We start from the raw sequence: 69,842 nt of genomic DNA on the forward strand, positions 1-69,842 counted from the left end.
TATTTCTGTTTCTTCTCTCCCTGTCCATTTCCCACTCCACTTATAAGTGTAAGGAACTCTTGCAAGTAATTGCAACACTGCTCACAGCACTCAATTCCAAAGAAATGATCTCAGATATAGTTTTGTGCATAGATAGAAATATTTCACCAGGCAACAACAAAAAGTACTGCAGTTTGAAAATGTACAAGTGGGGGGAGAAGTGTGCTCTTTCCCACATATCTATGCTCATCAAAATACCCACAACTTCAGGAGTCAACATGGTCTGTCCCTACATTTGTGCAGCATATTGTACCACTGCTAATTCCACTGGGACGTGAGAGTTTGAGGCTTTCTAAAATGCCAGGAGAGAGGTTCCCAGGTGGTGTGATCTATAAATGAAGAGCTGTGGCTACACAGGTCTGAGCTGTCTACTTGCATTATCTGCGGGCTTCCTCCTCTGATGCAGTTGGTGAGGCATGGGGAAGGTCAGGAATCAGTCGTATTTCTGTGCCTTGTGGGTCAATTGAAACATTAGCCCTTGCTCCCTGACTCATGTGGTCATTACCTCGCTGCAGCAATTTTACATCAATGACCGTATGTTTTTTTTCTGTTGATCAAATCTACTCTAATTTTAAAAATCAAAAAACAAAACCGGGCCATCTTTCACTTCTCATTATCCTGTTCTGAAGAAAGTGGCTACAGTGCTAATGGTCACTCTCCAGGGACACCTGCAGGGAGGGAAGCATCATCACATTAATCTGAACAGTTGGCCGCTCCCTGTTGGCTGCTCACAGATGGTGGAGAGTTGTGTGTAATGTGTTAAACTTCTCTCAAGTTGACCTAAATTAACTTGCGCCAATCACACTACTGACTCCAGGGATCAGCAAGGTTATCCTAGATGATTAGCCTGAAGTGAAAAATAACGGTTGGAGGTAAGATAGGTACAAATAAAACAGGAGTCATGCAGTGTTGTTGATTCAAAGCAGTCACGATAGGAAAATCTTAAATCTTAAATCTAAAACTTTTTGTTTTCTAATAAACCTGTTCAATTTCCAAATGATGCATCTACCTAAATAAATAGTTTGACATTTTGGGAAATATACTTATTTTATTTCTTGCCAAGAGTTAGGCTACATAAGAAGATTGATACAATGTTTCACTCGCTTTCACAAACTACAGCCAGGAGACAGTTATTTTAGCTTAGCATAAAGACTGAAAACGGGGGGAACCAGTTGGTGCCATGTCATTTCTCTGACACTCCATTGTTCCGACCTCTCAGTAACCCGAAAAATTCCCTTTGGTCCTACAACTCACTATTCTGACGTCCACCAGCGATATTATGAATCCCACTATGGCCACGCCAAGACCTGCTTGCGCAAGGTAACGTAACCCCATTTGTACAGGTCCTATCCCCTGACCAATCGTCTATCCTAATCTTAACCACTCGAGGTCAAATGCCTAACCCCAACCAATCAAGCTGCTTCGTAGGGCAGGTCTAGTGGGATTCGTAATTTCGCCACCAGCGGGATGTTGGACTAGTGGGCTGTAGGACCAAAGGGAATTTTTCGGGTTATTGAGAGGTCGGAACAATGGAGCATCGGAGAAATGGGCAGTCCCCGAACCAGCTAGCCTTGTTCTTCCCAAAAGAAAGAGCTAGGCTAGTACCGAGCCAGGCTAGCTTACCAAACTGTAAAAATTGTGGTCTGACGAGGGGAAAGAAAACCCTGCAAAACCACAACTTCACTTTTATGCTTACATTTTTGTGCATATTAAACCAGATATAACATGTAATGAGTTATATGTTTGTAAATTGAGTTTTTGTTACATTTGGACAGGGCTAGCTGTTTCCCACTCTTTCCAGTCTTTATGCTAAGTTAAGCTACCTCTCTACCTACTTCTTGGCAAGAAAGCAAACAAGTGTATTTCCCTAAAAGTGGAACTATCCCTTTAACTTGTCAAGATAGGCTACAGTCCCCTGTGATCTCCTGAACAGTAAGTAGTAAGTAGAGAAATATTTTGCTTATGTACCTTAGTGGGATAATTTAATACACTGTCAGTACAAATCAGCAATAAAATCAAAGCAGCTGGTTTTTGAACAGAAATGGTGCCAGATTAATTTTTTTTTACTTTTTTAAGTGACCATATAGCTTCTCTTTTACACTTTTTTCGGCCTGAGATCAGATGACCTTCAAAGAGAATATAGAGTCAGCGTTAGGAAGGAATGATAGAACCATCTCTACTTGTGACCTTTAAGTGATGTATCGCCGCTGAGCAGTAAGTGATATCAATGGTCTTGTGTCGTTATGATGTGCCAAGTATATATGTCACTGTACCCTCCAGGCATTTTAGGTAGACTGCGCTGGAACAATGGACATGTTCTTATGTCCAGGGTCCTTGGAGAAAGCAACTGAGGGTGGTGGACCAACAGCAACTAGCAGACTCTTTAACAGCCTGCTGGCCTTCATTAAAGGACAATTCCGGCGCAAATTGAACCTAGGGGTTAATAACATACAGTGGGGAGAACAAGTATTTGATACACTGCTGATTTTGCAGGTTTTCCCACTTACAAAGCATGTAGAAGTCTGTAATTTGTATCATAGGTACTCTTCAACTGTGAGTGACGGAATCTAAAACAAAAATCCAGAAAATCACATTGTATGATTTTTAAGTAATTAATTTGCATTTTATTGCATGACATAAGTATTTGATACAGCAGAAAAGCAGAACTTAATATTTGGTACAGAAACCTTTGTTTGCAATTACAGAGATCATACGTTTCCTGTAGTTCTTGACCAGGTTTGCACACACTGCAGCAGGGATTTTAGCCCACTCCTCCATACAGACCTTCTCCAGATCCTTCAGGTTTCGGGGCTGTCGCTGGGCAATACGGACTTTCGCTCCCTCCAAAGATTTTCTATTGGGTTCAGGTCTGGAGACTGGCTAGGCCACTCCAGGACCTTGAGATGCTTCTTACGGAGCCACTCCTTAGTTGCCCTGGCTGTGTGTTTCGGGTCGTCATGCTGGAAGACCCAGCCACGACCCATCTTCAATGCTCTTACTGAGGGAAGGAGGTTGTTGGCTAAGATCTCGCGATACATGGCCCCATCCATCCTCCCCTCAATACGGTGCAGTCGTCCTGTCCCCTTTGCAGAAAATCATCCCCAAAGAATGATGTTTCCACCTCCATGCTTCACGGTTGGGATGGTGTTCTTGGGGTTGTACTCATCCTTCTTCTTCCTCCAAACACGGCGAGTGGAGTTTAGACCAAAAAGCTCTATTTTTGTCTCATCAGACCACATGACCTTCTCCCATTCCTCCTCTGGATCATCCAGATGGTCATTGGCAAACTTCAGACGGGCCTGGACATGCACTGGCTTGAGCAGGGGGACCTTGCATGCGCTGCAGGATTTTAATCCATGACGGTGTAGTGTGTTACTAATGGTTTTCTTTGAGACTGTGGTCCCAGCTCTCTTCAGGTCATTGACCAGGTCCTGCCATGTAGTTCTGGGCTGATCCCTCACCTTCCTCATGATCATTGATGCCCCACGAGGTGAGATCTTGCATGGAGCCCCAGACCGAGGGAGATTGACCGTCATCTTGAACTTCTTCCATTTTCTAATAATTGCGCCAACAGTTGTTGCCTTCTCACCAAGCTGCTTGCCTATTGTCCTGTAGCCCATCCCAGCCTTGTGCAGGTCTACAATTTTATCCCTGATGTCCTTACAGAGCTCTCTGGTCTTGGCCATTGTGGAGAGGTTTGAGTCTGTTTGATTGAGTGTGTGGACAGGTGTCTTTTATACAGGTAACAAGTTCAAACAGGTGCAGTTAATACAGGTAATGAGTGGAGAACAGGAGGGCTTCTTAAAGAAAAACTAACAGGTCTGTGAGAGCCGGAATTCTTACTGGTTGGTAGGTGATCAAATACTTATGTCATGCAATACAATGCAAATTAATTATTTAAAAATCATACATGTGATTTTGATTTTTGTTTTAGATTCCGTCTCTCACAGTTGAAGTGTACATATAATAAAAATTACAGACCTCTACATGCTTTGTAAGTAGGAAAACCTGCAAAATCGGCAGTGTATCAAATACTTGTTCTCCCCACTGTATGTGTACTGAGTCAAATGTTCCCTGGGATCTCTTTTCATGCTAATCGAATGTGTCTCTAGCTTGAAACAAGCTACCGCAAACCGGGGATTAGCTGCTAACGCTAGCTTTCGGGGCACAGGGTAATTCACTATTTGATACCACTAACAAGGCTCGAAATAGCACCACACTTAAACAGTAGCATAATGAGAGTCCCTACATGCAAACCGAAGCATTGAGAACTTTGTAAGTGTACAGACAGTTTATTACAAAGATAGATTATAAAGACAGTAGCGTTAATGTTTACATGCGGCCGCCATCTTGGATAACAGTCATGAGCAGTCGAATCACGAAACGCTGTGTTTGAGCTATGTTACAGGTTACTGGTTGCACGGCGTTCGTCGTTCGACTGGTCATGACTGTTATCCAAGATGGCGGCCGCACGTAAACATTAACTGTGCTATTTCGAGCCTTGTTAGTGGTATCAAATAGTGATTTACCCTGTGCCCCGAAAGCTAGCGTTAGCAGCTAACCCCCGGTTTGCGGTAGCTTGTTTCAAGCTAGAGACACATTTGATTAGCATGAAAACAGATCCCAGAGAACGTTCGACTCGGTACACATATGTTATTAACCCCTAGGTTCATTTTGCACCGGAATTGTCCTTTAAAACCCTGAGGCTTCTTCATTCAGCCATGATGGAGAGGTGTGAATGTCTCGCACTCTTTGTGTTATTGCTGCAAAGAACAACTTATCATTATACATGGCTGCACTGCTGAGGCAAACTGGAGCTCCATTTAACAAATTATCACAACTATAGCACAGTGATTGTGTTCCAAAAGCCCTGAAATTTGAGCATTATTCAATGTGATTGTAGAATTAACGCACCATGTGCTGGAGTGAATATCACAAGCTCATTGAGTTTCCTGGGTCAAAATGTTAAATCAAAAGCCTGGAAATATTGGCGCACTTCAAACTAGGGCCTAATTAAAGAATTAATCCATCAGGGAGACACAACAGAATACGATACGCAGCTCGCTGCCAGTTTGTATCCTTTCTCTAATAGCATAGTGTTACATCTAATTTGTATTTTCACTTTTTACAGGGGCACATTCAGTGGACATGCAGCAGTTATTGCACATGATCCATTTTATGGGCTGTCACACTATGCCCGATGTATTAATATGAAAAACATTGCGCCGGTTATTACATTTGTCCTCACAGTTTTTATTTTCTGTCTACTTCTATGAAATCCACAGTGAATCTGCTCCTACTGTAATACACACATATATTGGAGCAAACTATGACTTGTTTGTTGCTATGTTTGGAGATACACTGTGCAAATATACTGTCTACAGGCTGGTATATATAAATGAGGTGCAGCAGCTGCAGAGGTCTTGCCTCAATGAAACAAAGTCCTGCCAGAACAAGAAGAATATGAGAATAGAAATTAATTTAAAGTTGATGTTCTCTGTTTTATTGTACCTTGTATGACTTGGCATTAAGTGAAAGAGAAAATCTACAAGCCAAGCCATTACAAACACATCAAAATAATACAAATCCACAGCATTGACACATTCTCATACACATAATGTAGCCTATCAACGCCAGTCCTCCCTTGCTGCACTATACTTTTCCCCTGACTACAGCACCAGAGAAGAAGACAAAGGACAGTTTTTTAAGGTGCAGCTCAACCCTTGCGAAACCTATAATAATACTGACAACATGAAAACAATGTGACAATGTGTTGCTCGTAGTGATGAGCCTAGAGAGAATGATCACCTGAATCTGGCTTTACAGGGGGTTCATAGTGATTTCCAGCTTATTGTTTAGTTGCAACTTCACTGTGAAAAAGCTGTAAAGACCCACTGTGCACTACCTGCTCAGCACCACACCGCAGACAGACATTAGTTAGCGACTGGCTGGTGAACATAGTGGAGCATTAAAGCGTAACTCTCGCCAAAATGCAACCTAGGGTCGTTTTATGTCAATGTTCGAGTTCATGTGTAGAGCCCCTGGTGATACTTCGAGCAAAGTTTCATGTTGTGTCGAGCCTTCTTAGTGTTTTAAAAATAGTGATTTTAATGCGATCCTAGTAGTGCCCCTAGCACTCCCATTCAAAAGGCCATTTGACCGAAACCTAATTATGCTTTTAAACCAAGGTTTGACTTGGGTATATTCACAAAAAGACCCTAGGTTGTATTTTGGCGAGAGTTAAGCTTTAAGCAGCTAAAGAGCCAGATACTTCTCTCAGGAGTTGGTAGAGACCAAAAACAGACCTAAAAGGAGAGTGAATATTGGATTTCAAGTTTAATTCTGTGGCATTATGTTTTCTACAGTTCTTACATTAGAAGTAAAAATAACTGCACTTAAACTGTTTTGTAGCGCCTCAATATGCCTAAGTCAAATAAAAACCAAATAATGTAAAGCCTTTGAGCACCACTGGTTTTAATGTTTTAAATCTTCATTGAGGTTCCTGCAAAACATGCACACACAAGGCAAAACAAGCTATCCACCATAACACCATGGCAAGTTCTGATTTCACTGATCTGTACTGCACATTCTATTTTTGTGTTGCTGTAAGCAACAAACTGTGGAGGACTCTAACTGTGTCTCACTGCTCGCTCGAAACAGAAGATGTTGAGTTTAGAGGGTTCAGATACAGACCGGCTCAGACAAGCGCTTGATTTGCTCTGTTTCTCACCCTCATCAGGATTCTCACTGGGGGTTAACTCACTCTCCTCCTACTATCCCTCCCTTCCTCGCTTTACGTATATCTGTTCCTCCTGCTGCAATGCTTTTTCTTCACTTTCCTTGATCTTGGCAATGTGAGGGTTCTGCTGATTGTCGAAGGCACTCCAGTTGCTCCAGAACTGCAGCATTTGCTTTACTCTCAATTTTTTTCTTCTTTCTCTCATCCCCTCAGTCAGACGTCTGTCATGCAGTCTGTCTTTGCAGTCTGTCTATGCAGTTCTGTTACATACCGCATAGCCTTCAGTTCTTGGCATGGGTGAGTACTTTACATCAAATGCCATGATTTAATTTGGCAGTCTCATGATGTACAACCTCTTGGCTTAATACCACATAAAACATGAAACAGGATATTCTGACAATCTGCTCTTCAGTCCAACTTAAAAATGTGCATTTACAACATTTAGGGCTGTTTATTTTTAATTGATTCCGCCGTCGCTTTTTACCAAAGTACACTTTGAGGAGCAATAACAGTGAAAATCAATCATGAATCATCCTGACTGTTGCACTTGTGAATTGCATATTACGATAAATCTCACATTACCTGAACAAGATGTAACTCCAAGTATCCTGTTTACTTTCTCCTGATGTGTACCATTCATACTGTGACTAACATGTCACAGGAACACACAGTCTAACCCTGACAGCATACACAAAACAGTGTTATTAGTATGCTTCTTTGTATCCCGCCAAAATACTGTATATGCCTGTGCCAAAGCCAATGGGGAGCCATTACTACAAGAAGAGAAGTCGCATTGCTTGGTATGCCAGCAACATAAATACTGTGAAGCCACTTCATTGGATATTTACAGGATATAAAATTCTGGACCCCTAGATTGCCTTGTGGGGTGCATGCAGCCTTATTCTGAGGAATTCAGAGCCAGAAATGTCAACTGATGTTTCTTTGTGGGTACTTTCCTAGTCAACAATGTTGCCCACAAATTCATTACCCTTGTATCAGCTTCAGGCGTTGCCTCTTCTCTCTGTATTCTGCATTTACCAGGAGCTGATACGTGGATTAAGTCTGTATTATGTAGCAAAAACGACATGGTTGTTAAAGGCCAAGCTGAGCTGAGCAATGAGGTTTCTCTTGGCAAACTACAGCCTTTCTTTTGTTACACTCCTCCGCTATCATCAAGGTTAATTACAAATTTCACCATGGCTTCACGGTTTTCATGCCACCTCTGGAAATTTTCCACAAAATGTGTCTTTTTTTCTTTTCCCTCCACCAGATTCTCTCTCTGGTCTCCCACAAGGGTCCTTTGGCCATTATTAGAACTTAATGAACCCAGTTTAATAATCAAGGGAATTAGTGGAGTTCAGCAGTGGCGTTGCTGTATCCTACAGGCATTGTGGTGGCTCTTCCTCGTGTTTGAAATAAGCATGTGTTTAATGCGTTGTGTTCTCATTGCGTTCCCTGTGTCGCACACTTTGCTATCAAGGGGACATAATGGGATGTTCCACATCTTTCCCTAATTAGTTTTGGAGTGTGTTCATTAGACTTAGCCGATTTAGTTAACTTATGGGTATCTCACAATGGCCCAAATCCCCCAGGTACACTGATGTCTGGGTGATAAATCATCTCTGTCTGCACACTGTAATGAGGCAGACTTTTGAAGTGTCATATTTTGCTCTTAATGTATAGAGAGCTGAGTTATGCACTGTATCAGACAGTTAGCCTACATATGTCTTGCAATCTCCTTCAGGATTAAATGCATCACAATTAATTATGTTTACATTCTTTGTTAGGCTTGTAAATGGATTATAGACTGATATATTTATCTTTATGATGACTACTGCAATATATCAGGATACATACATTTCTTCTTTCAGGCTTGTTTTACATCCTTGATGAAAAAAAGAAAGAAAGCCGCCTTTGCTAAGGGCATTGTCCCTTGAGTTTAACACATGGTCTCTCTGTCACTTTCTCTCAGCCAGCCATGATATTGGAAATTATTCAGCATTAGCGTGCACAGAGCCTGGTAGACTTGGGGTGTTACTCCCATTGCAGCAGGGTGTCACATTCAAAAAGAAGTAAATTAGCTGTCACCAAGGTTTGGTTTGGGAGCAGCTGCTATGCCTCAGAGATTATCCTTTTTTCACTGGTTCTCTGCTCACTGCCAAGTTAATGCAAGGCAACAAGTCATTGTAGCTGCAAGAAATAAAGAAGCGCAATATAATTTGAGTCAAATGGCCTTTTTTTTTTTATATCTGAGAATGAATTACAATCATAGAAATAAACATACTGAATCACAGCACCAGTGTAAAAATCACCTGTTATGCATGTGTATTGCATAAAGAAAGCTGAAGGATTAGGTACTTGGTTTGAATCTGTGCTTCTCCCACAGCAGACAGCCACCCTCTCATTATCTACTGGGCAACATTACATGTGCACAGAGCTGGAATTCATTACCAGTAGCGAAGCCCAAGGGACAGGCCAGATTGGCACAGTCTCCAGACAACAGGGTGACACAGCCTGTCTTCAAAGGTTTGTGTCTCACAAAGTCAGATATATACAGAACAATGTATTCATATTTAAACTTCCAAAGATTTACTCATCTTTAAACTCCCAAAGATTAAGATTTTAAGATTTTAAAGTTGAGAAAGTGGAGAAAAGATTGTTTTTTGCTCTTTAATTTGACAGAAACTGTTTGAGGTAAACACACAGATAGCTAATTAGAGTGAAAGACTTAGTACAGGTCCCAGAGACTCTGAAAAAAGTAAATAATCAATAGCAAGAAGCAGCTAAAGAAATATTATGAAGCTTTAGTGACCCTCAGTGGTCAAACTGAGTAACACAAGCAATGATTTTAAATATAATACAGTATTTATTATAACAGTAAGAGAACAATACTGAGAGAAGGGATGAATTTTGACTTAATGGCACTGTGTATACTTTGTATTTACACACATTACAAACATGTATCTTGACTTACAGTACAACACTGCTACAACGGACCACACGGCAATAACATAACATGGCTGCACAATGAAAATAAAAAAGTATCAATATGATGCCAACACACACAAGCATAAATAATTCACTGAAAGTCCTAGAATGCTGTACAAAATGTTCATATCTGTCACTATATGAACTGTGTAGTGTTTGAGACAACAAATATGAGCAGAAGCACTGACATCTTGTGCATTTATATGAACAGGGACAATGATGCAGTGCAACAACAGTTTTGTACATCTGAGACCTCCAACTATCATTCTGCTGCTATAATCACTTGGCCCTCGTCTTTAAAGGGTCTGTACTCGACATGCAGAACATTAATATAGCAGCAAACAAATATTAGCTATGTAAAGATATAGTGGAGTAATGGTGTCTTAAGCCCCTGACACACCAACCAGACGGCCGACCCTCGGCAGAAAAGGCAGTTGGACTGATCAGTCTCCCCGAGTTGGTCAAAAAAGTGCCTCGGAACACACCAAACAACGAGACGTAATACGTCTCCATAACAGCAGGCTGCGCTAATCTGTATTGTCGCCCAAAAATGAAAACCGGCAGCTGATTGGACGAACGCGCCACGTGGGTCTGGTTGGCGTCATGGCGGCTTGTTCCGAATACTATCTCATATTTTACTAAAATAGTTCACCGAAACGTGTTTCTGAAAACATTTTAAGTGAGAAATAGGCCATGCAGTTGCTGAATCTGTCTTCATTTCAGATTGACAAAGGTCAGTTTAAAAGATTTTCGTCAGATTTTGAGAGACTCTAGTCACGCTCATTCTGCCCCACTGTCCGACAGCCGATTATCAGATTAGTGTGTTAGGACCTTTAAGCAGAGAATGAAGTCACACTCCCTCTGTTTGTGTTGGAATTTGAGCTTCTATGTTCTTTGTTTCGTCGACGGTTCGGGTATTTCACATATTGGGGAACAGTCCATGAGAGCTGTGTGAAGGCAATCCCAGCCTGCAGTTTTTTCAGTATTTCAAGTACAGCCCCTTTATCAATAATAATAATTATATTGTAATAATAATAATAATAATAATAATAATAATGATGCACCTGTGATATACACAATTCTTGTTTTCCTCTGATCTCCATTTTATATTTAACATAAATATCTAGTCTCATTATTGATCAACAATTGATCAAACAAATTCTGCCCTATTTCCACTCTAAAATACTGCCTTCATTCCAACTCCAACCATTCTTAATGGTTCACTGACGAAAGTGAGAAATGCGCATTGCAACGATTTTCATTCTTCTGTGAACTGTACAATACCTTCTGCTCACTTGAAACTTCTTCAGATATAACACTACAGTATTTTTACTGTAATTTCTGTATGTACTGTAGCTGGGTTCATCTAAAAAATGTCTCTTTAACCTCATTATTGGTGACATACTGATCGGCTTTTTTTGATTGACTGTGTACCATTAGCATTAAAACACCTTCACCTGCTTGGTGCATTGTATCCTGCTTTATACCAAATTGCCTGGGTCGTTAAACTGGTAAAATACTTGCACTGTTTATGACCAATAACTTAAACATTGGATCCAGATTTATACATGCCGCCATAGGGGGGCAGCACCAGTCTCCCTAGAGGAGGTCCAGTGTGTGTATGTGTCTAGGAGGAGGAGTCTTCCTCCACAGGGTGGAGAGTGTGCCTTTTGAGCAGTGTCTTTAGCATCTCCACCTCCCGCTCTGCCTCCTTCAGCTTCCTACGTAGTGTCTCATTGGCTCTATGGAGCTTCTGGTTGTCCTGGGAAAGATGCAAAAGATGTGTATGATGTACAGCAACTGTGGTACATTTAAATACTGTGCATTTGTTAGTAGGAAAGATTTATTTTCACACTCACTGATTTTAGAGATTCATGGGTGGGTTTGTTCTCCTCTTCTGGCTCTTTAGGCTTTTGCGCAACAGACGCTCTGTTTTCCCACTTGGCACAGTGTCGCTGTTTTCTCTGTGGCACCGGGCTGGGACATGAGGTAAGGGTGGGTGCTGCTGGGACCAGCAGAGAAGGCTGAAGGCGGCTGGACTCAGGGGCTGCAGCGGAAAGTTGGGGTCCCTCGGTCTGGGTGCCACAATGTACTCTCTGAGGCCTTGAATAGGAGGTGACTGGGGAGTCTGGGCTCCAGTCTTTACTGTCATCTGGTGGGTATGGGAAAGGACATTCTTCTGAACCTGGAGATTGGGGCATTATCAGTAATTATTTCAAATGAGACAAATGGAAAATGCATATTGTTAAAGATTGTCTCCACTTTTTATCACAATCATGTCTTCTAAGATGTCTTCTGATCTAAGCAATCAACAGCCACAAAACAAAAAGACTCAATTCAAATCTTCAATTTCAAAACAAATAAACCATATGACAAAATAGCACGTCACAAAGACTCATTTGAAGAGGGGCTGAGTTAATATAGCCCCCGTGTTTTCAAGATGTGTCAATCCATACTAAGTAAAATCGAAAGTTCTGAATGTAGTAGCTTTCTCATGGCAGGTGGGTAGCTTCAGATTTACTGTAAGTGAAACAGTTCCTAATGACAGCTGGAGGGAAATCACCCCAACAACAGACACTGTGCTCTAGACTTGTCTTATTTAAGCTGCAGCAAACTAAAGTGAAATCATGTAAATTCTGACTTTTCTTGTTTTCTGTACTGTGTGGCAGGCAGTGATTACAGGAAATAGCACTGCTTACTTGATGAACATGTGCCATAAAAAGTATCTGGCACCTGTCATAGGGACTTTCTGATTGCTGCCATGTTACACCCATGTTATTGTCTTCATACTGTGTGTGTGTGTGTGTGTGTGTGTGTGTGTGTGTGTGTGTGTGTGTGTGTGTGTGTGTGTGTGTGTGTGTGTGTGTGTGTGTGTGTGTGTGTGTGTGTGTGTGTGTGTGTGTCAATGGGACCCTTTATGCTGGTAATGAACCCCTTTGCCCAAACCCACCCTCTGAGGTACCCATGGTGACAGGCGTGGAGCTCAGTGTCGGACTGTCGTTGGCGTTGGTCACTTTGGCGTTCTTCTTGCACTCAAATGCCACCTGGTCCTTGCACAGCCTGTGGCAGTTCATTCCGCAGTCTGCGCCAGTCAAAAATAATGCACAACATGTAAAAACAAGAACTAGCGTTGGTCTAACATCTACATACTGCCTTTTACTGACTTTTCTTTGAACACTATCTCTACTGCAAATGCAACTTTCAGGCCTTTGCATGCTTAGTGTCAGGCAAACAAATAGCTCTCAGATCTTTTGAGGGATGGGGGAGGGGGAAAACTGTGGTTCTGGCTGCATCTTTTTTCATGTGCTGCAAGGTTCAGCTAGCTGTGTGCAACACAGAAAACCACACAACACCGTCCTAAGATAACTTCACTTTACCTGCTCCCCACAAGACACCGTGTGTACCTCTCCTCATTTTGTAAGCATGATACTGACTGACATTTGGCTAAAGATAGACATGCTTATGTTGCACAAGATAGAGTGCAGTAAATCACCTTTGCATCTGTAGCCTTGCTTGATGACACCCCACAACTGTGAAGGAGAATATGGAGAAAAACACAACTGTTTTCACATCACTGAAGCAAAAGCAAAACTAACAAGATTATATATTGTTGGAGAATGTTTATGACATAGCAGAAAAGCAGTTCATATATTTTATAATAAATTAACTTTATGTTGTGACTTACAAATCCTGAGCAGTTATCACAGAAGGTGGGTTTCATGTAAGTGGTCTCCTGGAAGTTGTGGACAAAACCAAGACCCAGTTTGGAGCAGATGACACTGGCCCGCATGAAATAGGCTGTGATCTCCTCTCTGCTGATGAGGCCTTCCCTAAACAAAAACAACACATACACAGTATCATTTAACAAAGGAAATAGAGCTGATAATGATACAGAATGGTGAAGGGGGTATAAACATTTTGACAGACATTTTCAGATCATACCTTCATACTTTAATGTTGGACCTGATTTATTTATGACTGCACCCTCTTCTGCCACACGTGTTAAACACCATACCACTTTGTGATTGTGTAATGTGAAAACAGTACCATCAGCTATTGTGGTTTTCATGTTTAGATCTAAATGAGGAATCACATGCTCCTCTGTGGTTGTCATTTACCACTGGACGTGCACGAGAAATAAAACAGTTAATATTTAATGGTGGGGACTTATGGTTCGTTCTGCAGCTATTTTATGTTTCCTGTTGCTACTCTCATCACCACAAATACCACTTTTTCTTCCTCTCCTCTGAAGTCACAAATGAGCTCAGAGCATGTGTGTGACCTGTCAAACAAACTCACTTCTCTTTGTCCATGACACAGAAGGAAAACGGAAAGCTAGCAGCAATTTTCTCAAATTCCACTTGAGAAATGAAGCCGTTCTCGTCGTGATCGTAGTTCTTAAACACAGACTGTGAAAGACAAAAGGGAAACACCATTGTTGCTTGACTATTAGTGCACAATAGCTGATAATAGCAGGCTGTCAAAATGGCAGCATCCAGAAGAATAGTTACAATAAATAATTAGGGTTATAAAACAGCATTACTGAGTAGCAATGTGGAGGCTACACTTGAAAAATGAAACACTTACGTCCACCATTCTCTGCACATGTTTGCTGATAGTTCGGGGGTCAGGTTTAGGAGCCACTCCTGGTGCCCAGTCCACAACAACTGGAGGTCTAGAGGGCGTGGCTGGCTGATAGAAAATGAATTAGATAATAAGTGTAAAATATTATCTGGGCAATTCTGTTAAACTAACTGTAACACTAAGTCTATGAACAGTCTTCAGAAGCAGAAGCACTACTGGCAAATTATTCTTTTTTTAATGCTTAGACGGACATTAATGTATTTCAACATTTTAGGAAATATGCTTATTCGCTTTATTGCAGAGTTAGATGAGAAGATTAATACCTCTCTCATGCTTGTAAATATGTAGCTGGAGCAAGCAGCCGGTTAGCTTAGTGTAGCATAAATAATGGAAAACAGGGGAAACAGCTAGCCTTGCTCTGTCCAAAGGTACATCCTAGAAATATTTCATGTTAATTAGTGAACCTTAGAGAGCTGTTAGGTGGATTTTGTTACCTGTGGATAGAGACAGGCTAGCTGTTTCCCTGTTTTCAAACTAACCCACTGCTATTCCTTTGAGTATTACTCAGCTTTTGCTTTAATACTTGTATTTGTCTTAGCTAGTTGACAGGCAAGTTGACATTCTTTGAGCTAAGCTAACCGGCTGTAGCTTCATATTTAGCATACAAAAGAAGTGAAAGTGGCACCAATCTTTTTATCCAACTCTAGACCGGAAAACAGTTGTTAACTTAAAGTGTCTCTGCTTCTATCACTCACAAGTGCTTTACAGTTCTTGGGTTCTCTGGTGTATGACAGTTCATAGATCTCATCCTCAGTGTAGTAAAGGTCCAAGGACAGCTGTAGTGAAGGAGAAAACACATGTTAACACATGGGAGGTAAACAGAAAGAGTTAGGGCCCTGACACACCAACCAGACGGGCCGACCGTCGGCAGAAAAGGCAGTCGGACTGATCAGTCGGGTCCCCGAGGTCCAAAAAATGCCTTAGAACACACTGAGGCGACGCCGACTTGCGCTTACGCTCTGCGCGTGCGCGAAATGTAATACGTCTCCATAGCAGCAGGCGGCGCTGCTCTGTATTGTTTCCATTAACAGTCTGATTATTTCCCAGAAAATGAAAACCGGCAGCTGATTGGACGAACGCGTCACGTGGTTCTTTTTTCTCTGGAAATTCACAGCCAGACTGTCATGGCGGCTTGTTCAGAATACGATCTCATATTGTACTAAAATAGTTCACCGAAACTTGTTTCTGAAAACATTTTAAGCGAGAAATAGGCCATGCAGTTGCTGAATCTGTCTTCATTTCAGATTGACAAAGGTCAGTTTAAAAGATTTTCGTCAGATTTTGAGCGGCTCATCCGCTCCCCATTTCTGGGTGAGTCCCGACTGCCCTGTCTCCGACTGAACATGTCGGGTCGGCCCAAATGAAGGCCGACGGCTCCTCGGACGGCCGACGGCACGAGACACACCAAACAGACTCGAGTCACGGACCTCGCCAGACGGCCCGACGCCTGATTATCGGGCTGGTGTGTCTTCTCTCTAAGACCTCTCTGTATAGCTATATCTTTCTCCTTGAAACATGTTTTGATGAGGGCAATATTAGGTCACAGGGTAACTATTATCTCTTCATGGGCATTCTGTCGCTCAAGTACATTTAAAGCACCACACACAGATAACACAACAATAGATCAATCTGAACTCACTCATTCACACTCAGTTTGTCACCCACACACTCATAGATCATAAACTCTCATCACACCCACACAAGCGCGGACAATCCACATGCTGTAACAGGCTCATTTGCATCTGGCTTGTATTCAATACAATCTAGTGAATCACATGAAGCAGAAGCTACATAACAATTGAAATGAAAATAATCTAAAGTAAAGTTGCACTACCGTCAGCAGATGGACCAGGTCCTTGTTAGCGTCCAGCCTAGGAGGGATTTGCTGGAGCTGGATCAGCTCATTAATGTGGCTGTAGAGTGCCTGAAGCTTCTGGACATTCACCTTGTTGTCCTCCACATAGTCTGACATGGCCTCATTAACAGAAATCAGATCTTTGAGGTGGACCCCCATGATAGGGATTTTAAAACCTGTACACCTGTTGTAAGCTTGTCTATAGTTGTCATAGTTTCTGCAAGAGGACAGCAGGTCTGTCATCTCGTTCAGTACCTAGGGAGTGAAAACAATTTTTTAGTGAGGATGTTTTGGTTTGGCTCCATCATCAGCTCGCTCTTATGATGATAGATGTAATTTACCTTGGTGACTTCACTGGGTACAAGTGAGGTGGTGTCCTTCAGTCTGGAAATCGAGCTGTGACAAAGCCCTCCCACCACTGCCATTAGTGTGTTGTAATTGTGCATAAGATGTAGACTCTGGTGGACGCACACAAAAAGCACACATATCAGTACATCCATGCACACACATGTAAACACGCACGCAATTAAACTTGTTCCAGGTAGCCTTGGTTATATAATCCACAACACTGCAGTTACATAAGCCACTTAAATTGTCGGCTTTTTCTTCCTGCGCTCTGATATCTCACTCTTTTTTGGAAGTGCTTTTCCCTCTCTTTTTAGATCTCTAATTCGTGCTGGCACTGGAGCATTATGGTGTGAAATTCGTTTCCACACCCTTGTGGTTTTTTAGGTTGACAGCCGTGAGCAGCAGCAGACTGTTGCATTAGTGTAACAGTGCAAGAGGTCCATCAGAGTACAAGCCTGCCTAACGGCTCCCTGAAGTCAGCGCATTGCTTCTCAGTATGCTGCATGCAGCTTCACATTGGATTGGTTTTAGCATGCAAGATCTGATCAGCGACTACACACACTTCTCTCTTTTCCACTTCCACAAACTCCTCTGTGTCTAAGTGTGTTCAACTTAATGACTCCATTAGCTTGCTACAGTTAATATTTTTCTTTTGGTAAAATCTTTGGTTATGCGAAAAAGCCTGCAGCAGAGCTCTTGAGAATCTATTACCAGCTCTCTGTGAGTATGCATTATGCAACTGCAAATGATGTTGCATCTAGTGTATAGTGTTGTTCAGAGTGTGACAATAGACTGTCATTAGTTAGATAAAGTGTGTGAACAATAGCACGTTGATGCAAGCAAAGAGGAAATGTGTCAAAAATAATTATTTTTTTCCAACTAAATCAGGAACAGAAAGTGTAAGAGCAGTAGTGAGGGGTTGATTAAACCACTACCTGTGCCACATGGATAAACTTTGTGAAAACCTCAGCTCTCAGCTGAGCGGTCGGCCTGCTCAGCACCATCAGCTGAACCCACTGGGAGATACCATTACACAGGGCAATGGAACGCTCCATCACGGGGATGTCCTTCATGCAGCAGCTTCGAATGTAATTCTGATAGTCTACAAACTGGCACAGAGAGCAGAGAGAGGAGCATAAATTGCTGCACGGAAACTGCGAGGCATTTCCCGTGGAGAGGAAATACCTAATGGTTTTCATTTCACAGAGATGCATGTCATATAAACAAATCATCAATGTGTATATATATATATATATATATATATATATATATATATATATATATATATACACACACACACACACACACACACACACACACACTGGAATAGTCTTTTAGTGTGTACACTCACTGATATCCTGCAGAAAGACTTGAATTCCAGGAAGGTAAGATGCTCTGCCAGCTCAATGGGCTCCAGGTGATCAAAAAGAAGAGAAACCTTCCTCTTTTTACTGCTGTTAGCTTTGATCTTCTGGCTGGCCTTCCACGACCAGTCCCGTTCATTTCTAGAACACACCATTGAACATAACACGATTTACAATCAGCAAAGGTTAACTGACAGAATGACTTCATAAAGTGAAAAATTACAGCTTTTTTGTTGTGTTGTGTTGGTGTTGGATTTGATTAGGGCTGAAATTCTTATTCTTTTATCTTTTATAGAAAATGAATTGGCAACTTTGATAATTATTTACATTTTTTAAGTCGTAAATTAATTTGTTAAGCTCCATTTAAAATCATTTTTTAACCAATTCAGTGGTTCAAACCTCTCAAATGTGAATATCAGCTGTTTTTATAGTCTATGATGAATATCTTTGGGTTTTGGGCTGCTGGTCAGACAAAACAAGACATTTGAAGACATCGCCTTGGGCTCTGTGATGGACATTTTATGACTTGAACTCCTGAATTTCTGATTAATTGAGAAATAGTGGGCAGATTAACCGATAAAAAAATAATTGTTAGCTGCAGCCCAAGTAGCCAAGTAGTCAAGTGTGGAATATAGAAAACACAAATGTTTGAAGCTCCATTCGCAGCCTCAAAGTTATAGTGTTCACATTTCAAAGTCTGCATTCTTGATGATGACTGATTTCAGTAATTTCCATCAGTGAAGAAACAACTGAGTGTCGTGTAGGCCTAATGTCTCAGTTGCCAGCTGGTCAGAGATTAACACTTACATCCATTTGGTCTCTAGGAGAGAGCAAAGATGCTCCTGTCCCTGCTCACTGATCAGCTCCCGGAACTGGTCCAGGCTGTCGGACAAGCTGTGGTGCAACCGGAACATCATCCAGAATTCTTGGATCCAATGCCTGGAGGTCCGAGATGATACCATGAGACTGATACAAAACATACAATTAAAGTTAGACTCTTACAATGCACCAGTGTGTTAAACTGACCTGATGAGGTAGCATATCCTCTGGCACTCTGTTGGCTGCTCATTGTCCAGCGCCATTTTAAATGTAAGGGCTTTGGTTAAGGAGCTGATGTTGACTGATCATGATAATTATCCTGAGCAAAGTGTGGTTTTATTGTCTGAAAGTTAAAGATTAGATTCACATCAGGATACTTTTGTTCATGCGAAAATAGCTTGTTGGCAAATCTGCTGATCTTCGACATTGTTCGGGACAGGTATGTTTTGAGTAAACAATGAACATATGTGTACTTTGACTGCAGGATTTCTTTCATACAAACAACTCATTAATAAAAACTACAGCAACTAAAGTATAAGTCGAACAGAAGTGGCATTTGGTAATGTGGGAGGAGGCGACTGATGAGCATCACTGAATGAATCATTCTGGCATACTGAAGTAAGTGAATAACAAAATGTACAAGAACAGACAATCAATGCCTCATATACTGTAGAACAACTGTTGATGAATGTGCATTGTTTAGTGTTAGGACTCTAAAGATGTTTTGATCAATGTTGTCAGCCCATAAGAATATTATTCATTTATATGGTCACTCCGTCTTCCATTTTGCACATGTTGACCACAAAAACACTGCCCTATCAGTTCATATACAGTACACACAAAAGCACATCTTTAAGCAGCTTTTATAAACAGACTATAGCTCTCAATTAGCAGAAATCAGCTTGAAGTGATGTGCATAAAAGGCTAATTGCATCATGGGAGCAGAAGAACTGCCCACGCAATCCCAAGACCAGACTGTGATGAAGGCTGTTAATGGCCCCTGTGTCTCTTCCCTGATCGTAACCCCACACACTGAATTTATTTGATTTATCCTTTTGGGTCTTTGGCTGAAAACGAGAGGGTTAAAAAAAGCAGAGGGGCATTCGGCGTTGCGTGCTCTGACGTGGGTTCGTGTGAACAGGAGGCTCTTTAAGCAAGAGAGGGTCTGTGTTTATATACAGTTGAAGAGGACTGTATGTGAAAGAGGCAGAGGTAATTAACACCAAGGCTGCTCACCGGGGCCAGTAGGCTCCTCTGAGAGGCTTTGTGATGCCACTGCTGTTTCCTGAATGGAAGCCTAAATTACAAAAAAAAAACATGCTTTTTTTCTCAGTGTGAAGTGGGGAAAAAAAGAGACGAAATCAAGCATTTTGAAAGAGACCAAATACACAATGGTAATAGACTCTGCTGCATGGGATAGAGGGCCCAGTGTGGAGGGGATTTACACAGACATAGATGTAAAAGGTCTACAGCAACTGACAGCAGGAGTAAACATGAGTTGCCACTTGCCTGTCACGCTTTACACTGACAGCTACAGGCTGCATTGTAAGCCAAGTACAAGCTTGATTGCCCGTTGCTGTTGACAACCAAAGGAAAGCAGCACACAACAGAGCCAGTGATCTGATCCCACGTTACATTTGGTTCTCAAAATTGACCAGTGCATTGTTTGATTTATCTGTCTGTGTTGAGATAGCGATCATAGCCTTATGACGGACTGTTGAAGGATATAGAGCGGTGAGTTTGTCCAGCAGATCACTGGAGGAGATGTGGATACGGTGCATGGTCAGGGTGATGTTCAACAGGTGGCTGCTCCCACAAACACCACCATCTGAGTCTGCAAGACAAAATGCACACACTTGAATTGACTCTCATTGCTACAGAGTAAAGAAAACAATGCCTATTGCAAGACAACATGTCAAGTTGTATCTGAGGTGACATAAGATTTCCGTTGTTTAGGTGGCATCTGATAAGATTTATCAAACCAGAATCAGTGATGTCTGACACATCACATACAGGTATGTGTTTGACTTAAAATAAACCAGTCGCAAATTCATGCTCATTTTCAAATAAAAATTATTTTTGGGCAAAGCGTAGACACACATTTTCAACCCAGCAGCCCAAAAGATCTTTCCAATCATCCCAGTTTCAAGGTGGGCACCCAAAATTAGTGTCACCAATTCAGTATCTGACCAAATGTGAAATCTGTCACATGTGAAATATGGACACAATCTCCCCTGAGTTATGGGGTTGAATATAGCCAGAAAAGCATTTTTGAAATGTTGTCATTATAGCGTAGGAATTTTTTAGTTATGTCCAAAAACGCAATTTGTAAGGTCACAGTGACGTGGCTTTTGACCACCATGGTCTAATCAGTTCATCCTTGAGTCCAAGTTGGCGTTTCAAGAAAGAAATAAGAAAAGAAATTCCCTCCAGGCGTTCCTGAGATTTTGCATTCACGAGAATGGGACAGACGGATGGACAACCCCGAAAACGTAATGCCTCTGGCCAAGGCTGTCGACGGCGCGGACCCATAAAAAGGCTAAATAATTAGCCAAAACAGCTGGCCACTCAAACTCAAACAGGAGTTAAAATAGTGCTTTCATTTGGGACTATTTTCAGCTGTGGATTAATCCACATTTGCAGGGTCATGCGACAAAAGAATCTGTCAAGTGCAACGAAACTGTGCGACAGACAGCTCTGCATGTGATTAGAAAAGAGCGGAGAAGCAGAATCGCTTGTTGATCGGTGAGGAGAAATGCTCTGTCAAAAATAGACTAGCACGTAGTAGCAGAGCAGAACGAAAAGCCGCTTCTGGGGAACTTCTGATATGCTGATGAAATCACAAGCATTGTCTAGAGTGGCCGCGATCTAGTTTAATAAAAAATAAGACATGCAACAAATTTAAATGGTTATTATTTCGATATGAATAATATATTATTCAATAAGCATCTCTAGTGGTCTTACTATGGAATCTGTGTTACTATATTACTGTATAGGAGGCCATCTGTTTTATTTTTTCATGATCATTTTCTCAGTTTTAAAGCCATATTTTCCTGTGACTGTTTACATTAAAACTGTAGTGGCTTCCTCTGATTGTGTGAAACTCTGTGGCTTGCTTGTCTCACTACCTTTTCGCTTCCTTTTTCCTTGTGTATATCTCACTTCCTCCCTTTGTGACCAGGGGCCCGTTTCAGGAAGGAGGTTTAACAAACTCTGGGCCCTATTTTAACAATTTAAGCGCACGGCGTGAAGCACATGGCGCAGGTGCGTTTAGGGCATGTCCAAATCCACTTTTGCTAGTTTGACGGCGGAAAAAAGGGTCCATGCGCCGGGCTCATGGTTCAAAAGGGTTGTACTTAGTGTCTTCATTAATTCATAGGTGTGTTTTGGGCATAACATGCAATAAACCAATCAGAGTGTCATCTCCCATTCTCTTTAAAAGCCAGGCGCGTTTGTACCATGGCGCATCGCTATTATGATGGCGGATTTGCACCGTAATATTTTTATTTGTAATCTTTTGCATGTTTGTGTGCTGCTGCGCTTCCCTGTGTGTGTGTAACAACCATTGTGTGCGTACGCTGTGCATAAGCCTAGGCGCATTTTACTAATTTGCTGTTGACTCTAGACCAGGTTTTTGTTGGTCAACGGCACGATCACTTCCCGCTGTCTCAAGATAGCAATAAGCCAAGAATTCACCTGAACACACCTCCCTGTAAGACCAGCACACCCATGGGCGCAAAGATGGGCGCAGGCGCATTTGCTATTTAAACGACGTGGGCGCTGGATGGGAAATTGACAACTGCGTCGGTCTTAAACTAGCAAAGACACTTGCGTCAGGCTTTGTGCTGCGCTGCGCCGGGTGCAAGATAGGGCCCTCTGAGTCTAACCCTGATCTCTGAGTTGATTTACCCTGAGATGGGAAACTCTGAGTTTCGGTTCAAGAACAGCTGATTTGAGTTGGTTCAATCAACTCAGAGTAGGTTCACTCAGAGTTAAGTGCGTGCAGCACCACAATAAAAAGGCAGCATGAATGGAGCCATGATACTACAATTCACCATGGCAACAACCACAAACAAATCAGTCGGCATACTTTACCCCTCTGGAACTACTTATGGGCACATACAGCGAGTTTGAATATATATTTTGTTAAAAAAGCAACAACGGCTGGCTGCAAAATAGCGAGAATTGATGTGGGAGAAAATTGCTCCTCGAGTCAATGTGTAAGCTCTAATATAGTGTATTAATTTCATATTTAATCACAGGTAACCTATAATATTACTGGTGAAAACTGGAATGGTATTACACCTATAATTTAATATAGGTGCAATCCTGCGGGCGAAAAAGTAAGCTACTATTAATCCCATTCTGAGGTTGCAGCACCATGTCATTAACAGAATTATAATTTATAATAATTTAATTCTTTTTAATGGCTCTCACTGATTTGTGTCCAGGGAACACTACAAAAGCGAGGCACACTTTTCTGACAGCTCTGCATTTGCAAAAAACGTAATGCGACACAAAGAATCTGCTGGGATGTAAAAGAATGTCCACGATGGGTGACGTTAGTGATATAAGGACGGATAAGGTATCTACATATCTGATGGACTGTGAAGAAAAACGATACCTCTCAAATAGGTAGTTATCTGGAAATGAAAATACATCTATAGTCGGGCCTCAATATCACCTTCCGACGCATGTTTAACTCTCTGCGAAGTAATACAGCTCTTTCATCAACAGGATCGTCGACAAAAGGACATGCCATGTAAGAGAAAATAATGTTTTCTAATCTGCCTAACACAGTTAATAAACCAACCCTGTTTTTTTATTCATGCAGATGACAACACTGCTCTAAAATGCGCCTGATACAGACTGAATGAATGAATGAGGAAATGAAAGAGCGCTGTGTCAGAGGGAGGAGACTGAGAAAAACTCGAGGTTTCTTGAAGAAAACCTGCTCCTGACCAGGTTAGGTTCACAGTCTCAGTTACCATAGTAACTGACTCTGAAGTTAAGTTACCTCTCTTTCTGAAACGGCCTGGAGTTACCCCTCTCTCTCAGGTTTGATTAACCTCCCTTTCTGAAACAAAAAACCCAGAGTTTCCCTCATCTCAGGGTTAACAAACTCAGAGTTTTCACTAACCCTGCTTTCTGAAACAGACTCCGGACCACCTTTTCTTATCTTGGTTGTCTGATGCTACGCTGACATCTTGAGACCCACAGAGCGAGAAGCTCTTTTGTCAAGCACTTAAAAAAAAATAAAAAATAAAAAAAAAGGTCATACATGTGTACAACATATTACATAACCTCACAATGCCAGGTCTGACCTATAATTGCAGAAAATGCATTTTCGTGCCAACCTAAGTGAAGCAACACGCCACTTATCTTCTGCGAAACTTAAAACCACAGCTATGTGCAGTGAATTAATGATTGACATAATGTGGAAGAGCATTTGATTGTGTCTTTAAAAATATTATTTATATATCATGGGACAATTTATGTTGTTTACATCTTCTCAGAGAATGAACACATTGTTCTGACAGTGTGAAGAAGAAGAAAGCTTTGTGAGTTCTGAAGCTGAGGCTTGTTTCCCTTTGAGGCTTTACCAGTACCTTGACACCATCAAGGACATCAGGCGTCTGTGGACCCACTTTTAAACCATATCACCTTGGAAATACCTCAGATGCCATGGCAACATGTTTTCTAATCTTTGTTATCTGTAAGCAACTCACCACTCCAGCCGCAGCTGACTAATCCAGCCCTCATATCCTGCATGAGGTGTGTTTCTGTTTGTAACACACAGCCATCACCAGCTAAACCCAGTGAATATCAATTACCTCACCAGTATAGTCAATAAGAAAGTAAAAGAGAAGTGAAAGAATATCTAGCATTTAAAATAACATGGCTGGTAGTGCTTTGATGCAGTGAAGACATACAGTATATAAAGCAGTACCCACTTCTTCTTCTTGACCTTTGTGGAGAACTCAGCAAGCCTGTTTTACTAAAATTATCAACTTACACGTGTTTTATTTCACACTCTGTCTATCAGGTGTGTATTAGCCAAAGTCAGACCTATGGCAAATGCACAACAGGAAGTCATGACTCTCCATCAGGTAAACAATTGCTCCATCTTTTTTTTCACAACTTTCCAACCACTAACCCTCCCTGTGCAGGGTTAATTGCAGGAGGAAATCCTCTCTGGACTGTCTGTTCCTGACTGGAAAATTAGGAAAGCTGCCGCCTGCTACACTCAAACTGTATGATACTGTATGGTAATAAACACAGCCAAGGGCACGCAGCACCTGGCCCACTTTTAAGTTTATCTTAGACATTTATCAGCCGCTCCAAACCTGCGTGTCGCTTTTCCTTGTTTTGACAGAGCCTATCAGACTGGTTGTTTTAGAGGAATCCAAGTCAGATGCAACCTCATCATAATAATCAGGACTCACCTTAACTTTATGGACTATGTTTAAATTTATACTTTAGAGCAGTGACTTCCAGTAAGGGGTACTTTTATAATTTTATAAAATAAAAGTTTGTGATTTGATTTAAAAACATATATCCACATATTGGGCACCACTTGACGAAGAGTACGTGCAAACTAGTTAACAAGTGAGCAAATAAGTTAGCTAAAAGCATTGGATTAACAGTTGAAATAGTTAGCCTAAAGTAATGGACAATATGATTTAAATGGCTAGAAGAAATGGATGAATGATTGAAATTACTATAAGTAATGAATAAATGGTTGAAACATCCAGCTTCTGCCACTCCAAGTAGTAATAGTACAAATGCACACATGAATAATTCAATTGTATAAAGAAAATTATTGAAACATCCACTATTATATCCACTTTTATATCATTAATAGTTCAATATAATCCAATGTAAAATCACATTTGGAACATGATGGGTGGTGTTGATGAAGGAGTTCTGTGGGGGTACGTCTGACAAAGAAGGTTGGGAACCATGGCTTTAGGGGTCGAGGGCTCTCTATCAGGCCAATAGAAAAGTTCTCACTGTAGGAATCATATTGTTTGATGTCTTACATATTTTATAAATTATATATTTTTTTAAATGACAACCTGTATAAATACAAATTAATTATAAACTGTATTAAAAATTATGTATTATTATTATGTATAGGTCGACACTGGGCATGTTCGGAGCGTGCAGTGTAGTCTGGAGAGAGTGATGATGTCAACAGCTATTGATCCACACCTCATAGTGCTCTGCATTTCAAAGGCTGGTCAGCATCTGAGGACCACTGTTAGGGGAGCTGACCTTTCGGCTCAGCCAGGCTTGAAGCTGCCATAAGGTAATCCTTCAAATAGCTCTTACGTGCACTCTCACATTTGAAAAGGTGGCAGGACTCGTGGACCTTAGGGGTTCGCCTGTGATGTGGGCCAGGAGGAGCAGGACTATGCTCCATTTTATCAAGAGAAGCTATTCAAGGAAAACTCCAGTCATAATAACACACTGTACTCAGTGAGATACCATCTTGAGCATGTGTGTGTGGGTCTCACATTTTGCATAGTGAGTGACACTGAAATCACTTGTTTTAAGCAAGTGTTCCGAGCATGCTATGATACTGTACTACAGGGTTCCTAGCTCTTCTCCTTCTGATTAATTCTGTTTCCTTCGTGAATCTGAAATCATCAGTCATTACTGCCCGGTTTTACCTCTCCACAGATAAATGTAGTTATGGGATGTCATTTTATGTGCAGCCCATTGTAACACCTCAGCATTGGTCTTGCTCCATTTGTGTAACCAGGCAACGGATATTTGAAAGCTTGTCTCTTCAGAGACGCAATCACCATAACTTTGAGAGCACTCCAAACAACTTGATGAAGCCAATGATCATAGCTTGAATGATCTTTTTCATTAAAAAAAACCTTCTATATATCTTGCGTACAGTGTAATATTGATACTAATACATTATTCGACAAATACAGTGCAGCTTACGATTGCAGAAACATAAGAAATTATAATACATTCAATCATCATTCAAATACTGTTTTTCTTAATATTTTAAAATCACCCAAAACAAAAAAAAGCCCAAAAAACAAAATCTAACTGGCAAGCATCAATATGACTGATTTCATCTTCAAAACATAAAATTCTACATTAAACACAAATCAATCCAGCTGTGTTAACAAAATACATTTGACTTTCAAATGCAAAGCTTCCCACTCCTTTTCTTTCTTTTAGGCCTGCCTAAACTTGTTTGGAGGATTGCAGCAAAAATACCAGGAAAAGTGGTGGGAAAACCCAGACTTCCCAGACAGCATGTGATCTCACATAAACTGAGGCTCATTATCTTACTGTTTCTCAATAAAAAGGGACGAGTGCTGCAGTAAAGTACGAGTCAAACTTAAGCAAAACACTCCAAAGAATGTCAGTGTTACACAACAAACATGGACCACAAACACCTGTCCTCCTACTGTACACTTCACTGCAGTATTCCACCAAGTCAATCTCAACACTCCTGCCAAAGGTCAGCATGGACTTACCGAAGGATTGCAGACAGGCCTGGATGAGCTCCTCCCAGCTCCCGCCTTTGGTGAGGGGACCCAGGGACATCATGGGTTTACTGGGGACGGTTTGGGCCGGGCTGGGTTTGTGGAACCTCTGAGGACGGCCTGGAGGAGAAACTCTAGACCTGGAGCTGCATCCTGGAGTCACTCTCCTGGAGAAACGCCAACACAAGAAGAGTGAGGGGGAGGACGGCCAGGGACAGGAGGGCTTGTTGTAATGAAGTGTGCCTTTCTCTATTTGCCTATGAGGATGTATGGTATGTGTATGTACACGTGTTTCAAACCATACTCTTATGAGACCGATTATTACACATGAAATTATCTGTGTCATTGTCATGATGAATTGAAGCCATTGTTTAAATTGAATCCCCACCCCCATGTAATTTGACTTTACTTCATTGTTCTCATTTCCTTCCTTTAACTTGGGGAAATACCGGTTGATTGCGGACATCCAGTTTAAACTGTTGAGTGACCAGTAAACAAGAAGGAATTTGATCAACACATATGCGGTTTAAGCGCAGAAGGTCAGAAAGTAACAATTCAGATTTAAGAACCTGTGCGTAAAATAATTGGGGGGCATCAATTCAGTTTTACGCACCGTTTAAGGACAAATAAAGACACGCCTGTTTCTTAAGAGTCACTAACACACAACTCTGGTAACTGAAAGAATCAACATACTGTTGATCATATACGCATATTTTCGCCAAAACCACAGCAGAAACTCTCCAGTAAAAACCACGAAAAGATTATCTGACTTACGCATCGTGCTTTCCCTTTTCTTCCGACGTTACGCTTTCGTTTGGGTTGTTTTCTTTTGATTGGCATCCCATAGCGAGATACTGGGCAACGAGTGGCTGAACTAGGCTATCCATCTGTGTTCTCCTCGATGGGAGCATTTCATTGCTCTGCTCGGCTCAGTGCGCCTCCGCGGTCTCAGCAGCATTGTGCTGACTCGTCAATGAACGTTACACAATTAAGAGTCACCCAGCTTGTCTGTGAGTGGGCGGCCGTGGTGCCGGGCTTGTCACTCACACAGAGTGGGCTCTGTACTGCACTAGGCGTTACTACTTGCGTCAAAAGTCCAGTTCTTACAGGTTTTTACTCTAGAACTTTAATTAAAGAATTAATTTAGTCGGTGAAGTCTCTCTTTCGTGGGAAGAGCCAACAAAATGAGAAGCAGTTAAGACATTTTACTCATCTCACTCATTTGAAAACTGTAATAAGGATTACTAGTTTGATCATAGATTTCAGTTTCCACAACTACACGGTTCTGCTGTCCCACATCAAATCGCATTCAGCAAACTAAATCTCATTAGGTTCACACAAAACAAGTCTCTTGGGGGTTGTTGACATTTTGGAAAATCTGTGGGATGTGATCCCTCTTGAAGTTTACTAAAACCTTTGTGTTTGTTCAGACTGCAGAGCAGGAAAAGGGTGGACCTGCCTCTAAAGATAACAGTGGTTGTAGGTTGCATTAAGGCTTATATGGGGGGATAATGTTATTGTACTATACTGTAGGTGGTCCAGAGAGGATGTTTCCTGAGGTCTTTTATCTGCTTTAGGAGGGTCTTATCACACTGATCTGGGTGGTGAACAGAGCTCTGTGAGAAGGGATTCATGTAATTATGCCAATGAAAAAAAAAAAAAATTCTATGTGACACCCAAGGGCCATTGAAATATTGATTTAACATGTGATTATGGTTTATTCGGAACATTTGAATATTACGATAACTTAAAAACTATCTATCCTCAAAGAAGGAATGACACGCAAACACACAAGAGTTAGCAGTGTCCTGTAATAGATAATTTAATAATTTAAAAAAACCTTACGTAGAATGTAATTGGAAAAGCATTAATCACAGCTTTTCTTTGAAAATAAAAAACCCAGTTTAAGCAAAAAGGAATGTTGTTAAATTAGCTCTGGAGCTTTGCGTTTGCCCTTTCTCACTTGACTTTACCTGAGCTTAGGAGGAGCAACACACACCATAGCACAACTAATATAAGGTGCATACAGTCTGTGATTAAATCTGAGTCAGCTCTGTGCCTCTCGCACCCCATAGCATCCTCCATTTGATGAGGTGACTCCCTGTGTGCTGTCCACAGACGAGCAGTAGCTTGAGTTTATGTGTTTTGTGCATTAGCAGCTGGCTACTTCTGATAAGAGAGCTTGTCTGCACCCTTTTCTGTGCCAATGCTGTAATCTGAACAGTCAGTGGTGCCTTAAGCATGCCGCCATGTGGCTTAAGGAACATATCTAAATCTGATTTCAAATAAATAAGAATTGCCATATTTTTGTGTGATTTTTCAAGGAATGAGTGAACCAGTATACAGTACCTTTTGTTGATTGCACTATTTGTGACCAGTCTCCTTGTGAGTCTTCACCCAACCTTAGACCAATAACAAACACACACTGATATGGAAAACTAGAAAGTAGACTTTGAGACATGTGCCAATACTACAGGAGGGCCTTGATTCAATACTCCAATCCTTTTAAACTTATTTCACTGCAGCACTGCTTCAGACATTATATGATACATTTGGGTGGACCATATTTCTACATCGGTTTAAGATTATGCACTGTGAATGACCTCATGTCACAATAGAAATGTTTCTTAGGAAGTTAAAAGGCAATAGTTTTGGGTTGTTGTTTTCATGTATGCTACTATTGGTCTTATTCTCATAACTTTTCAACTTTTATTTTAAAATAATCTGCATACATCATCTTCGAAGTATTATCTTCATTTGCATTTTCTAAAAATGATCACATTTGTTTCCTCTGCACACCTGGATGCAGATCATTTAAATATGATTGGGTACCTGTTCAGGCATTGGCACTGTGGTCGTGGATGTTGCTTCAAAATATGCAGCATGGCCAATTAGTAGTCAGCCGGCAGCATGGTGATTTATGTCTTCAGGGTGTAAGTAAAAAGGGCAGTGAAGGATTTCTTGATAAATCAAGATCTTATTAGAATAGATTCAAATTTTCTGGCCAAAATGTACCTCTGTAGGGATGCACTTTAGGCCAACACAGGGCACTGACACACTGCACAGACACACTTTGTAATGAGGATATAAATGTATGGCTGCTTTTATTATGTTGAGTGTTTTTATTAGATTGAAATTTGTCAGATTTCTAAGAAACCACCTCAAGTCAAAAGAGTGAAAGACCTGACATAGCAAGTAACTCATCAGTTGAGCTGTGACTACCCCCTGGTGGAGTATCTACTGACCACTTCGGAGCATATTGGTCTTGTAATACATCCATGATATTGACCTTCGGTGGTTATTAAGAATTTGTTGCTGCAGTATATATATGGAGAAATAGCTCACTCAACTGCTAAAGTGTTAATGTGTAGAGTACTTATTGTATCAGCTCTACCTGATCCTGTTGTTGCACCACCACAGACTCTGCAGTAAAGATGGTCTGATGCCATCGGCCGATACCGAGTACTGATCCGACACTAGTGTGTCATATATTTCATTATGTTTTAACAGCTGTATATGTATGAATGTGATGTGATTGCTATCATTGTTGTATAGCCTTGCTCAGGTTAAACTCTTTGTGAAACATGAACAAACACAAACGTGGCGTTCATTGCCATAGAACTTTCTTTTATTAACCAGTTTGACAGTCAGTTATAACAGAAAAAAAAATCATAAATAAACTACTTTAAAGTAGATTTTCTTCAGGTCTAAATTGCTTGGTATCGGATCGGTGCACAAACTCCAGTACTTGCTGATACCGATATTGTCATGATGTCATCATGGCAGCCCGTGCTTCTTTTTTGTTCTGTGTGTTTTTGTTTGTTTTCTCTCATGTCCCTCCCTCCTGTGCCAATTACTGTGAGCTGTGGGCGCGGCTTAACTGGCAGGTGGCACCAGGTGAAGCTCATTCCCTAATCAACCTCCTGCAGTATTTAAGACTGGCTCTGTGATCCACTCGTCGCCAGATTGTACTGTCTACCAGTGTGGTATAGTTGCACTCCTGGCTCCCTGTGTTATTTGTTTTCCTGGTGTTTTAGCTTGTGTAGCTAAAGAATTATCTGTGTTTATCTCTTGTTGCAGCCTGCCTTGCTTGCTCCTACTCCTGCCTGCCTGCCTGCCTGCCTGCTTGCTCACCCCGCCTGCTCCTCTCTCTCTCTGTAAGGATTGGACTCAAACTCAATTGTTTGTTGGACTCTGGAGGAGGCCTAGCACATGGTCAACGCCACCACTTCACTGGGTACGCTCTGGAGAGCGCACTGAACCCACCACTCACCACTGGCTTCCCTCGACGCAACCCTCCTTTTTGCCACCAGCACAATTATTGTATATTTTTCACTCATTAAACACTTAATCTTGATTATTGTATTTTTCGTCTGCTTTTGGGTTCCACCTCCTGTGCCGTTCCGTAACAGATATAGTGGAGCAGCTAAGTGCCATTTTTTTATGGAAATCGTTCACTTGTGGATACAAGCACCAAAATTGGCACAATTACTCACTGGATAGTGCTCTTTCAAAAAAGTACATTAGCCATCGCAAAAAAACGTCATGTCAGCGGCGGTGGCCATTTTACTTTCCGCCATAGCCAAATTATGTATTTTGCATGATATCTCCTGAACAAAACATTCAACTGCATAAAGGATGATGTCTACCCCTATGTTTTGATGGTCAACGATTACAATGATACCACATGCAACATAAATGAAGGCCTTTAGACAGCTGTGGTGGCCATTTTGGATTCCGCCATAACCAAATTATGTATTTTCCATCATCTCTTGAATCAAACATGATAAATCACAATAGGTGATATTTACCCTCAAGAATTACAATGAGACTATATTCAACATCATAAACTAATATCAATAGTTAAGTCTAATGGTGAGATCTAATGATGCGGAATGTAAATTATAAAATTATGAAATGTTAAGGAATTTCAGGTGAATTTGTGGGATATTTGAAAAAAGTAATGTTTTAAAGCATGTTACATTGGATTTATTACATGGCTTTCTGCGGTTGATAAAAGACCGTTGCTAAGTATAACACACCGTTGCCATGCATAGCAGAGCGTTGCCATGGACGCAGTTCTGTTCACTCTGGAGGACAGCTATCAATCCGCTGAAAGAAGTATAATTTATCAGCTGTGGAACATTTTGTCTGAGGTAAGTTTTTACATTTTGTCTTACACTGAGGTAATTATTCATGTTGAAGTTCTAATTTAAAGTGTTTAAAGCATGTAGCCTACCTTCTAAATGTAAAATAATGTAATTCAATTCACAAGGACTTAGATAAACACTGTTCTCCTGACCAATTCTTCTGAAATCTTCAGCCAGCTTAGCCACTACCCTCCAAGAATGGATGATGGCGACCTGAAGATTTTAGAGAAGTTTGTGGTCATGATGTACGACAGATCCAGCGAAGCAGGAGGAGTAGATGAAGCCAGGTTGGACTTGTTTGCCAGAAAGCAAAGGCCATATGAAGCCATTCCTCCAAATCAAGCAGCATTGCTGCAGCATGTAAAGCGTTCAGCCTACCAGGCAGGCTGCATCTGGAGTCAAGCAACTGTATGCCAGCCAGAAATACTGAGTCCTTCTGAGTGGGGTTGGCCCGAGACAGGTGATCTATGGCAGATCTTCTGGACAGAGCTATCACCAATTGTAGAGAGCTGTCAGCAACTGACCAAATGTGGATGCAAAGCAGAATGCCGCGGAAGATGTAAATGCTATCACTTTGGTCTTACCTGTACAGCACTGTGCAGCTGTAAGTGCCAGGACTAGCAATGTTGGCCTTAATGAACATAAATATAATCACCCACATAAATACAAAGAACATAAATACAATAATTGTATGTGTCTCCAAAAAGGTAAATAACATAAAACCTCCTGTTACTTTTGCATACTTCGTAAAAATTGTTTTCTTGGAATTATGTCACGTTTTATGCTTGTTTTTTCACATTATTTACTCTAAATACCATAAAAAGACTCTCGAAACACAAAATAGATATGTGACATCCTCATAGTCAAAAACATAGGATTCAAAGGTAAAAACCTTGAAATATGTCCCATGAGTAAAATTATGTGGCAAGATACGTGTTTTCCAATGCTGGAAATGGCGGCCATCTTGGAAAATGGCGGCCATTTTGAAAAATCAGGTGGCTAATGTTATTTTTCAAATTATTGGCCCCAGAGGGATAACCACACCAAATTGGGTGCTTGTATCCACTTGTGAACGATTTTCCCCCTTATCTGCCCCACTAATACCAGCATTTTAGGCGGTATCGGAGGCTTTTCTGAAACTGGTATCGGTATCGGAACATCTCTCTACACTCAGCAGAATTTGGAAAAGTATGACTTAGATCAGATCTGAGCAACCTTCTGTAAAACATTCTTTTAGATCAATATATAAACCTTCCTTTGCATTTCTTTACTTTGTTTTAATTGGCATGCCCCTGATTGTAAGGCGCTAATAATATGCTTGTTGAACTGGCCTGATTTAACACAACCTCATTGAATACAGCTTGAATCACACTAATTCAGGTCATATTAATCCATATTAAAAACCTAATGACAGTTTAAAATTAGCATCATCAAATGTCATTTTCATCTTGACACGCCACATTGCTGCCTGCCACAATCTCTTTTTTAGTCCACTGGGAGGCACCAAAGTCGAACATGTTCAAATTATTAACATTGTAGCTTTAGCTACACAAAACAAATATGCTGATGTGTGTGTATAGCAGAAAGTATATAATGGTAGACACTGTAGATATAGCCTTACCCGGCCTAAACGGGTTTTTGTTGTTGTTGTTGCTAACTTCGTAATGTTAGCCAGGGACGAGGAAGAAATACAGAAATTAACGAGAAGCTTTTGAACGCAGCATTGACCTTTTATAATATGCTCCTCTTGATGCTACTTTAGCGCACTGGCACGTAACTTAGCTAGCTTGCTAACGTTAAGTGAAATGACAAGTGGCTGGCCTAGCTAGTTGATGCTTTGGCTCATAGAAAAAGCGTCGGCAGCCTTCTTTTTCTAAGCTAGCAGCTTCATTGTTTTAATAGCTTAACTAAAACAACTCATAACTTGCTTGACTTCAAAATGGTTGTGGACGACGTTCAGTTCCTGAATACCCTCAAGGGAAAACGCGTCAAACTTACCCTTAAGACTTCATCTTACCTCGGCGTCGTCCAACGTATCAATCCTAACAAAACACTGATTTTGGCCGACGGTTAGTAAAATATCTATCGTTTATTATGTATAGTTAGGATAACAATTCTGTCGTTCTGAAGGAATATGCTAAAACGGCACAAAAACATCTCTACATTCGTATCTAAATTAACGTTATATTCAGGGTTCAAAATTAACTTTTTGGTCCACCAGCCAAATGGCTAGTGAATGTCCACATTTTACCAGCCACTCTATAGATTACCATTGCTTTTTTTGGCTAGTGAGTGAAGCAAATTTACCAGCCACTTGCATATTTCACCAGCATTTGGCTGGTAGATGGTGCTAATTCTGAATCCTGATTATATTAACTTGTGTGTATTGTTTCAGTTGTTGGTGGCAGTAATGGCTTCAAATGTCCTGGTTCAAAAATGTTCTTCGGGCATGAGATTCTGAATGGTTAGTTCACTTATGACAAGTGATATCTAAAAAGTGAAGGCTGAATATTTTTATTAAAAGTTTTGACATCTGACATGCCTTTTTGTGTGATTTAATAACAGTGGAGTTTACCAATCAAGCAAACACTACCATTGGGTAAGTAATAAACAATGGTGTCACTGTGGTGACCGCACACTGTGCTTGCACTAATATGGCCATTGACTGTAACATGCAATGTGTTGCACAGAAATATTCATGACCACCAATTTGAAGAGCATTTGAATGTGGACAAGTTTCAGCCATACAGGAAGACAATCACATTTGGTGAGTATGATAATAATTAAGTGTTTTTGCTAAAGCTTTAATCATATTCAAAATTCAGCATACTTCCAGCTTCAAGTTCATGTCTTCCAAACGGAAATCCTTACTATTGAGAGGACCCTTTTTCACAGATGATGATGAAGAGGAGTACATCAACTTTGTAGTCATTGATGAGTTTCATGAGAAGTTTGCGTCTGCTGTGAGTTGATTTAAAGTTCCTTTACTGTTGCATAAATCACTTTCAATGACATACTTGTCAGTATGCAAATCTATACGGACAGTATAATGGTGGACATATTTACTTAGAACCTGTTGTCTCTAAATTTGTTAGTAATATCTCTGAGTTCCTATCCGTCAGGTGATGCATATCAAGAAGCAGCATGTGATCGGTGTGGGCGCTGATGGAGTCGAGGTATTTAAGCATGGGAGACTGTGTTGGCTGCAGGTAAGAAGTTCTGCATTCCTGCTTTTTTTGAGTCGTCCTGTCCTTCACTTCTTACTTTTCCTTCATCACAAGAATGAAAAGAAGAAGAAAATAACAAACTCTTCATTCATCTAGATTGCCACTAAAAGCAAGGTATACCTGTTTGATATTCTCTTACTTGGAGCTCGGGCCTTTAAGAACGGTCTTTCCATGATCCTGGAAAATAAACACATACTGAAGGTAAGCATTCTAAACAGACAATAGAAATACAGTTCAGTCACAGTGATGATTATTACCATCATATCTATGTTGATTGTACATTTTGTACAGGTCATTCATGACTGCAGAGCCATTGCTGGATGTCTGATTGCTCAGTTTGGAGTAAAGCTAACCAACGTCTTTGATACGCAGGTACATGCAGTATGTACGGTGGCCTACGTTCTCTCCTGCATGTTTAGGTGAGCTTACTTATTTCCTGCTTTTCTTTCTGCGTGTGTGTAGGTGGCAGATGTCATGTGCTTCTACTCCGAGACAGGAGGTCTCCTTCCCGACAGAGTCAGTACTCTGCAGGAGGTGGTGAGTCTCCATCTGAAGGTGCCCTCCTCACAGCTTCTGTCCCTTCAGATGATGTCACAGCTCACCAAGGTGCAGTACACTGTCTCCAATCCAAGATGGTTTCATGTACCGTGTAGTTGTATCTGCATGTGCTGTAGGGGTTCGAATCACCAGAGGCCTCCTCATATAAAATTATCATGATACTTATGTCATGATACGATATTATTGCGATTTTAAACATATTGCAATATTCTGCGGCATATTGCAATTTATTACCTATTTTCCAACTTTTATTTCAAATTATGTCCCCAAAAGGAAACTTTGTCAACATCTTTTATTTTATCTAAAAAGACACATTTCTCTTTTAGTCCATCTCACTTTAAATTGTATTGCTGCAAAATGGGATTGTCTTACCAACACATATATAATACATAATAATAGATCAGTCCTTGACGTCTGCGTATCGATGCAGTATTGCCATGGAAAATCTCGCGATACTATGCTGTATCGATTTTTATTCCCCATCCCTAATGTGCTGTAATCACTGGTGTGTGTCTTTACAGGAAGAACTGGAGATGTGGTGCAAGCGTCCCTGTCCTGTACCCCTGCTTAAGGTGATGGCTTTGTCAGTGATCCATCTTCAGCCTCTCAGACTGGTGCTGCTGGATACTGTCATGACAGACTACATGGCCCTGGTGGATTCATACCTCAACAGCAGCCACTACCAACCTGATGAATTGGAGCATGTTAGCATGGTGGGTAATACACAAATTGCACATTTCCAGGGCATAAAGGCAAGTTGTCTTTGGTGGATAAATATTTTTTTCCATTTTGGAAATGTGTACTTGCTAGCCACCATGCACACTCTATGCCCAATAAAGTAAAAGCAAAACAGCATCTGATTGGCTGCCGTTACACTGGTCTGCTTCTTTTTATATTCAATCCAGAGGTTGTTTCGTATTTTTAATCAGGTGAACCAACAAGTTTGTTTCATACTACGCATTCACCATTCACAGCAGACTAACTGCGTTTCTGTACAGGTGTGTAGGTGTCTTAGTTCCCTTACTGAGATTATTCAGATTTTAAACTGCTTTAATTTATGTATTGCCTTCATAAAAAACCTTGCTGAAGCTCATTTAAAAGGTATTTTCACATATGTTTCATGTTTACCTTAATACAATATGCACATGCCAATATGTACATTGAAACAGATTTTTGTCACTGAAATTGTTCATCCTGTCCATACTTGGCTTTCATGAGATCCCTTTCTGCTATGATTCAAGTGTAAGTGATGGAGAACAAAATCGACAGTCCTCATTCTGTGTAAAAAATATATTTCAAAGTTTAGTCGAAGTTAATTTTAAGCTTTAGCAGTCTGAGTAAGTCAAATCAGGTGGATGTCAAATTACAGTCCTTTGTTTAGTACACTCGACATTGTTTTATTGTGGTATAGATAGATAGATAGATAGATAGATAGATAGATAGATAGATAGATAGATACCGTATATATAGATTTGATTTGACTACTAAAGTCTCACATTAGCTTCAGCTGAACTTTCAAATTCATTTTTTTCAGTGAGTGAGGACTGTGGATTTGTTCCCCCATCTTTTACATTGAAATTGTTAGGAAGGGATCTCCTCACAGCCAGTATGGACAGAAGGAACAATAGCGGCAACCAAAAACGACTTCACTGTTTGTATTGTTTCAAGACAGTCTTGAAAAAAATGTGAACCTATCCTTAAAGCACATTCATTGGTCCACAAACACACAAAAATCTTCCTGTTTGCATCTTAAGGAGAGTGTGTTGGAGCTGCCCAGAGAGCTCAGGCAGCTGGATCAAATGCGTCGTGAGCGGCAGAAGCGGGCTGCAGACCACTACCCTGTCACAGAGGAAGGTCTGCTGGCACGCTTCAACCCCCGAACTCAGACTCCATCCCAGCCCTCGCTTGTAACAGAGGAGCACGGCCAGACACAGGTAGAATCCTTTGAACCTGCAAATGTGGAATCACCTTCACAAGTTGACCCTCTCCTTCACAAGCTGCCCACGAGCCCTCCAAGAGTCAACAATGTTTTGTCTGTGGATGTCCATGCCTCCCCTGACCCAGCTACCACTGTATCAGAGCTCATGAAACAAATGGCTGTTACCAGTCCCCTGTCACTTGGTGTAGGTAGAGGGCGCACAGAGGTACTGATGGACACAATGGGAAGAGGAAGGCCCTTTCGGAAAGAGCAGTCATCCATCCCGGCCTTACCTGCCATAGGAAGAGGCTTCCGTCTCCAAATATCACAAGATCAGATCCCCAGAGAGAGTATGGGGGACATGATAACTCCTGGTAGGATGGGTGCGGCTACTTCGTGCCCCAGCCATACACTTGCCCAAGAAGTGATGTCCCAGCCTGGCCCCAGTGTTCATGACCTGACAAAGGACACTTTTGGCATGGCAGGAGAACAATTCAGATCAACGCCCAAGTCCGTCCCATCTTCACTCATGCAGTCATTCATGTCTTTCAGATACTAAAGGAAGTGTTAAAGCTATATAAGGGCATGTATTACTGATGTTTGTGGTTCCATGTTTGTGATTTCCTAAACTGACCAGTAGATGGCAGTAAATATTTTGTTTTGTGTAAAGGTTTGTTTGATGCCAGGTGTTTGTGACAAGACTTTATATAGAAAAAAAAAAGAGATTCAGTTGTTTGGATGTTTTAATACCAGTTAAATCAAATATATTTGTATTATTTGCAGTGTTGGGCAAGTTACTTCCAAAATGTTATACATTATAGATTACTAGTTACTAGGGCTGCCACCTCTTAGTCGATTAATCGAATAATTGGTCGTTTTGGTCTTAGTCGACTAAGATTTCTTTAGTTGATGAGTCATTTTTTATGCTTATTCATGCTTAATTACTCATTTCCAAGAAACTTATGAGCACATTTCTGGTAAACACAAGATTTAAAGTGGTGCTTTTGCAGGACTAATTGTGGAGAAACTCAGTTTTACAGATGGTTAATTAACTACATTTATATTGTGCTTTTCTAGTCTTAACCACCTCTCAAAGAGCACAGCTCTGTCGATTACATCAACTAATCGATTAATCGACAATCATAAGTGTTAGTCGACTAAGAATTTCTTTAGTCGAGGACAGCCCTACTAGTTACTGTTATTTGAGAGTTAATAGTTATCTTACAATATTACTGTATCTGAATGGTAATGCTTTACACTACTTTTGCATTACTTTTGAGTTACTTTCACCAAAAAAACAGCGGAAGTTTGACTTGGCAGGTAGCTTGTGAATTTCACCACCATATCAATAAACTCTCCTCTTTATCCACTTTAATACATCATAGGTTATTCATAATATTTTGTATAGTTAATATGAATATGCAAAGTAACTAAAGCTATAAAAATAGAGAAAAACGTACAATAGGCAAGTAGGAGAAAATGAAAATACTCAATTAAAATTACGTTACAGTTGTATTGAAGTATGGCGTAGTTACTTTCCACGGCTGATAAAATGCAATGATATTTACGTGTAGCAAGCCTCAACAATAATTCCCGACGTGTTTATATCTGTCAGCAGCTCGGACACACTGCTGTCCGTGCTGACGTACCGTCACCTGTTGGGACACTGATGTTGTCCGTACCGTCTCTGGTTCTGGTTCTGACCATGGGAACAGTGACGGGACAGCTCACTTCACCGCAGCCTAATAACTCCTGAAAATGTCCTGGAGATGTCCATCTTGCAAACGTCTCCATCTCTGCAGTCATCTCAACCATCGAATACAGCAACAGGAAATAATACTTTTTTTTTTTTTCCTGTGAAGAAATGTTTCGCGGTGTTGGGGAATTCTTAAAAAAACGCAACACCACTAAATGTTGCATTATATTATTACCGAAATTGAATTAGTAATGCGTTATATTACTGCGTTACAGCAAAAAGGAATACATTACTGTAATTGCGTTACTTTTGTAACATGTTAATCCCAACACTGGTTATTTGTGACAAAACTTATTGCCTGTCTGTTCCTATTTGTGTCGTATTTCGTAAGCGTTTTGCCTCTAAAACCTTCTCAATTTAGTTTGAGTAATAATTGATAATCTGTACGATATTAAAAAATGTAGGTGTTTATATTAGTTTGATTATTTTTTATCATGCAGAACATGACAAGAAATAATTGTAATTATAACACAAACTACAACAAAAAACAGCTCCACATGCCCATACAACTTATGTGCGTAAAGTGTGATTTATATCTGGTACAGCTTGGCTTCTGTATTGCAGTTAATTGATTGTGAAAAGCAGTGACAGGCATTGATGGATCTGCTGTTAATTGAGCAAAAACATTGCTAGCTGACACTTTTTTTGATTACAGATTACAGATGACCAAAGAAAACCATTAGACTTGGCACAGACTAAACAGTGATACGTCAGTCATTGCTGCAGTTCAGATGTACATGATCACAGGTGGCCAGCACCTGCCATGTTCTTCAAAAGCAGATCTTATCCATCTAATTTGCTGCTTGAGCTGCTGTGCAGACTTTGCAGAGAGGCCCTGCATAGCCATTTCTGCCTGGATCATCAGAGGTTGGTGCCTGGGATCAAAACGAGGCATGGACACAACAGCAGGGCATTGCTGCAGCGCAAATGGGCCCCCCGTATTAATCACATCTTATTGCTATGGTTATCTACATGTAGAGGCTTGGGCCCTTTCCAGAGCTTTCTAATTGAAAGCGTGAAACCGATAAAGTAGGATTTTAATTAACTGGGAGGCAGCCCGGCACAAAGCCTTGCATCTCTCTTAGCAACCAGCTCCTCCTCAGCTTCTGCTAAACACAAGAAGGATGGATTCTACCCATATGCCTCCTTTAACCCTTTGAAATGCTGTTGTTGCTCAATCTGTATGTGGGTGGGATTAGCAGGGAACAAAAGGTTTAACACATGATCTTAAAGCTGGCCATTGATGTTATCTTTGAGCTGCTCCACTCAACTCTTACAAAAGTGAATACCTTCCCACGACTTTATATGTAGACTTAACTGCATTGACTTGCTCTGTATTTCTTTTTTAGGAATTACTACACATTGAAGTCTTGTATGGCTACAGAATGGGATCTTGTTTTATATATCTGCGTCTACGTTTTGGAGGTGTGTGTGTGTGTGTGTGTGTGTGTGTGTGTGTGTGTGTGTGTGTGTGTGTGTGTGTGTGTGTTTGGGGGGGGTCGTCTCTGTGGGGCTATTGAGGACAGGCTACTGTCATTGACAACCAGATTGGAGCTCTTATTTTAGAGGACCTTGCATTTCCTCTCCGTCACAATAATGCCTTATGTGCAGCACTTCCTGTTTCTCAGGCTTGGGAGGAAGGAACAGGGTGCTTGTCACACGGTAGTCACAGCTTCCTCCCTCCCTCCCCCACTCCCCCTGCTCCCAAACTTCAGACAGTGTTGTGTCCTTCAAAGGGGAAAGATGACTGCACCTTCAGCATCGCAGCAGGATGCTGCCGAGCTATTTTTAGACTCAAGTCGGAAAGGTAGTGAACAGACATAAACACAAACTTTAGGATGTCCAGCTGTGTTGATTTAGCATCCGAAAATGGTAATTCAACTGTGTAAGGCAAATTATTGTTTAGACTGAGCAGTGGGAACCTGGAGGCCTGCTGTTGGAAATAGGTCCCCCCGTAAACAATGATTATTACTTTAAAATTTTACACAGGTTTTCCTATGGACTGTTTTGAGCTTGACAGGAAAGTACAGATATTTTGCTTTTTCACAGGTGTTATTTCTGTACCGTTATTCAACCACACCGTATCAATAGGCAACTAAGCCACCCGGACACATGCCAGACTGCATTATTGATCACCTAAGCTTGTGGTGCCCTTCTGACAGCACCATAAACACCTACCCCACCGCCTTATTTACTTTCCACCATATTATTGTCATACTGCAGGGGCTCCAGTTAACAACCAAAAGTAGAAGTGGTATTTTAAAACCAGCCAATGCTCCTAGGCAACCATCCCTCCTCTTAATCAGTGTTAGGCTACAGATTTGTTCATAATTAATAGGCTTTGTTCATTATTAAGAACGGAGGGATTCATTTAATAAAACCACTCCCTTTAAATGCACCTTGTTAGGCTTGTCATGTTGTTAGCTGGTTTGCACTCCTAAGCACATCATTAAAATTCATTGTTGAGTTTGCAGAGTAAGTGCACATTCAGATCACGGTTTGGACCGCTGAACTGTCAATAATCCGATTGTTTGAGAGCTTTTTAAATGTGTACTCATGATTGCGTCCTGCCACATGGACATTTCTCAGCTAATTACAAGCCTCATTTCATTGGATAGTTGCTTTAGGTGGCAGAGTTGGCCAGAAGCGACCTTTTTGATTGGCTTGTTGGAAGAACTTGATCCGTCGGTCTTACCTGAGTAATGCGGCACAAAGAGGCAGATTGATAGGCCGTATTCAGCAGTACACAACTGTGGCACAACAAATAAGACACGTGTCAACAAAATAATATTAATTTCATTATTCATGTAACCACATGTAATCCCTTTGTGTTTGTGAGCTGGGAGGAATATAATCTGATATCAGCTTCCACTGTGACACTGAACTATATCCCTGCAGCCAATCTTCCATCTGTTAGGAAAAACCTATTGTTGAATCCTGCTCAACCCACCCCCAACCACCACCACCTCCCTCTTTTTTTCTCTCGCATTACAAAATGACCCTCTTTTATACTCCCCTGGTCATATTCAATGGGCGAATTAATATTTAACGTGAGAAAGGCTGATCTATCCAGATGGCCTCTCAAGTACAGCAAAAATGAGAACAAAACACAACATCAATATTTCAGCCAGCCTAACTAACGGTATGTATGTATCCCCGCAGTCAGGAAACCCATCTCAGGAAGACTCCTCGATATGCACACATTCATTCAAACATACACAGATGGAGGCCCACAACATGCATCTTTATGAACTGCTGCGCCATGTTTTCTCAGGCAGCATGGAGCATCGGGACCTTACGGGGCCTCTCCAAAGGAACCAGCCATATTGTGACCTTCAGCTGGGACAGATGAGCTCAGATAGAGGATGAGTGACAGGTGAGGGTGCTGACGAGAATGTGTTTGATGCATAGAGAGCGGGCCTGAGGAATGTCAGTCTTCAGCTGGTCTCGCTGTGAATGCATCAGTACATTAAACACTAGCTAGCGACGCTAGCAGCTTGGCTCTATGGATGGCAGTGTTGGTCAGCCGGTTGGCCCACAACTTTGTTCCGGTAACAAAAGAGGTAGTAGATGCTCTTTAAACCTGGTCTGGATGAGCAAGAGAGCAGAAAGACTGAAACCTATTGAGACACTCTCCTGTTTTTTGTATAATTTATATAATAAGACTAGAAAAGAATTGGAAGGAGTGAGAGAGAAGTTTGGATGGCATGCTCCAGTGCTGAATATAAAGCCATTCAAATTGCAGGTAGTTCTTCAGCTACCAGAATAATTTAATCTGCCCACTCTTTGTCGAGAAAAAGTTTGTCCTTTCAACCATAAACTCAGGGGGAGAGGCCTGGGACGCAGCTGGGTTTAACCGAAGAAAATCTTCATCACATCAGAAGAGCAGTTGAACACTTCTGAGCATTTTGGCCGTCACTTAACCAACCACCGAGTAACTGGCCTGGACGTAGTTCCCGGGGCTCAGTGACTGCACTCTAGTTCTGGGGAAAATGTGACAAAAGAAGAGGAATGTTAACGATTTGTGCAATGAACATGAACATGTGTCAATGAAAAGCATTCAAATTAATGATGCAAGCACCCCATCAAGCTTGTAATGTTATAATAATATTTTTTTTATTTTGATAAAATGAGGGTATTAAAATTTTGCTGACTTTGGACACATTTTTAAAATGTGCATGTAGCTATGATTAATCTTCTGCAGCAGCATTAAGCAAAAACTGTCCTGATTGTCTTGCATTGGTGGCTTTGAGAGATTTTCAGGCTTTGCTTGATTAAGAAAGGCCACTGTTGGTCAAAGGAAAAGGTGTTTATTCACCAGAAATTCTGGTAATTAGTTATTAAAATATTGGCTACCCCCTCAGCCACAAATGTCTTTCATTAAAAAAGATGAGAGATTAGCTTTTGGCAAGTTTGTCATAATTAAAACCTGCATTGTGTAAGGTGTTTGTGTGTGTGCATGCACAGATGAAGGGGTAGTTGTAGCCACAGAGAGGGCCTGAAGAAGAAGGGATGGAGGGGGCTCCCTGTGGGTGGCTGAATTAGTGCCCGCTGGTTTGGCCTGGCAGCTGCTCTCTGAGCCTGGCACGCTGACAGCCTGGCACTGTGGTGCTGTGTTGTCAGGGCCAACCTGTAGGGAGGCGGTAACGCCAGGCCTACCAAACACAAACTCTTTTACCATAGAAGGCTTTGTCCTCCAACCATACTTGTTATGGCAATATTATTAGATTAGTATGAGATTAAGTTGGGTAATTAAAAAGGGCAAATTACATTCATGTCACAAGGGAAAATGCAAATGTCATCCTAAATCAGTTATGACATTTAGCCGTAATGAAAAATGTGACCATTATTACTTTTTTAAGAAGCGTTGGTCAGGTGTCACATTCGCTGTGCTGTGCCGTGCCTTGTCCCATGGCTGAAGTAAAGATCATGTTTGTGTGATTCACTTCAGTAAAATTCAACTAAATTTAAACTGCTTGGCAAGAGCGCTCAACAAAAGCCCTGAATTGTAAATGAAATGTGATTCTCAAAACAATGCTATCTGTTTTAACACATACCACCTTGTCAACATTATGCATTTCATTTATGGAACTCTTAGCCTGATATGATGATGATGAAAAAAACTTGTTGATGCCTTTTAAATCACGGACATTTTTAAACAAAATCTGTACTAATGTTTAATCTAGGGTGGCAAACTTGAGATATTTGAATTACTGTAATAGCCATTTATCCAGCTATTTCATCACCATTGTAGTGACATACTAAAAGGGTCATCATGTATCTGCTGCAGGCTGCTAAAGGTGTTCATTGAGTCATAGACCACCCTTGTGTTGAGGGTGTCACTAGTGGGATTTGGGGAGATTCTGGGCCTGGATGGGCCTGCCTTGGCCCAGATGCAGCGGCTTCTGTCCAGGCATGGCACTGGGATATATGTGGGGCCCAAGCACACCAGCTGCTATCTCTGTGTCACAGACAGCTGTATCTGAATATTCATACAAAGCGCAGATTAATGTGTGCTTGTTTGGCCCCACATGGTGTGCCGTTGAACAGGCCAAAGTGTGAAAGTGCCCAAAGAAGTCATAGGTGTAAAAGCACTATGCCCACTGCAGTGTGAATTAAAAACTCCCACAATCCCTGAATCTAACCTCTGTCTGAGAGAGAAGGGCAGGATAGAAGGGAGCGTGTAGTGGATCAGAGTTGATCAGATCCATACAACAATAAAACAATGAGTTGTTTACCATCTATACAATTCAAAAACTGATTTTAGCTGCTGTGGCACATTGGCTCATTACTATTATATTTTGGTCTTTTTAATGTCTGGTTATGGAGGGACCAGAGAGCAGCTGCCCATTGTTTTTTTACTAGTGGCTACTCCTTTGGCTGTAATGCTTTAGTTTATTCTCAGTCCAACTTCTCTTTTGGTTGATGCCATTCATCTCACGCCAGTAGGAGACGAAGACTCACTCACACACACATTCACATTCAAAGCAATGGCCACCTTCCACAACCTTGGCTTGATCAACCTTGGCCTTCTTTTTAAATTTGTTTTGGAGGGAGTTTAGCTGGGTGTTTGATCAAATAATCTGCTGGCTGATGGCAATAGAATCTGTGAATGTGCATTATTGAGTGTTTTGAGACTGGAGTTCTATAAACTGAGCAGATGGTCTTTACTTCCCTGCCTGAATAGGTGGAGTGAACCAGTGGGCACACAGAGGGAGATTTGTGGGTAAACTGTTTTACCTCCTCTCTCTTTGTGTTGTAATGGGGAAGGCAAAATGGTTGCTAACTGCTGACAGACAATGGCTCGGCCCTAATGAGAGCAAAGTGTTTTGGTGCTGCTGGTATAATGAGGATGAAGTGAGGCAGCTAATTATTGCAACCATCTGAAGGTATCAGAGCCAGATGAGCCTATATTTTATTTCAACCATAATACACTAATGGTATTGTTCAGTATTGTTCTATTATACAGAACCACATGTAGGAGATGTGTGAGGGCAGATGTGCTTGTGAAGCAATCTGAAACAGAAATGAGTATCTTTTTACTACAGTGAGCTGTCTACTGTATGCTAATCAATCAAAGGATAGTAAAACCATAATGTGACGGGGTGTATAGCTAATTTGCTCAGGCAGGTGTGCTACAGCCCTTATCTGCTGTCCCGCCCCTTGCTGACCCTGGGAACCACTTAGACTGACACAATACCAGTAACACAAGCTGTAATACCCACAGGTCGCGAAAGCTTTCATTCTTATTAGTGAGGATCTTCACGGCAACCATGTTTGTCTAGTGGATGTCTTGGTAATTTATGGAGGAAATATTTCCCATTCTACCCAGTGTCCTTTACTCGCCCACAGCTAGATCCCTATCTGAAGTGTCTTAAAAGCACATCGGTAATTGTTACTACACTAAATTAACAACCACGTTTTTGAATGAACCACCATTTTACTGCTGATCTCTACAATTCATCGATCATTTTAATGTGTTGTCTATTTTTTTTTTTTCAATCTGTGATGCATGCCATCATTCCACTGCGATCGCTCTGTAACGATCTCTGATAAGGAGCTGGATTTTTTGCCTCCAGGACCTGATTGACTATTGGTTGATTACAGAGTGGGTTATATCCTTGAATAAGCAGTATACACTCTCCTCATCAACAACAAGCTTGCAGTGATTGCTGTACCAATGCCCAGCCACATTCAAACTGGATGGTAGTGATTGCCCTTGCAGAGTGGGTGCAACACATAAACAGCTCATTTATAAACAGGGGCCAAGTGTACAGTCATGGGAGACACTGACTTTGTATGACAACAAAGCAAAATAAAATTTTGACAGCATGATATTCTTAAATTTGAATCTCATTTATTTTACAAACGTTAATGACTCTTCAAATACTTTTAGTGTGTCTGCACATGAGGAACCTGCTAATACTGGCACCTCTCCATAGAAATGTTATTTTTCCCTGTGGAGAAACCGCCATCTTTGACATTAGCGGAATGCACATGGAGCAACATTTAGCGAGATGGTGAAACTCTTTTTTAAATGAAATTATAGAACAATTTCAAGTTTCTAGCATCCAGAGGTCAATTTTTTCATTCTCCCTTACATAGAAAAAAAGCTTTATATTATGTAAATAAAGATAACAGCCACATGCTTTTTCATCTTTTGAAATTTATGGTTGCAGAGTGTGGGTGTAACAGAGCTCACAGAGCCCTAAAAGGATACATTTTTGCAGAGGCTTACAGTTTCCCATCAAGCACTTGCACTCTGTGGCGGCAGGGCCAGAGCACTTTCCTGTCATTATGAGGACTTCAGAGGAAAAAGAGAAGCAAAATGGTTTCCAGGTTTTCTTTAATCTGAAGAAGGAGGGGTGAGAGGAGAGGTGGGGGGGGCTCGGCCACAGGTAGCTCCGTCAACTGTGAAGAGACACTGGGCTGTAGGAATCCATGACACAGTAGTAGTGTGTCACAGTGACATGACATGATACATAAAAAAGCTCTTCCCTGCTTTGCCCTGCACAGAGACACACAGCATGCACATGCACACAAATGTATTGTATTTGGGACTAACTGAACATATTTCACTACTAAGATCATAAGTGATACTCCAGTCTTTCATGCATTACTCTCAGGTTGTCAACCAGAGCAGCCATTAGAACAATGAGCATTGTGATGTCTGACAGCAGCCAAACCCAGCAATTCTATGAGTTACACTGGGGGATGACACCCATATGGGGGGAAATGGGTGTAGATTAGGAAGGGAAATGACACAATGTTGAATTGTCATTGTTCAACAGGCAAAACGGCAGCAGGGGTCCAGAGTTTCAGTAGGTTTAAAGGAGAATTCTGGCCAATTTTTACGTTAATCTTTATCGCTATAAATATGCGAGTACTTTCGATTGAAAAAAGCCCGACCTGAATCGGTCCTAGCAAACTGGAGTTGCGGCAGGATCGAGACAGGGTAGGTGAATTTAAACAATGTCTGAGTTGAAAATGCATCTTGTTGTCACGTAAGGGCCCTGTTCATGTTGCACAGACATTTAAATTGCATTTTGTGTCTGTTAAGAGGCACAAAGGCACTCTAAAACTTGCCCCGACAACTGCCGTTTTAGCTCAGTGGAAGCACGCAGAGGTAGCTGCAGCTACTCCAGTTTGCCAGCACCGATTCAGGTCGGGGTTTTTTCAGTCAAAAGTACACGCATATTTATAGCGATCAAGAATAACTTCGTAAATTCTCCTTTAATGTCAGTGGGATTTAATAGCGACATGACATTGCAGTTTCCTTTTCTTTGGGCTTTTACTTTTTGGTGTTTTCATGCTAAACAATAACAATAAATGTATAAATGAATTAAACACTTCTAAAAGGCGTGTATTAAACACTCGTGTAACCTTCAATTCAGCATATTCAGCAGGCAATGTGGGTCCTCCGGCAGGATTCCCACATTGTCCCCTGCCTTATTGTCTGAGGAGGAGACATGTTGTCTACAGAGGGTCCTGTTCTCCTTTGTGCCCTGATAGGTTTACCAGCAGCAGCATAGAATAAGGAGTCACTCGCTCCATAGGACAAACAGGAACCAGCCTGAACGTGGCCCTGATGCTTATCTGTTTCTCACATGACTAACTGTCTGTGCTTTGGAAATTAAATGCCACTAATGCTATTTTGACAGTCCTTCGAATTAGACTGTTTAACTCTAAAAAAAGTTTGAGGAAAATATTTCTTGCAGAGAGTTGTACGCACAGATCATTGGCTGTGACCTTCCCTCTGTCTCAATTGCACAATGTCCACAAAGTCCAAATCCTTTGTTGATATCATTTATTAACATCCTTGCATCATGTTCTCTATCTAGATTTTGCACCTGCAGTGCTTCTGATATTTGACCACATCCAAGGCTTAAATGTCCTCCTCACACACTTGAGATATCCAAAGAACTCTGAGCCAAACCGGCAGTCATGTTTCTTTTGAATATTGTTTCTCCAACAGACACACCCAGCATCACACAAAACATCAGCAGCTTTAATGTTGTCACCCTGTCATCTTCTCCTGCAGAATACTGGGTGCCATGGTAACCATTTTTTAAGGAGATTGATGATGGGACAAAATAGGCCTGGCAGGAGGGATTCCAGCTTTACTAGTAAGTGATGGGTTTGTCTAGACTATCTCCATATAATATGGAGAAGAAATATGGGGACTTGGCCAAATTCCACACCAAGATCATAATTTTAAGGTTATTTTTATGGCATTTTTTGCTTTTACTTGACAGTAGAGAATGACAGGCATCATGTAATAGGGACTCAAACTGAGGACATTGAGGTTAAATTGTGTGTCCTAGACCGCTAGCCAAACCCTTACTAAGATTTTATCAAAATTAAGAGAGATAAATAAAATACTGCCAAGAAAAGTAACAGTGAAAGCAAAAGTAAATTAGAGAAGAGCCAAAAAGTACTGAATCCAAAATACAGTATATCAATTATTCTGATGATGAGCTTCTATTTGTAGTGATTTTCAAGTCCCAAAGGGTTCATTTTTGCTGATAAGGTAATCAAGAGATGCAGAGCTAAACAAATGCACACTCATTCCAAATGAGGCATGCAATATTTGTTCCTGTACAAAACTGGAAGCACTCCTGTGATACATTGTGACATAATTAAAAGCAAACATGCTTAGCTTTGCATAAACAATCAAAACTGGAGAACAATCCATTCTCTTATAAGGGAGGAACTTCCTTCTGATTTCCCCTACACTTGCAGGAATACTGTTATTTTACAGTGGGGGAAGTTGTTTTCGTAAGGAATCACAGTCATTTTTCACGCTCCTGATGGCTGCCAGAGTCCCTTTTTCCCTCGCTTTGCAACATTTCCTTATCAAAGCAATTTTGTAAAACGGTTACTTATTTGGCTTTATAGCAAAAGCCGTGTGAGGTTCTGTGTGTATCGGGCTGATCTCAAGGTTGTGTGCTAGTTGGTTCCCAGCATAGTTCAGCCTGGCATGAGGTAGTGGCGAGCGACCCAGCTGCAAACAGGGCCTCTCTGTCCAGGGGGGAATGACTACAGGCATAGTTTGGGGTGGGGGTGGGGGGTTCCCATGTCACAGCTAAGGGCATGCTGATGATGTGGACCTATACACCATGTTTTTATTTTGTCCTCCTCTGACAAGCGTCTTGACTCTTCAGAGACCTTTAATTCCTGGTCCCACTCTGCTCACTGTCAATCTCTGCATCCCCGGGGGTCATTCCCATCCATGGGAACATTGGTTTTGACAGTAGGATTCCCGGAGGATATGATTAAGGGTAGATCTTGATAGAAAATCACAGCGAGGCCAGAAAGGCATAGTTTTGTAGTTTAAAGATTCTCTGCTGCAGCCAAACTGAGGCGGGTTTGAGGTTACGGGCGTCATTTCGTGAGGATTCGACACTCGTCCTGCCCATGGCTCACTGTATGGACAGGCCACATGCTCCTTCCGGGAGACCTAGGGAGTAGAAGGATGTGTCAACGCTCCTTAGAATAGATCACTGCTGTGGAACCTTGATGATATAGGTGAGAGCATAAGGGCTGATTAAGAGCCAGGATGTGCGTGAGACATCCTCTGATGTTCAGGAATTCCCTCATTAAAGAGGGTCATGTTGATGGTCATAGGAATCAGCCTGCGGAATAAACAGGGGTGGTGCCTCCAGCAATTTCAAATAAACACACTTTTCATTTAGTCAACATGGAAGTGGTCGTCACAAGTGTACATTTTTTGAATGTACCATATCCTTTGAAGTAGGCCTAACATTTGTGTAGTTCCCTTTGCATTACATGGTAAATTTGCTTAAGTAAATGTACAATTTAGTCCATATACCATAGTCCATACAACCTCTCACTGTACATCAGCTTGTCACATAAAGTGATGAATAAGGCAATGCCATGGAATTGACATAGCGTCAAGCATTCTGAGTAAAGCGTAAAATTTGAAAATGTCTTCCAGTTAGCCGATAGTTAAGCGTTCTGGATAATATATTTTTTTTTAAATTGCCTGAATTGCAGCAATTACAGATCATTAACATATCTGTTCAGTGTATGGTTCAGTGCTGGGGCCATATCAGGGCCCTGATGTTGTTGGAGGTTTTTTTTCCCTTTCCTGGCTCTCCCCCTTTCTCATGTCTGACAAATCGTTTCCAGCTAATTTACGATGGTCAAACTGCAGGAGAACAATACCCCGTGGACGTAACGCGCCACAAGCTCTACCACATGTCCCAGAGAAGAGCGAGGAGCTCGCAGGAAACACTTGCTGAGATAACAAGATAGTAAGGAAAGCAGGGCCACTGAAAGGCTATGCAGAGAGAAGGATGGTCGACTGACTATGAAGAAAAATGTCCATCGAGAGGGGTTCTCTTTAGGCTGACTACCAAAACTGAGCATCACACAGAAAATGTATTGTACACATCCTTGAACTGAACTGTAAAAGGATGTTATAACCAATAGTCTTTGGCCGAAGATTCTGTGTTACTGAGTCATAACTGAGCTGATTGAGATATGAAATCATGGGTATTGTCCTTGCTTCAGTTATTCACTTGGCTGACCATCAGAGTCTATGACATCAGACCAGCTAAAACCTCGCCAGGACAAACAGATCTCCACCAACGTGATGGGGCAGTGGGGAACGACCCCTGCAACCAAGCAGAGAGCCAAACGGGTGCATTGTATACACACTCTGTCTATGACGCACACACACAATGCTCAGCCATGCCTCTTGGTGAGAATAAACATTTGATAAAACAGTTTAGATGTGCATCTGCAGAGGTCGATTACATGTATTTAGCCCAGATAATCATTTCTGGATCATGTGCACTATAATTACAGACAGCACCTGTGCCTGGCCCACCTGCAGTCATTACCATGAATGACAAGCAGCAATTTAACCATAATTATATCAATAGGGAAAAGGAAACATTCAGCAGCAGTACAACTCAATATCTTTATTATTAAAAATGCTGCTGTGTTGAGAGGAAAAACACTGTCTCAACAGGATTCCTGGAATAATGGACGAACAGAAAGCGATGCATGAAAACATTTTAAAAAACATTTAAATCTTGCCAGCTGCGTAAGGGTTGAGCAATACAGGTGACGTGGAGGACAGCAGGATCAAGGTTATCAGTCAGGCTAATTGATGAGCCTACTTGTTTTCACTGAGCCCGAGTATAGGCATTAGGAGAAAAAGGAAAGCAGTCTTCAAGGCTGCCATGTTTGTGCTGTCAGGACAGAGGTTAGAGGTCAAGCAGAGCTTTGATTTATTTTTGCTTATTAAACAGATCCCTCAGTTTGACAGTGAGCTCCAGGTAGGTTTCTCCTCTAAACAGTCGTTCTAGTGGGCAAGGAGAAACAGGGAAGTGGCAAGCCCTCTTAAGATCAATGAATGAGTTGGAAAAAGGAGTGGCCCAGGGCAGCCAATAGTGGCTGGGCCACAGGGAGCTGCAGGGAGATAACGTAAACAAGGAAACCACCTGATGTGAGCGGGGTCAGATGAATGCTCAGCCCTCCACACAGGCAGGTGCTTCCTGAGTCCTGCTCTCTCAATCAGTTGAGCCTCATTTGCTTTCCTTATTCTTTTTCTGTTTTCTTAATCTGCCGCAAAAAAGTTTTCCTAAAAGTATAATTCATACCTTGATAGCAAGGTTTTACACTGGAGCCAAATGCAAACATCCAGGGACAGTAAAAAGCAGAATGATTTGAGATTTACTGAAGTGATGACGATCATACGGGCAGTAAAGATACAAGCAGCTGGCTGTCACTAGGATAGCATACAGTGCATAAGGGTAAGCGTGTTTTGCAGGGGTCTGTGGCTGCAGATAAAGGAAATGTACCTTTGAAAGGGGCAGTCAGGTGAAAACTGGAGATTGCAGAGACAATGTGTTTCCAGCTACAGATACACAACCTGCAATATATATCTTCAAATCCAAGCTCACCTCTCCTACTGCTCTTTTTCATTCTCTTCCTTTCTTTTTTACTTTGCTGGTTGGTCTGGGATTGTTTTGTGCTGTCCAATGAGGAAGGAAGTCGGTGTGAGAAAGTGCCTGTTTTTTTGGGACCAACAGGAATTGGCCTCATCACAAGCGGTTCCTTTTTTTGCCGCTGGAACAATGCACTGGCGTCACACCCCTTGACTGGACCTCGGCATTTCACATGGAAAAATGTTCCCAGAATTCCGCTCCCAGGCTCGGGGTAAGGCCGAGGATGGGGCGAGGGTGAGAGGGCGGGAGGTGGAGGGCGGAGGGTAACGGCTGTTAGCGGAGCTGGTGACATAAAGTGACCAGTGGACACTGGTCACTACCACAACCAGGGAAAGTAAAGTTCCACTTCCAAATTATGACACGTCAACAAAAGCAAAAAAGAAATCTTTATACTTTAAGTGCAAACCTTGAAAGTAGCAGAGTCATCACATGATAAACTCTTCATGGTCCATCATGTACTCGGCAGTATCAATTTCTAGCTTAAGCTTTTCAAATGGAACCCTACACAATAAAATCATGATCACTTCAATGTTACATTTTCCTCCAAAGCTTTAGCAGACCTGACCTTGTAGTACCAAGGCAGAGTCTTACTACACAGATGAAAGGCTCAGTGAGTAGTATTGTGTGACATGTCAGCTGAATGTAGCTGAGTGCTTGTTAGCCTCTTAGCCTGTTAGGCTGTGCATACTATTCCTACTGTCTACAGAGTAGCATCAACTTTAAAGCCACTGCTGAGATACATTTTCATTTCCTTTATTGCAAAACATTACTTTGACTTGACGGTATTGGGACCTTCCATGTATAGACTTAAAACTTTATGTAATATGGTTGGCATCACAGTATTGCACTGCACTGTTTTTTTGGTCTGGTCTTACAGCATAGGGCTGCAAGATAAACAAATTGACCAAATGTGCTGGGTCTGCACTTATACTATCAGTGTTATTCATCACCCTGGCTAATAAATCATCATGGAGTGTATGAGAACATCAACTCTGAACACAGAAAGATTAATATGCATAGTACAGTTAAGTATTCATCTAAAGCCATTAGAAGTACTTCAGCTTTAAAAGAAAACAAAAAAATCTATATGTGTGCATCTAGGAGCGGCATAACAGGCATCATTATGTCACTGCGCCATTGGACGCAGATGAGTAATCACTCCTCTTGCACATTCATTTTCCACACTTTTTTCCTCATAAAGAAGAAATTGGTTGTTTAAAATGTGAGCATTGCGCAGTGTAATGCATTTTTGAAACGAGGGAATATTAAAAGTATGACATCCAGGGTAGGAATATGATCTAGAGCACTTCTTGAGAGATGTCAGATGTTGGACAGAGACATGAAAATTGGCTATGAGAGCCAAGTCAGAGGAGTACGAACTGGGGCAACTTGGGACTCACAGGCTCAACTTGGAACAACACTCCGAGGCCATTAGGCCTGGCAGCGAGTGAGCTCCTCCTGGGTGACATCAGAAATAAGGCCAATCATCACTGCTGCAGTCTGCTGGTTAGACTCTGTGAGAACATATTCATCACTATAAACATGAAGCCCTTTGACACAATCTCATCAGTGAAGATCCAACCTCAATGAGCCTTTACTAGACAAACAGACTGCACCCAGACTCCTCACCACCACCAGGCTCCCACTGATAGAATTAATCAAAGAACATCCAGTCAGCCCCTGTTGTCTCAGTACGAGGCTGGGTAAGCATGGACAGAGGCCTAAGTGATGTCAAACATGGCATGAAGCCCACTCGCTCATTGGCCACAGGAACACAAACTGGCCGTGGAAACGTATACATCTTCCATATGTGCGGTACACTGCTGGTAATATCATGAGCAGGCTTTAGGTTGACTTGGAGAGCAATCACTCTACACAAAAGGGTTTGCATCTGTTGTTTGTCCTGCAGAGTAGAGATGTGTGTATGTACACAGTGAGCAGTTATGAGGTCAACTACAGTTCAGCAAGCTAAATGGAATCCAAACAAAAGGTCGCATTTCACTCTGATGATTTTTTGTAGGGCAAAGAAAAGGTCTCACACAGGCACAGAAAATGGATTCACACACACAAATGGGGTTCATTAGAGCCCTCACACACTCTCTTACCTTCACACATCCTCATGCGTTACTCTAAAACACAACACTCCCACACACACTGCCAGCAGAGCAAAGTCCCAAGAATCTCTGTTCGTGAAATCGGAAGTTAGGAAACTGCTCGTGCATAGGCCAAATGGGAAAAGGAAAAATAGGAATTTCAAATCGTCGAAGGAAATAACAACAGACCCTCCAAAAATACATCTAGATCTGTCTATATAAATAAACAATACTATAGTGTACTGTACTGTAGAGGTCATGTGCCCCTGGCCAGGAAGTTGAGGAAGAAAACGCAGATAAGAGATCATTAAGTCTTTGGATAATTAAACCAGAATCACAGGCTCTTATCACACCAAATCACAGCATCTAACAGCGTGGCATGCCAAGTTGAAATCACTAGATGCTAATCACGCTGATGGTGTTCAGTGATTATGTTAAATTCCCCTTATGGTGACATTGAGGCCAAAATCCTTTCAACTTTGAAGATTCCTATTGGCTATTACTTTGATGAAAATTTCCCCTAATTCACACATCCAAGCAACTTCAATAAAAGACAAATAATAAAAGCTATTTCAAACTCTGCCTGGGGCACATCTGTGCTGCCAAAACCACATGAGGACACAGAGACCCCACTGTGCAGCACATAAAGGGAATGCACATGTTCACACCTTATACTTACAGATAGATCAGTGTGTGAATTGTGGGTTAGTGATGCCTGAGGGTTCATAGTCTCTCAGGCTGATCTTCCTGATATTGTAAATGGTGCGGTTTAAACAGCCCTTTTCACACCAGCAGCTCTTCCCTCTCCTTCATTTATCTCTTTCCTTTTCCTGCTATGAGGTTTTGTCTTGCGTAAAGCAATGATGCTTTGACTCTGGCAGGGGAGGATTTCCTCAAGGCTACAGTAGCTTCTTACACACACACACACACACACACACACACACACACACACACACACACACACACACACACAATTAGCCTAGTAATCACTCAAGAGCTTGCTCGGACACAAAAACATGTTTGGGCTTTCATGTGTTGTGCCTGGGAGTGTCCTTAACATATTTATTTTCTAAGTGCAACACAAACAGCAGCAACAGGGGGACAGTGGCAGAAAAACACTGAAAAATGGAAATGCATCTGCTTAACCCTCTGAAGTCTAAGCCATTTTTTCCAGTCTTTTGTCCACCTGGTCTCCTTGTGTAATAATGCTTGTATAACCTCAACCGTGTTATGCAGAATCAAGTTATAGACATAATTTCTTTCAGGAGAACCTGGGCTATCAGGATATGCATGCTGCAGGGATAACACATGAATGTATGAATTGTTAAAGGACTATAAAGACAAAATAAAAGACTAAACATAAATGAAATCTCACAGAAATGTATTGAAATCACACAGAGAACAATAATGACTTTTCCTTTTGGCTTTTGAAAAGTGTTCTTCTAGGTGTTGGCAATCAGGGGGAAAAGAAATAAACTCTGTAACTAACAAAAATATAAAACTATTTCGGTTTTTTCCCATAAAAGTCCATACGCTTTTATCCAAAAAGTTAGTTGTGTCATCTTCAATGTATTATCTGTCTGCTATTTGACATCAGTAAGCCAAATCACACTAATTTCAGCCTGCAGGATTCTTTCTGCCGTCTCACCCAGGCCTTTGTATTTCCCGTAATACACACACACACATAAAGACCTAGTAAAGGCCCTCCTATAAGGGCTCGCTCAGTCAAAGTCATGGTCAAAGTGACCAAATCAAAGATGGCTGGTGGCTAACGAAAATACATCACTGTTTGGTAGTAAACACAGTAAATAGCCATTCAATCGTAGATTTATTGCTCTGGAATTGCGTGCAAAGTCTCCGCACAGTCTCCGAAAAGTCCCTGTCTTCCTGGCGGATTTCTAAGCTTCTGGAAGGGCTATGAAGACACAGAAGAGGTCTCAGGAAACGAAACATACATACAGAAATTTACCAGAAAATTTCCGCCCCTTTTGCAACCCTAGTTAGGATCAATATCAAGTATTGAAAGGGTAGTTGTGGTATTCACAGTCCCTGCCTGGTGGGAGGGAGGTATGTGCTGCTGTCTCTTGGCACACTGGCACACAGACAGCTGTTAAATGCATGGCCTCAGATCACCCTGATCTGATTTACACACTTTATTGTTATGCCTTTAACCTGAGCAGATGCCTTTTACTGTAAAAACGTGTGCTGTTGAGCCATAAATGATGCTGCAGGCATAAATGATGTCATGATACTACCATTTACCTCTTTTCAGTCCCATTACTCAGGTAGCAACACCTGCATCACAACATGGTGTCAGTGACCAAAGTGTGTTGCTGGTTGTGTTGTAAGGGTAGAGGAGTGCTGACAGGGCAGTGTTTTGTCAACAGTATAGCAGAAGGGTGGCTGCAAAGTTCCACAACAGAGAAGCTCTTATTAGACCTTAGTAACCATAATATCAAGTTGTCTAACTTCAACCTAATGTCAGCTGAAGGTTTGAAGGTTTAAACTGAGTGAAAACTGACATCCATAACCGTTTTTTACTCTAGGTAATTATGCAGATGCGGATGCAAATCAGAAATAACTTTAAGGTCCATATGTGACACATTTGATAATATTATAGTATATATAGTATAGTATATTGTCAAAATATGTTGTCATATGTCAAAGCTATTTACTGCAGCAGACATACTGTCATGTGTTCTCCTTAAATTCAACATTTAATCCTTGGCTTAAGCACGTAAAGTTGTTCTGGATATTCTCTTTACACCCCGAACCTCCACACACATATTTCAAATAGTTTGCATGAAACGAACATCCCCCAAAAATATGTAGAAACAGTAGGCCTATTTGTGTATCTGAAGGCAGTATTACAGTACGTTAACACAGTGTGGAACGGTGCTGTGAGAAAAGGAAGCGACCCCTCGCCTTTCTAATTGCAGCAGCAGCAGGTGATTTCTCTTCTGAAGGCGATATGCTCAGATGCCTCAGATCCATTGGCAGCGCACATCAAAAGCCCCATTGATTGGCTGGACAGATTGGGGCGTTGAGATCAAATGCGCTGTAAAGAAGTGTTAAACTGCTCTGCATTAAACAGGGCTGATTTCTGGAGTAAAAGGGGCCATCTGTTTGCACTGTAGCTAATATCCTATTACACTGGCCCATATTGTTGATACTATTGAACAGTGGCAAGAGACGGTCCAAATCAGGCCATGCGACCCATTGAACCTGCAGGGTAGATTAAGAGGTGAACGTGGTCTGCCCAGTCTGAGTGCATCTAAAGAGACGCACAATAGAAGGAAAAAATAAATGCCAATATCAAAAGTAAAGCGACACAGTGTTATCACATGTTACACTGTCGAGTGCAAAATAAATAAATATTGGCAGTATATACAAATTGGCATAAGCAAAGGGCAGTTTTATTAAAAAAGGTCTTTGATCCCTGTTTTGATGGGGGACGATATATAATTGTCATGTGTTTTGGAAATAAATAAGTACACTGTAAACCCAGATTTAGTTGTAATTCAACTTTTTAGTCGTCAGTACTCATTCTTTCATGTTAAAAACCAAATTCATTACTAAATTACATTAGTTGTTTGTACTAATCAGCTTAAGTATGCAGTGCACAGATCATATTAAGCAGAGATAACTAAGGATCTTAAGTTTCTATATGGAAGGGGCGGGGTCATTTGAACTTCTGCACTGAAGCGGTGCAAAGGCCAATGGGAAAAAATATATGTTCTGAACGGTTTCTGTCCTAGTTAAAGTGTGTTTTAATAATGTTCTGGTGGGGTCTGGGCAGTGTGGAAGTGTTTGGTCATAAAGATTGGATATCTGTAAAGTCTCCTGAGTGAGATATTCCATGCCGAAAACATTGGATATTACAATCTATGCATTGTTACCCTACCTGGAACTAATGTATTGAGTACATTGTTCTTAAAAGCAGGCTGTCAGAAAGGAAAAAAACATATTTAGAAAAGTTCCTTCTTTAGTTTTGCGATTTTTGTGATATTTCAACATGACTTGAGAAACTTGAATTTACTAATGATTTTTAGTAATGACTACTTACATAAACTTGATTTGTCTACTGCATCATCTTACCGCTCTGTGTTAATACAACTTGACCTGTTAAGTTTCACCTTGTGTAAAAACTTTAAGGCAACAGGTTTTGAGTTAGTCGCTTACATTTGAAAAAAGTCCAGGATTGATGAGAGCCGAAATAGCACATCCCTTAATGGATTAAATTATTAGTATTTTGAGTAATGACATTTCAAACATATTGTACAAATGTATAATTTATGGATACTGTCGAGAAGGCAAGCTTTCCTGGGAACAAACATAAGTCTGCCAAAGAACCAAACAATTGCATCAGGCACTTTCTCATAAAATAGCAACTGGCCTATTAAGTCCAAAGCCACTTTCATACCTCTTCGTTTCCCAATCAAAATGTTATTTTTAGGGTTTGGATGCCAGCTGAAAAGCCATAGAACAATCAGAAGTCAGCTTTACAAAACACTGTCACAAAGAAAAATGATGTTCTATACAAGGCTGAGATGGAACTGTGGTGGGCCGATGTCTGTTTCCAAGGCTGTGTTTATTCTAGAGCAACACAACAGAAAAGAGCCTGTTAGGTTATTGTTTGCATTGGCCGAGAGTAAATAACCTATACTGCTAAAATGTCTTATAATTTCAGGACTATTTATAGACAGAAAAAAGATAGATTAAAACCAGGAGATTAACATGTAAATATTAAGAAAGTGTAGTATATGCATCACTAGAAAGGCGCTTCTCCATATCTGATCCAAGCAAATGTTTTCCTTCATGCTGCACTAAGAAGATCCAAACTGAGCATCACTGCTTGTTTCGCACAGTCCAAAGCTTTACAAGGAATTGTAACCTGAGCTACAGTTGGGAAACCGTAACCATAGTCCATCTAATATTAAAGTGTATGGATGTTTTGACATGTATGAAGCGAGGGCAGGAGCTCATGTGCACTGTACACTTGTCTCTACAAAAGAGATTAATGGGGCTCTAGAGTCCATAGCAGCCATATAAACTAGTGAGATCCCCATAGATAAGTGCATTAAAGTCATTTTTAATACATAACAGAACAGGAATACAGAATTAAACCACTATACAGGGTAGCATTGGTCCTTCACAGGATCTGTGTGATTCAATCAATGGTGGGAACGCCAAATACTTCAATGCTGCAGAGCTGTGAGATGTCTGGGCCTCTTACTCACACTGCTCCACACCCAATTGTCCATTGTCCCTGCCCAAAAGTGGAACCTCAAACCTATAAGTCAAAGGTTGGAGAATAAGTCAGCTCGGTACGAGAGCTGTTCAGCCAGACACCTTCATGGCCAGGGAACAGTTCCTAAATCCTGTTCCCTCACTGTAAATCCTCCCAGACAAGTTAGTCTGTTGCGGGGGTGATAAAGGTAACAATTCCTGTGCCCAGCATGTGATAAAAAAAATGTATATTTGAATTTATTTGCTTAGCAACCTCTATATACTGTTAAACATTTTTCTTTCCCCTCACTGAACAATTGTACATACACATGAAAGAAGATGTGTTTTTTTTCAACTGGCTCTAGTGGATGTTATTTCAACAAACATTGTTAGGCTTCATGAAGGATACAATCTCGACTTTAATTTGTACAAATTTGCTTTCAATTGAGGGCATTATTAGTTATGATGCTACATAAAGTGCCTGAACAGTTGGGTGCTTCCACTTGTTATGGTCTTTTTATTAAGCATAATAAACAAAGTAAAATATATGGTGTCGCTTCCCCTCATTCTACAGTATAATCAACACAGCGTGTGTGTGTGTGTGTGTGTGTGTGTGTGTGTGTGTGTGTGTGTGTGTGTGTGTGTGTGCGTGTGTGTGTGTGTGTGTTTGTGTGTGTGTGTGTGTGTGTGTGTGTGTGTGTGTGTGTGTGTGCGCGCGCGCGCGCGCCATGTGTTTCTGTGTGTCTATTCTCAAATAAGCTTTCCAAATGATTATAAAAATATAATAAAACAATAAAGTCTATTTAGAGCATCTGAGACAGATCTGTAAATATTTACCAAGAAACATAATTGCATTATTATAAATTTTAAACATGTACAGTAAGTAGTAACCCATCTTTACTCATTTACAGTATATGCGCCAAATGTTTGTAAAACGCTGGTTCCTCATCTGATTTATGAGTGAGACCATGTGTTTGCAATAACAATGCATTATCATACAGCTGTGGAGTTATCTCTCGCTCAGTCCTTTCTATCTAAAATAAACACAAGAAACAAGAGAGAAGGCTGCGAGGTCACAAGCGTAAAAGGCACTCAGGGCATCCAAGCGTGTAAAGACGCACAAACAATCAGTGATCCCTGAAGAAAATGTTCCTAGTTCACTGAAGGAGCCTGTGTCTTTGGTAGCCAACGGTGAATTTACTAACCTGGTTGACCTGCTGTAGATTTTACAATAAATTATTTGACTTTGTTTGTTTTTTGCAATGTTGGTTTTAATGGAAGAACAAGCTGCCGTCAAAGCGCAAAAAAATTGCATTTCATTTTGGACCAGGTGAGGCAAAGACAATCTCCTCCGAAATTATAACGAATGATGATGAGCAAAAAGAAGGTGGAGAGCAGAGTGGGCGGTGTTTAGTGACTGACAGTGTCTGTAATTGCACCACACTGCGGTATATAAACTGGGAGGAACGTCAAACATCCTTCACTGGGAGTCACTATGCGCTGATGCTCCGCCACATGCTCGCATCACTGTTGGCAAAACAAGCCTCGCATCAGCACAGCAAACTCAAACAACATCTGACCGGCACGATGGATGGGCAACATAAAGACCGCAGACAGACTCACTTGTGGATATTGACGTTACTGATATGTGTCTAACCTCTAGCACTGGATAACTCGGTCTTTTCCAACTTCTTCTGGATACGGATGTGGAGCTGGATCTTGTCCTACAGGCTTTGGAAGAAGGATTATATTTATTCTGATTACTTTATTTGTCATCACTCCGTTTTCGCCATCACCACTTGGAATAGGAGCGTTTTTGTTGGAGGACAAACTCATTTTTTAAGGATACGCACATCAAACTCTAAAGCATGGCCGTTTGGTTCACCTCTATCCTCGCAATAGTTGTAACATTATTTACTCAGGTAGCCTGTTTTTTGTATCTTTGCAAATTAGGAAATAATTATTTAAGAAACAAATGTTGCATTATTTTGTTGTGCTTACTTTTTGTATCCTTTTAGGTTCTGGGATCAGGTGTGTTCGAGATAGATCTCCATCACTTTCAGAATACTAAAGGTTTGCTGGCAAATGGACTTAGTTGCAGCATGACTGGCTGCAGGACTTATTTCAGGGTTTGTTTAAAGAACTTCCAGACGGTGGTGTCTCCTGGAGACTGCGTATTTGGTAAAGTCACCACACCTGTTCTGGGCACCGACTCCTTCAGCATCCAGCAGGACGCCAGGCTGCGTCTGCCACTCAACTTCACCTGGCCGGTAAGAGCACCTGTCCTGCGGCGCGGAAACCAAGCTAATGTGTACACACCAAATTTAATATAATTTTCACAGATTTAGTAATGAATTTAAAAGAAAAAAAAACAGACTTCCTCTTAGTGACAAAATTACCTTTTAACATATATTTTGAGAAAATCATTAATAGCCTATTTTCTCATTTTATTATCTACATCAAATCAACGCAAAACGATGTACTGCACTATTACTTTTAGGTATCACATACATTTTAAATGCAGACACAGAAATGTGTTTTTTAAAGACAAACATTGTAGATCAGATGTTTGGTGGTTTGCTGCATCCATATGTTGTCCACGTTGTGCGTAAAGAAAGAATAGAGCATTAGAAAGCATTTAGTCTCATACATTTTCATTTTAAAAATTTCACATGAAATGTAGCCTAAAACCTAAATCTAAAACTATTGTATAATGTTTGTGAGAACCACTACATCAGTATGTTAGTGAAACAAAACAGAAAATAGCTATGTAAATGCATTTTATATATTTTCATGTTTTTGGTGACGTTTATTTCCTCATTCGTCCCCACAGGGTGCTTTCTCATTAGTTATTGAAGCCCGGTATTCTCCTGCAGCGGACCGACCTGAAGGTGAGGAGACGTGCACTGCCTGTTCACCACTAGAGGGAGACATGCCATGGATAGCCTACATGACTTATTACCTATCGCACATTTAATCAATAACCCTCACTGAACGTGCTGCCAAATCTATCTGGCATTTTAAGCGTCATGGGTCCGTGTTTTTTAAGATGCCTTATGAGTCACACGACAATTCTTCACAATCAAATCTCTCCAACACAATTGCACTTCCCTTGTTTTATTTTTGGAATGCATGGGAAAGTGTACAGGCTTGACTGAGAATATGAAACGTTGCCAAAAATCCCATGACAGCCTTTTCCTGTATTTTACACCTTTTTTGTTAGGTCCTTCATAACGAGGAATAATGGTCACATGTGAGATGATGAGGAAATTTCAGTGTACATATTGTGCATTGTTACACAAATCACTGGAATAATTGTTAGATTTATCAACTACACCATGAACTGCAAACTGTTTCTGCTTTAAAGTAATCTTTATATGTCTGATGTTCTGTTCCTCACAGATACCACCAACCCTGAATTCTTGATTAGTTCTTTTGCCATCCAAAGACAGTTGGGAATAGGGCGTGAGTGGTCCCTGGATGTGCAGAGGGGGACGCAGACGGAGCTAAGGTACTCATACCGGTTCATCTGCAATGAAAATTACTACGGGGACACTTGTTCCAAAATATGCTCTCCGAGAGACGACCATTTTGGCCACTACACCTGCAAGGCTGACGGGCAATTAGCCTGCCTACCGGGATGGAAGGGAGAATACTGCCAAGAACGTAAGCAAGAGTAAAGACACATATGGACACTTTCCTTTGTTTGTGATAAAAAGTCACAAGGCAGGTTTTAAGCGAGGGTACACATTGCTTCATAAAGGAGCTAAAAGTCTATAGGCCGTGACTTAATTTACAGAACATCAAATATCCGAGAAACAAAGGTAGGCCTACAATTTATGGGTACCTTGTTTTATTCTTCCACCAAGTTTTCCTTAAACGTTAAGCTACACTGCAAAGTGACATATAGCCTATTATAAATTTCAGAATAAATCCTGTTTAGAGCTTTGATGTCTAAATTACCTGTTACATGATCACAGGTGTGTATTTTTGGATGGCAGCCAAACTCAATCGGAGAGGTGAAATTTGACGACTGAGAACACACTTGGTTTGCTTTCTCTGTGGGCGCGTGCGGTTTAATCCAGGCGGCGATGGTCGCCCAGCAGCGCGCGCCGGGGTTAATCGCGGAATTATCGCACGCCACGCGCCACTAAATTGCGGGCTCTATTGTTGAAGCGGTGTAGGGCAGCAGCTGCAAACAGGGCTGCCTACCGATAACAATGGGGCAGCTGTCCTGCTTTTTTGAGAACAAGCATCTGCTCCACACTAACCAGCAGTTAAACACCATAAAACCATGCGAAATCAATGTCACATACACAGAGGTGACAGGTAACAGGTTTTATTGTGCGAAGAAAAAATAATTTAACAGTGATAAAAGTCTTATTTACAGTTTGTTATGAAAGCCAAATCAGATATCTAAATATCTTGTTTGTTTTTTTCTCAGCAATCTGTCTCGAAGGGTGCAACGAAAGAAATGCAAACTGCACATTACCTGGAGAGTGCAAGTGAGTAATTACTTATGGTTTTTCATAATTTTCTAATTAAATGTTCATTTCTGTTCAATGGCACCCAGGGATCCACAAACTACTAAAACACAATAATAAACATTTACAATGACTGCAGAAATAACAGCTTCATTAAGAACAGATAAACCAATAAATAATATATTAGTGCCTAATTATGTAACAAAAGGATAACATTGTATTTGATTTTAGGCTGTATTTCTTTGTCTTTCTGTTTTAAATCATCCCTAGGATTATCTCTAGGATTATGACATAGTGGATAAAAAGATGACAGTTTGTAAAATGTGTATTTTTTTTCATTAGGTTTTGTCTCTGTCATGAGTGTGCTAAAGAGGCAACAGGCCTATGAGGGTAAAATGTGTATGAGCCAACAATCATGACGTACTGTTTTATGTGTGAACAGATGCAGAGAGGGCTGGCAGGGACTCTTTTGTGATGTGTGTAAACTCCATCCATCTTGTAAACATGGTACCTGTATAGAGAAGTGGCAGTGCACCTGCAAGGAAGGCTGGGGAGGCATCTTTTGTGACCAAGGTGTGTAACTACCTCTTTGTACTGTAAATAAACGAAAGCTACTTCAAATGTGGTTCCTCTTTTTGTTCCATTAGTAACGTTTCCCACCCATTTGTTTGCAGATCTGAACTACTGCACCCATCACAAACCCTGTGCCAACGGGGCCACGTGTATGAACACAGGCCAGGGCAGCTACACCTGCACCTGCATGCCAGGCTTCACTGGGGTTAACTGTGACTTGGAGGTCAGGGAGTGTGACAGCCAGCCCTGTCGTAACGAAGGCCACTGCCTGGTGAGTCCGGAAGTTTCTCTCTCTCCTTTCCCACAACACAGGCTTTCCTGTTTTTGTTTTTGCCTCACTCTATCTGCTAGTCCAGGAGGATGCTATTGATTGTCAAGTCAGTAGATGACCCAGTTCACAGAGTTTGCACTGTAAATAGAATTCAAACTAAGGATAATGGGGCAGTCGTGAACAGGATATGATAAAGAAAACATCTGACAGGGAGCTTTTTGATAACTTTCCTTCTTTCTTTCTCCCCCTGCAGGACTCTGAGAATGGCTATAGGTGTGTGTGCCCACAGGGGTTTGAAGGGACACACTGTGAACACAGAATGCTGACCTGCGCAGATACACCCTGTTTTCATGGTGGCAATTGCAGAGAGAGGGATAATGGAAAGACTTACATATGCGAGTGTCCAGTAGGCTACACTGGACTTAACTGTGAGAAGAAAGTGGATAAATGTACCTCACTGCAATGCACCAATGGTAATACATCATTGTCTCTACATGAAAAATGATTCTTCCCTTTCTGTATGTTTGTGTTAAATAGAATTGCAATATGAGGAAGGCTTCTATAATGTTGTTTTGTTTTGCATAGGTGGACATTGTGTGATCCATGGTAACCTCCGGCTGTGCAGTTGTCGCTCAGGCTTCACAGGTCTGCGCTGTGAGATCAACATCAACGAGTGTGCCAGGAACCCCTGTGCAAACGGCTCCACCTGCATAGACCGCATCAACGACTACACCTGCACCTGCCCCACAGGGTACACAGGCCGCCACTGTGACAAGCTAACAGACCGCTGTGCCTCTCAACCCTGCCTGAACGGTGGGACCTGCACCATTGGAGACGAAGGCCAGCCCACCTGCATCTGCCCTGTCCATTACAGCGGCCCCCAGTGCCAGTCCGACGACGTGGCTTTTCTCAACACCCCCAGCCCCAACATAGGCTGGGAGTCCACGTTGAGCTCGGCAGTCATCTGCTTGGGAGTAGGCCTGGTGGCTGTTGTAGTGTTTTTCTGCATGGTAGTGGTAGTAATACATCGCATCAAAAAACAGAGAAGCAAGGAGCAGGACTCAGAGACCATGAACAACCTCTCCAAGGTTGACTTTCAGAAAGAGAACCTCATCTCTACTCTAGAACTCAAGAACACCAATAAAAAGGTGGATTTGGAGGTGGACTGTCCCAGGGAAAAGTCTAATCACAAACACATCAACCACTACCACCTGGACTATAAAACCTCCATGGGGTACAATGATGAACTGTCCTTTTTGGACAAAGATGAAAACTGTGAAAAGACAATAGACGAAAAAAAGCATTTGAGTAGAATGTACAGGTACGTGCACATAAATGGGTTGAATGGGCAGTTGATTAATGTTTCTGTCACTTTTTCCAGAAAGATTTGAATATGTTAACTAGGATCAGTTCATTGATGTCAATGTGAGTCATTTTGTTTTTTGTGCTCAGTAACTAACACAATGCATCTTCACTCCACAGTGAAAGGCCAGAGTGTAGAATATCAACAATATGTTCTTCCAGAAATTCAATGTACCAGTCTGTCTTTGTAATAGCAGAGGAGAAAAACGAATGCATCATTGCAACTGAGGTACGTTTTCTTTTTCCTAATGAAAATATTTTCCTTTTTCTTTAGAGCATGACCTTTATTACTAACCAGAAATAGCATTTTATTTTAGTTATTAGTTATTTCAATAGTTATTTTAGATGTTACATTTACTGCTAAAGTAGTGATTGAGCTTTTTTCTTCTTTTTCAGGTATAATAAGTGGAAGATATTATTCACTATCAACATTGGATTTCTTGTGGACTGTTTACAAGTGTGGAGAGACTGGGATTTATTTAAATGCAAGTTGCTGCTCTTGATACATTTGATAACTGGATGGAGCCGGTGTGATCTACGATATTCATTAAAACTGAAGCTACTAACCTTTGTGAGAATGTAAAGACTGAAAAGACTATAAATAATGAGCAAATCTGACTTGTGGATGAGCCTTTGATGTTTTTGAAAACAAGCGCTCGTCTGCTCCGTCCAAGTTCATCCAAGGGCAACAGGCCGAGATGTTTATGCCTACGTGTTGATTAGAGGACTATCTTGATGTACTCCTCTCCACTTTATTGCAGTAATCAGCAATCAACAAATCAACTTACTGCCAACTAGCATGTGGAAGGAGCCAGCATTTTCCATTTTTGTGTGGCCTGCAATGCACTATGCAAAGAAAAATCAGCATTGTGCTTAATCAGAAAGGGTCATAAACTACTGAAAACGGTTCATTTTTGAAAGATATTTAGGGTTATCAGTTTTGTAAATCCTTTTTATTTAAAGAATGTATGCAGCCTAGATCACAAAGCCTTATATATGTGTTTAAAAGCATGTGCCCTGCCTTATTCTGAGTCCTTTGCACAGCAAAATGAACATAAAAGATCAAAAGATGCAATATGCTATAGCGCCATGCATAGAAACTCATGATAAGACCTTGTTTTACCTTATGCAAGATCACCCTTAAATGAAGACAAAGAAATACATGAACTGACTATCGTACCAAGGACGCCTTCAAAGGAAATTACTGAACCAATAATGTTATTTTGTAAGATTAGTATTTCATTAGTAATTTAAAAATATGAAGCATTGATCTTTTTCTTTGTGTTTTATAAGATTATTTTGTATATACTGTATATTTATATGTTGAGATTAGAAGTATGAATTGTACATCTGTTTTTAAGTTGTTGCCCAGAAAAGGTGAATTTATTTTTAAAGTGTTTTATTTGTATTATTTTTTGTTATAAAAAGAAACAATGAACACATATCTGCTACACTGTTTGTTTGTTGGTCTTCAATGGTTGAGTGTATGTGTGGTCAAATAGAGATCCTACTCTAAATATCGGAATCATCTAGAAACTTTATTTTTGTCAGTCGGTGTGGAAGTGTCTTCATTGTCTATAGATAGTCATATTTGGCCTGGTAGAGTTTCTATGATGCCATGTCTACAGTATGTGCATGTCATCTGTGTCAGTGTGATGTGAAATCAATGTGCTAGCAATCATTCAGTGGACACTAGTGTAATTGGAAGCAATGTAAGGAAATACTCAAACAAAAAGACATATTTAAAAAACAAACAAAAAACATCTGTATGTGAAAATAAAGAATCTGTGTGGTCCTTCTACAGTACGTAACTGCTTCTTTGAACTCCTACTGTATTTTTAGATATCACTGAGGAACAAAGAGACTAGATATGATCTCTGGTGATAAGCTATCTCTTATGGCTGTGAGCTGAAAGGGGGAGAGGATGGAGTGAGATGTGAGAAACTCAATAAAACACGGCATATGCTTGCACGTGTCAATAAGGAAATCTGAATATGCCCTTTCACTACTGAGCACAGCAAACAGGGGCCCCACAGCCCAGTCACTGCCAAGGCCCAATGAGGCAAAGAACCATAACAACCCAGCAGACACCAGCAAATTCCACTGTCAATATGAACATCTTACATTTTATTCACCTCAACTCCTGCAGCTAGTAATAGGGCATCAGATTGAATGCAGAAATGTCTTGTCTTGTTGCTACCACTTGGGGGCAGTAAGATTTGTGTGACGTTGGAAGAAAAGAGTTTCTTTCACAACTTAGCTGATCAAATATAATGCACAGTAAGTGACAGGCGGGGACAAATAATCTCAAACATCAAACATCGTCATTCATAAGTGATCAGCCTGTGCTAGACAGACCTGAGCAGAACACAGACACGTAATGAGCTTAAAGAGAGCACATATATAACAGTCCCAGCTATTTATAGGT

General features: G+C 41.0%; 3 protein-coding genes and 1 long non-coding RNA gene across 7 annotated transcripts; 3 read left to right on the top strand and 1 right to left on the bottom strand.

Moving 5' to 3' along the window:
• Window positions 1-10,639: 10,639 nt before the first annotated feature.
• Window positions 10,640-28,660, bottom strand: LOC116035739 (RAS guanyl-releasing protein 1-like). 2 transcript variants are annotated; one of them, XM_031279036.2, is made up of 17 exons: window positions 28,087-28,660; window positions 27,304-27,479; window positions 20,525-20,630; window positions 19,004-19,066; window positions 18,785-18,916; window positions 17,965-18,118; window positions 17,549-17,722; window positions 16,607-16,723; window positions 16,245-16,520; window positions 15,106-15,186; window positions 14,354-14,458; window positions 14,066-14,175; window positions 13,452-13,596; window positions 13,260-13,296; window positions 12,717-12,848; window positions 11,626-11,951; window positions 10,640-11,528 (listed from the first exon to the last, which is right to left on the bottom strand). In XM_031279036.2, the coding sequence occupies exons 1-17, from the start codon at window positions 28,221-28,223 to the stop codon at window positions 11,394-11,396; spliced, it is 2,406 nt and encodes an 801-aa protein (XP_031134896.1). In that variant the 5' UTR covers window positions 28,224-28,660; the 3' UTR covers window positions 10,640-11,393. The 2 variants fall into 2 exon arrangements, with proteins under 2 accessions (XP_031134896.1, XP_031134897.1); XM_031279037.2 differs by having other exon boundaries at window positions 12,729-12,848; window positions 28,087-28,659.
• LOC116035740 lies at window positions 19,067-19,300 on the top strand. Its single transcript, XR_004101441.2, has 2 exons — window positions 19,067-19,137; window positions 19,169-19,300. It is a non-coding gene; the product is annotated as an uncharacterized LOC116035740 (long non-coding RNA).
• A 5,353-nt stretch (window positions 28,661-34,013) lies between the features above and the next one.
• Window positions 34,014-38,928, top strand: exd1 (exonuclease 3'-5' domain containing 1). 3 transcript variants are annotated; one of them, XM_035994906.1, is made up of 11 exons: window positions 34,014-34,531; window positions 34,858-34,926; window positions 35,028-35,061; window positions 35,153-35,239; window positions 35,356-35,425; window positions 35,585-35,671; window positions 35,786-35,890; window positions 35,981-36,061; window positions 36,152-36,295; window positions 36,769-36,960; window positions 38,002-38,928. In XM_035994906.1, exons 1-11 carry the CDS (start codon window positions 34,402-34,404, stop codon window positions 38,722-38,724), a joined length of 1,722 nt encoding a protein of 573 aa, XP_035850799.1. In that variant the 5' UTR covers window positions 34,014-34,401; the 3' UTR covers window positions 38,725-38,928. The 3 variants fall into 3 exon arrangements, with proteins under 3 accessions (XP_035850799.1, XP_031135083.1, XP_031135084.1); XM_031279223.2 differs by having other exon boundaries at window positions 34,015-34,531; window positions 35,153-35,233; XM_031279224.2 differs by having other exon boundaries at window positions 34,015-34,531; window positions 35,153-35,229; window positions 35,358-35,425.
• A 23,267-nt stretch (window positions 38,929-62,195) lies between these two features.
• On the top strand, window positions 62,196-69,215 carry LOC116035785 (delta-like protein 4). The gene is made up of 11 exons (XM_031279107.2): window positions 62,196-62,646; window positions 62,743-62,994; window positions 63,558-63,615; window positions 64,127-64,390; window positions 65,169-65,229; window positions 65,651-65,781; window positions 65,883-66,052; window positions 66,306-66,525; window positions 66,638-67,373; window positions 67,535-67,643; window positions 67,811-69,215. Exons 1-11 carry the CDS (start codon window positions 62,593-62,595, stop codon window positions 67,814-67,816), a joined length of 2,061 nt encoding a protein of 686 aa, XP_031134967.1. The 5' UTR covers window positions 62,196-62,592; the 3' UTR covers window positions 67,817-69,215.
• The last annotated feature ends 627 nt before the right edge of the window (window positions 69,216-69,842 follow it).

The sequence above is a fragment of the Sander lucioperca genome, chromosome 18, assembly GCF_008315115.2.
Source record: "Sander lucioperca isolate FBNREF2018 chromosome 18, SLUC_FBN_1.2, whole genome shotgun sequence".
NCBI classification, from domain to species: Eukaryota; Metazoa; Chordata; class Actinopteri; order Perciformes; family Percidae; genus Sander; species Sander lucioperca.

Coding starts and splice junctions, on each gene's coding strand:
- LOC116035739 (XM_031279036.2), bottom strand. CDS start 28,223: ATGCTCCCATCGAGGAGAACACAGATGGATAGCCTAGTTCAGCCACTC. Junction 17,723..17,964: donor AGTCTTTCTGCAGGATATCA/GTGAGTGTACAC, acceptor TCTCTGTGCCAG/TTTGTAGACTATCAGAATTA. Junction 16,521..16,606: donor TACCCAGTGAAGTCACCAAG/GTAAATTACATC, acceptor TTCACTCCCTAG/GTACTGAACGAGATGACAGA.
- exd1 (XM_035994906.1), top strand. CDS start 34,402: ATGGTTGTGGACGACGTTCAGTTCCTGAATACCCTCAAGGGAAAACGC. Junction 35,240..35,355: donor ATCACATTTGGTGAGTATGA/TAATAATTAAGT, acceptor ACCCTTTTTCAC/AGATGATGATGAAGAGGAGT. Junction 35,891..35,980: donor AAAATAAACACATACTGAAG/GTAAGCATTCTA, acceptor CATTTTGTACAG/GTCATTCATGACTGCAGAGC.
- LOC116035785 (XM_031279107.2), top strand. CDS start 62,593: ATGGCCGTTTGGTTCACCTCTATCCTCGCAATAGTTGTAACATTATTT. Junction 65,782..65,882: donor AGGCATCTTTTGTGACCAAG/GTGTGTAACTAC, acceptor ATTTGTTTGCAG/ATCTGAACTACTGCACCCAT. Junction 66,526..66,637: donor CTCACTGCAATGCACCAATG/GTAATACATCAT, acceptor TGTTTTGCATAG/GTGGACATTGTGTGATCCAT.